We start from the raw sequence: 60,875 nt of genomic DNA on the forward strand, positions 1-60,875 counted from the left end.
AAATTTCGATTCATAAATGCTTTGTCTTACATATTGGTAAACGTAATCAGAATGTCAAGTATAAGCTAGGTGGCATTGATCTAGCAGATGATCTTCACCTTATTAAGGACCTAGGTGTACTTATCTCTGATGATTTATGCTCCAAAGCTCACTGTAACAGCATTGCTAAAAAATTTCTCTAATAGACTTGTCAAAATCTGGAATGCTCTACCTGATCCAGTTGTCTCAGCTACAAATTATCACAGTTTCAGTCAGAAATTGTGGGTCTTACTTCATATTTAAATGGTCAGTAGAGGAAGCATGTGTAAGTACACTAATGTGCCTATCGTCCAGGGGGAATTCAGCAGGTTTTGACAGGTTCTGGAGAACTGGTAGTGGAAATTCTGAGTAGTTTGGAAAACTGGCAATTACCACCTCTGGCTGGCCCCAAAGTTGAGTGGGAATGGGCATTTTGCAGTATCCTTCCCCTTGAGTGGGGTGGGAATGGAGATTTTGCAGCATCATTCCTCTGCCACACCCATCAGCCAATGCCCACCAAGCAACGCCCACAGACTGATAGTAAAAAAAATTGAATTTTGCCACTGCTATCATCCCTGTCATTGTATTTTTATTCTCTTATTCTTGTTCTCATTTTTCTATAACAAATTCCAATAAAGAAATAAATAAATCTTCAGTTTGGATTTTCATGAAAGCATATCATATTTAGCTTTATATCTATATAGTGCAATGCCAAAAAGATAATCAACTTCTCATTATTCCTATCAAGGTTCCGACGGATGCCCTAATTAAATCATGAGCCTTGAGCCAAGCTTCAAAAGAAATCCAGTTATTTATTAGGAGCTTCATGTTGGCATGTTCCCAAGTGAAGCCAAATTGGAACCCACATAATTTATTCCCCAATTATGACCCTGTTTCCTCCCTCCCCACAGGGTGTGTCATCAATCACATTCGCCAACGGAGCCACATTCGCAGGTTGTAGAGATCACTCCTCTCCGGCTGCTGTGATAATTCTGGGATACAACCAAGAGAGAGATAAATCTGGAATGTGCATCTGTCTTTGGCTGTCATGCTGTTTTGTCAGTTTCCCATCCCCCTTGCCTATGGCAACTCGAGAGCAGGCCAGGGATGCTTTGCGAGTTGACATTTCAGTTCAATTATTCAGTTTATTTGAATTTGTTATGTCAAGATCAAAGGAATCCTATCAAAATCCCCAGAAGTGATTGTGCCTATCATTTTGTCCACATTATGACTTGGGAGGAAAAAATGAGGAAAATTATAGATCTGATAGATAGAGTGCCTGATGAACTACAGACGGAGGTTCGCAACATTGCACAAGGGGTAGCAACTAAAACAGTCCCAAACCAAAAAGTAATTCAAGAAAGCAAAATGGCTGTCAGAGGAAGCTTTGCAAATATCTGAGGAAAGAACGGAAGCGAAAGGCAAGGGAGAAAGAGAAAGATACACCAAACTAAATGCAGAATTCCAGAGAATAGCTAGAAGAGATAAGAATACCTTCTTAAATGAACAGTGCAAAGAAATAGAAGAAAAGACCAGAGATCTTTTCAAGAATATTGGAGATATGAAGGAAACGTTTCATGCAAAGATGGGCATGATAAAGGAGCAAAATGGCAGGGACCTAACAGGCAGAAGAGATTAATAAGAGGTGGTAAAATTACACAGAAGAACTATACAAGATCCGTATCTTCCCAGTCCTCAAGAATGCTAAATGCTAAAACTCAGGTTTTACAACATCATCAGGTTCCCCAGGAGCCTTTCCTCTAAAGCAATTGGGATGAACAATAATGACTTGCCTTTCTCAAGGTGAGGAATAGGGGAAAGGAAATCATTCCTAGAAAAGACATTGGAGGTATGTGGTTGGAGAAGATGACGCAGCAACATATCAATTTAAAACCTAGACTATTCCTGTTGGGGATTCTACCAGAAGCTTATAGTAAAGAAAATGGTATGAATATGGAAGAAAGGAAATTAATTTCAATAAATATAAATGGACTTAATTCAGCCAATAAAAGAAGAACAGTTTTTCACAAATTAGAAAAACTAAAATTTGATATAATTTGCTTAAAGGAAGTACATATTAAAAAACAATATGAACAATTACTGATTGCCAACCAAAACTTGGCAAAGCTTTTTTATCATTGGCGCAAAGTAAAAAAAGAGGAGTTGATCTGTATATCAGAAATACATTAACGGCTGAGCAGAAGTATGCTGACACAGAAGGCAGAATTTTGATGGTGGAATTAATTGATAACAATACAAAATTGCTCTTAGTAGCAATATACGGCCCCAACAATAATCAGAGAGATTTTTACACAAAATTACATAATAAGATAATTGAAATGGAGTATGAAAATGTTTGCATGATAGGGGATTTTAATGGAATTGTAGATGAAAAACTGGATTATAAAACAAGTAGAACAACAAGACATAGTAGAAAGATATTGCTGAGGACTTTCTTCAAAATGATAGAGGAAATAAACCTGAAAGACATTTGGAGGGAGAGAAATGGGAAAAATAGACAATATACTTTCTACTCTGATAGACATTTATCTTGGTCCAGATTGGATGTGATATGGACAACAATGGAATTGACTTTAAATATTGAACAAGTGAATATAGATACTAACACATGGGCGGATCATAACCCAGTGATTGTTATTTGGAAAGGGCGAAAAGGCAGATCTAGATGGACATTGAACAATACAATATTAAAAGAGAAAGACTTTGCACAGAAAATGAATTGAGAATTGGACTTTTTTTTCAAGGAGAATAAGAAAGAAACACCAATACCAAACCGTTGGGATACAATGAAAGCCTTTGCCAGAGGATTAATTATTGATTATACGCGGAAAAGAAATGGGAAGAAAAGACAAACCCTTAAAGTATTGAGAGATGATCATAAAAGACTTGAAAAAGAACTCCAGAAAGATCCATATAAGAAAGATGTAAAAATTAAAATGGATACTATAAAGTATAAAATGGATCTACTGGAGAAGGAAGAATTAGCACAAAAAATAAGAACTGCTAAACAGAACTATTTTGAAAATGCAAATAAACCTGGCAGATGGTTAGCATATAAATTGAAAAAAGAAAGAGAATCAAGGAAAATAACACAATTAATTGGTCATCAAGGACAAAATAGATTTGGAAATAAAGAGATGGGGAAAATCATACAGGAATATTATACACAATTGTATAAGAAAGATGTGATAGAAGAAGATAAAGTGGCAAGGTATCTACAAAAAGCTAAACTACCACAAATCCCCAAAGAGGTTGAGGAGTTATTGGATGGAAATATAACAATGATGGAACTAACTGAGGCAATTAAGAAACAGAAGAATGGAAAGGCACCAGGTCCAGATGGACTGCCAGCCGAATATTATAGGACTTTACAAGAATCACTATCGATTCCAATGCTGGAGATTATGAATGAAGTAATGATAAAAAAATAAATACCCAAAACATGGACTGAGGCATATATTACTTTGATTCATAAAGAAGAGACAGACCCACAACAAATCAAAAACTATAGGCCTATATCCCTGCTAAACGCAGATTATAAAATCTTTGCTATGATATTGGCAGAAGGACTTAAGAGATATTTGAATAATTTTATACACTCCGACCAAAATGGATTCTTACCCAAAAGACAAATTTGAGACAATATAAGAATAATCTTGGACACTTTAGAATATTATGAAGCGCATCCTGAAAAGGAGATTGCTTTGATATTTTTAGATGCACAAAAAGCCTTTGACAATGTTAATTGGCGATTTATGATGTTACAAATGGAAGAGATGGGTTTTGGAAACAAATTTCTTCAGGAAATTGAAGCTATATACTCAAAACAAAAGGCCAAGGTAATGATAAATGGAGAATTGTCTGAATATATTGAAATAGAAAAAGGCACTAGATAAGGATGTCCATTGTCCCCATTGTTGTTTATATTGACATTGGAAGTTTTAAACAGAAATATCAGAGAAGAAAAGGAGATAAAAGGTATGAAAATTTGGAAAGAAGAATATAAGTTGCAAGCCTTTGCAGATGACCTGGTTTTTTATTATAGAAGAACCATTAACATCAATAAATAAATTGTTAGAAAACATTGGAGAATTCGGAGAAGTGGTTGGTCTAAAAATCAATAAAGAAAAGACAAAGATAATGACTAAAAATATGTTGAAAAAGCAAAAAGAAAAATTGATGGAGATTTCAAATATGCAGATTACGAATAAGGTAAAATATTTGGGAATACAATTGACAGCAAGATGTAGTTCTCTCAAGGAAAATATTACAATAAAGTTAAGCGACAGATAGGACAAGATTTGGAAAAATGGGGAAATTTGCAACTATCTTTAATTGGGAGAATTGCAACTATTAAGATGAATATTTTGCCTAGAATTTTATATTTATTCCAAACGTTTCTGATAAAGTTGGATAAGGAATTTTTTATAGATTTGAATAAAATGATATTGAAATATATTTGGCAGGGGGAAAAGGCAAGAATAAAAATGAAGTTGTTACAAGATGCTAAAATGAGTGGTGGTTTTGGTTTACCTAACTTTGAACTTTATTATCAAGCAGCTAGTTTAATGTTGATTAAAGAATGGATATCATTAAGAAATACCAGATTGTTAAATTTGGAGGGACATGATTTGTTGTTGGGATGGCATGATTTTTTGTGGTATAAAGGAACTAAAATACAGGGGTATTTTAGAAGACATAAAATATGTGAAGCTTTATGGTTGAATTGGGAGAAGACAAAAAAAAAAAAGATCACTATTTGAAGATACCAGTCTGGGTATCCACAATTGAAGCATTTTTGTATCCAGTGACGTTTAAAGGGAAACAAATTATAAGATATAAGGAATTATTGGATGAAAAGGGTGAACTTAAATTAAAGCAAGATATAGAAGATCAGGGGTATAAGATGGATTGGTTTTCATATATGCAAATACTCTCTAGATATTGAGAAGATTTTAAACAAGAAGGTTTCTATAATGTATTGACTAATTTAGATAAGATTTTGATGGGTTCTAATGATCATGTAATTAAAAAGCTATATGGTTATTTGCTAGAGGTTAAACTGGAAGAAGAACAAGTTAAAGAATCAATGATAGCATGGGGGAAGAATTTTGGTTATGGTATTGATTTAGAGAAATGGCAAAAATTGTGGTCACATAATTATAAAATGACAATGTCTACAGCATATAAGGAGAATTTGTATAAGATGTTTTACAGGTGGCATCTATCCCTGTCGAGAATAGCCAGAATGTTCCAGAATAAATCGGAGAAATGTTGGAAATGTCATCAGACCCCAGGATGCTATTACCACATGTGGTGGACATGCGTAGAAGCAAGGAGATATTAGACTAAGATACACACGTGGTTGGAAAAAATGATAAAGAGACATATTGACTTTAAACCAGAAATATTTTTATTAGGGATTATACCGGAGACGTATAATAAAGAACTGCAATTCTTAATTGTGAATCTTTTGACAGCAGCCAGAATTGTATTTGCTAAAAATTGGAAAGGAGAAAAGTTACCTAATGATGAAGAAATTATTAAGAAAATGATGGAATGTGCTGAGATGAGTAAATTGATATTTGAAATAAGAGAGCAGGAAGATAGACAATATTATCTGATATGGGATTTATTTTACCAACAGATAGAGTTTAAGAATTGGAAATAATTATGATATAAATGGATGTTGAAATCTTTGGAAATAAACTAGCATGTTTAGTGATAAATTGAAGAGAGGAGGAGCACAAAAATGCCACCGACTGAAACACTGTCTTTGATTGTATGGAATGATAATGTTTTTTTATGTTCTGTTTTGTTTTTGAAAAATATTTTTTTTTATAAAAAAAAGAAAATGGATACTTGATTATTCATGTAATAACTGCAGCTAGAATTGTATTTGCACAAAATTGGAAAAGTAAATAGATCCCTACGGATGAAAGTATGATTAAGAAAATATTAGAATGAGCAGAATTGAATAGATTAAAAATTGCAATCAAAGGAAAGGAAGAATCTGATTATTATAATATATGGGAGTTATTCTATCAAAGGTTGGAGAATAAATATGAAAGCAATGTATTATAAAGGCAAATAAAGTAAGAAGAGAAATGTTATAATAGTAGTTATGTTAAATATTAGTAGTAATATAAGAATAGATCCAAATAATGAATATGGTGGTAAATTTTAATTGTCATGACACAAAAATATGTACTCAGATGACACACTGTTTACTGAAAGAGGGAATGTTTGTATTAAAAGAAAATTTAAAAAAATTATATATATGAGTGTGTGTGTATATAGAAATACACTAATATATATATATTACCTACGTAAACTATAATGTTATGCAGCCCTGGTTCTGTGAAATCTCATTCACAAGTTTCTGGGCTTTTTGTTTCTTTCTGACAGACAGCAAACTCTGTGCTGCTTTTTGGGATAGATCTAAGATAGATCTATTTCAGACTTATCTTAGTCTCCTCAGTCTCCCAATGGGCAGCAGGGTGCTTGCTGGCTGTCTGAAAAAAGCCTAGAAACTAGTGGATTGTGATTTCACTGAACTAGGGCTGCATAAAAATCTTGGTTTATGTAGGAAGAACCTGGCTAAAGAGAAATACACACACACACACACACACACACACACACACACACAAAAGGCATTGGAGCAAGTAATAAAATCAATCATCAGAATCCTTGGATGCGCTGCCAATTACCTTTTCAGTTGGTGGGTTGGAGGCTCGGAGAATGAAAGTGGGTGTAATCGAGCTAAAATTCCAGACATTATTCCCGTAATCCAGTAGTCTCCAGGCTTGTAGTAATGGAACCACTCCTTTTCTTCTATGATCACCTTAAATGGACATTTCATCAGTGTACTGGCACAGGGAATTTGAGACAGAAACTGAAGCAGAAAAAGCTGTATATGCAGCAGCAGCAACATTTGACATACAGTATACTGCAGGAGATCCTTCCTAGAGTTCTTTCTTTGGAACAGAGCTAAATCTCAGAGATCACAAAAAGACCACAACTACAGTGAAGAAGGTCCAGTTTGCCCCCAGATTTGGAAGAGTTATCTGCAATTTCAGACTGCTAGAGTATTTGCCCAGCTTTACCCCAAACTCTGATCTCATCACAGGAGGCTGTTACAAATCAGATTATCACATGCTGTCTATCTCATTTGTTGTCACATAGATTGGCCACTAATTGTGGTGGTGGAAATCCCATAAACCTTGTTCAAAGGAGATTAAATAATCATGATTTTGATAATTAGAAGGGGAATTGGGAACGAGGCTTGGCCATAAAATTGTGTCGTTGGAGAAAAGAGTTTTGTTTGACTCAGGAGAATAATCCTAATTTGAGAGTCAAGAAAGGAACAGTTTAGGGAAGTTTGATTGTTTTTTAGTCTCCAAACTTATTCTTGAGATTGTAAAGATTAAAATGTGGAAAAACAGTTCAACACTCTTGAACTAGGCAGTGGGCCATTATAATTCCTTCTTATTTTGTCTGGTGTGGATGAGGCCATCTTCTTCAGTGAAGGTTTGATACTCCAGAATGAGTTAACTCCAGATCATGACATATTGAACCACCTATTATTATTGTTGATGATGAGCCACGGTGATGCAGTGGTTAAGTGCAGGACTGCAAGCTACTTCTGCTGATCACTGGCTGCCAGCAATTTGGCAGATCGAATCTCACCAGTCTAAAGGTTGACTCAGCCTTCCATCCCTCCGAGGTCAGTAAAATGTGGACCCAGATTGTTGGGGGCAATGTAAACTCTCAAATGAAGAGCCTTTATTTGAAGATGCTTCCATGGTCATGTGGCTGGCAAGACTATGCACTGAAGATGCATGGAACATTGTTACTTTCCCACTGAAGTGGTACCTATTTATCTACTTGCATTTATATGCTTTTGAATTGCTAGGTTGGCAGGACACACAGAGAGACAAATGGACACTGTATATACAGTATATGGAAATGGAAATGGATATTGATATTGATATTGATATTGATATTGATATTGATATTGATATTGATATTGATATTGATATTTATTTATTTATTTATTTATTTATTTATTTATTCATTTATTTATTTATTTATTCATTTATTTATTATTCAAACTTCTATATCGCCCTTCTCCTTTCGGACTCAGGGCGGTGAACAGCCAAAATAAAAACATTTATACATAAAGTTACAGTTAAAAATAGATTTAAAATAATTAAATAAATTTGGCCCGTAATTTAAAACTTGTCAATTTAAATTCCGTATCAAATTTTAAAACCAACCATAAAATCAAGACAGACCGGCTAACTGAAAAAAATAAGTTTTTAGGGCCCGACGAAAAGTCCGGAGGTCGGAGATGACTCATATCTCTGGGGGTAGATTGTTCCAAAGGTAGGTGTCATCACAGAGAAGGCTCTCCTCCTGGGGGTCGCCAGCCAGCATTGTCTGGCCGACGGCACCCTGAGGAGGCCCTCTCTGTGGTAGCGAACTGGCCGGTGGGAGGCTATTGATGGCAGAAGGCGGTCCCGTAAGTACCCCGGCCCTAAGCCATGGAGTGCTTTAAAGGTGATCACCAACACCTTGAAGCGCACCCGGAAGTCCACCGGAAGCCAATGCAGCTCGCGCAGGAGAGGAGTCACATGGGAGCGCCCTGTTGCTCCCATAATCCCCCGCACGGCCGCATTCTGCACCAGTTGGAGCCTCTGGGTGTACCCCAAGGGGAGCCCCATGTAGAGAGCGTTACAATAGTCCAGACGAGAGGTGATGAGTGCTTGAGTGACCATGCGTAGGGAGTCCCGGTCCAGAAAGGGGTACAACTGGCGTATTAGGCAAACCTGATAAAAAGCCCCCCTGGCCACTTTATGGACATGGATAAAAAACAGGAATCAATTTTAATACTCATAAGCACATCTTCCTTGTCACATCATGTCTACATGATTCCCACCCCCAAATCATTCAGAGTTGTACATATTTTTCTCTTGATTGAAGGCTGTCAAAAATAATAATTTGTCTCATTAATTTATTCAAAGGGACAGAGAAAAAAAGTAAAGTTGCTCCAATGTTCATGTTGATATTTTATCTATTCTTAATATACAGAATGTTATCTATCTCTCTGTTTTTCTCTTTCTTGATCTCCCCCATACATCTCTCTCTCCCTCTCTCTCTCTCTCTCTCTCTCTCTCTCTCTCTCTCTCTCTCTCTCTCTCTCTCTCTCCCCCTCCCTATCTATCTAGCCAGAAGAGATCAATCAAATATATACAGGAGAGGCACCTCAGAAGACCAAGAAGAACAGGCAAGTTACTCGAAGGTCAGAGGAAACTCTCTCTGACTTGGCAGCGGGGGTGGCGGCCATTGTGGCTGCCAAGAATCTGGGGCAACCAGGCCAAGTATTGAGTAGGAGCAGTGACTGGAACAGAGTTTAGAAGCTGGGTGAGTGACAGTCAACTCATAGGCGAAATAACAAAAAAAGATTTTTAAATTTGAAAGACCCCCAGCATGATAATAGCGGCTAATGGGCATGGGGGGGTGGAATAAAAGAGGATGTTTGAAGTAGAATTTAAATGGACAAAAACCTGAAGAGAAAATTGACTTTTGAATAAAATTATTTGGAGAACTTTAAAAATTAGAAGAAATAACCCCAAAATTGGCTAAAGGATTGGAAAGAAAATAAGTAGATCCTTTTTTTTAACATTAAGAAAAACAAAAGAGAAATAGGAAAATAAGCCCTGCAACAGAAGTACTATACTAAAAAAAAAAAAAGGGGGGGGGGGAGAAAGTATTGTTTAATTTGGACTGGACTCTAAAACTGATTTGGCATCTTCAAAGTTAAAAAGAAGAAAGAGAAACTAGTAAAGACTTATTGAAACAAAATGGATACTTTGTCAGACTGCTGATTGGAATTGTGGATTGTAGAGAGACATCTTCAGGAGAAATAAGAACATTGCAATTTGGAACTTTTGTTTTGGAAAACTCTGAACTTTATTAGTAATAACAGCCGTGAGAACTTTTGGGGAGGATTTCTTTGTCTGCAAGCAGCTTGACTTTGAACAAAAAAAAAAAAAAAAGAGGAATACAACAAAACTTTTAAATTGGAACAATACCAACCTGGAAAGAATAAAATAGCTCAGGAAATTAGAGAAATAATAAAAATGAAGTACTCATCATAGAAAACGGAAATAAGGGAAATAATTATAATATTACATGGAGAATCGAAACCTGAGGATCCAAAAATTGTGACAGAACAAACTCAAGCTGACAAGGAAATAACGACGGAGAAGCAAGACACAGAGACTGAAAATAAAGAAGAAGATAAAGACAAGAAGATTGACTATGGAAAATTAAATGATTACGTGGATAGTAACAATAAAAAGGAGGCTTTTAGAGATTACATTGGGATTAACAATGGAAAAAACAGAGAGGGTAGACAGAGACAAAGAAGGAAAGAAGGGTGGAATAGAAAGAATATAAAAAATTTAAATGATTACACTGGGATTAACAGTGGAAAGACAAAAAAGAGAGAAAAAGGGTGGAAAACAGCAGGAAATACAGGGCAAAATAGAAGAGTCCAGGAATTTGAAATACAGAATGATTACACTGGGATTAAGAGTGGGAAAATAAGAAAAAGAGAAAAGAGATGGGAAATAATGCGAAATATAGGGCAAAACAGGAGAGTTCAAGATTTTAAAGCACAAAAGAAAAAAAAGGGGAAAGAAAAAGGCAAAAATAAAAATAGAAAGGGAAAAAAGGAGAAAGAAATGAAAGAGGAATATGCTATATATATTTAGAATTGAAATATGAATTGAAGTAAGAAATAATGGAAAATCATATGAATGTATAAATGAATTGAATAACAATTGGAACATTTTTATCTGCATTTCTGGAATTTAGATAATGATAGGTTTTTAGAAATATGAATAACTTTAATAAATTAGAGGATAACTGCTAGATTATTTTCAAATCCAGTTAGGGAAATTGTAATAATTGAAATACTTTTAATGGTATATTGTGGTGAAAGCAGAAATGATTAAGTTGTGGTTTTGAGGAATATATGGCAAAAGCTGTTTGGTTTATTATCATCATGTAAAAAGAAAAGATGGCTACATAATTAACTGACTTTTTAAGAAGCTGGATTGTATGGAAATTGTAATAATTGGGATATTCATGTCTATATTTCTAGAATTTATACAAAGAAGTATATGGGGAAAGTTATTGTGTTTATGATTACCATATAAAGAGAAAAGTTAATTAGTTATATAACTAAGTGACTTTTATTAAGATTTTGGATTGTATTATTTAAGAAAATGTATGCTACAAAACAATTGGGTTTATTATTCTTATAAGAAATGAATGATTGTAACACCACATAATTAATTAATTTGTAGTAAGGTGATGGATATTGAAATAGATGACAATGGAAAACCTCAGTAATTATAATAAAGGAATATAAGGAAATACTAGGAATCATATTAGGTGAGATCTTAAATTTGAGGAGTACAATATAGAATGGAAGGGAAAAATTGAAACTTGGTTAAGATTAGAGGTTAGGATGAAGGGTAATATTTTTTTTAAAAAAATAGAGAGAATAAATATTATGGCAAAAAGGAAGTATAGAAATTGTAATTTAGTTGAAATGACTAAAAATTGTTTAAATTTGTCAACTGGCCAAATACTCTGTTCAGAAAAAATACATTGTATGTTTGTATGTGTGTTTGTGTAAAAAATAAAAAAAAAACTTTTTTAAAAAATAGCTATAGTCTTTAATTTAATCTAAAACCATATCAGAACATCTCTGGTCACAGTTTAACTGGCTTGATTTCAGAAATTTTATTAATGTCATAATATGAACTCAGATTAAAGGATACGATTATTTCAAATAGTTTGAGTTGTTTTAGCAACTTTACTACTCAATTATTATAATAAAAATTTCGCATGGAATGAACAAAGATAAGCAACAACACATGAAACATTACTTCAAAGAATGTGATTTCATGCTGCATGTAAATGTACAAAAATAAAACCCAACACAAAAAACCTTAATGATTTTTTATCATCAGATGTTCTTTGGTGTTCATGGCAGGTCTCAGGATAATAATGTAGCATTTGGGGATAAAGATGCAGCCCAGTAAACCCAGGCCAGAGGCCAGGATGGAGAAGATCTGCACGGCTACCATGTATTTCCCCTTGGTGCTCAGATATGTGGGAACAAAGGAGATCCAAACGCTACAAAAAACCAACATGCTGAAGGTGATCAGTTTGGCTTCATTAAAAGCCCCTGGCAGATTTCGAGCCAGAAAGGCCACCAAGAAACAGATGGCAGCCAAAAAACCCATGTAGCCAAGAGCAGAGTAGAACATGGTGACAGAGCCTTCATTGCACTGCAGCAGGATGTGTTCTGGTTGGGAATGAAAGTCAGAATCTGGGAATGGGGGAAAGACTCCCAGCCACATCATACAGAGGCCTACTTGAATACCAGAGCAGGATAAAACAATAGAGTTGGCCAGACTCTTCCCCAGCCATTTCCTCATGCTGCTGCCTGGCTTGGTGGCCAGAAAGGCCACCACCACCATGACAGTCTTGGCCAGCAAGGAAGACACAGCAACTGAGAAAACAATACTGAAAATGGTTTGTCGAAGGAGACAGGTCATTTTCACGGGGCGACCGATGAATAGAAGGCAAGTCAAGAAAGAAAGCAGGAGTGAAACCAGGAGGATGTAGGTGAGTTCACAGTTGTTGGCTTTGACTATGGGAGTGTCTCGGTATTTCATGAAGATTCCCAGAATAAAGGCGGTGGTTAGGGACAAAGCGATGGCAAAGAAAGCCAGGATGAGTCCCAACAATTCTTGATAGGATAAGAAGCTTATATTTTTGGGGACACACTGATCTCGCTTCTTATTGGAATACTGGTCAACTGGACACTTTTCACAATGGGCTGCATCTGAGAAAAAAAATGGTTAGCATGAATCTGTTTCTGCAGCTGTAGGAGCATAAAAACTGCATCAGAAATCAATTACTCCATTTTCAAGGAATAATATAATATTTCTCCCATGGATATCTATATGACACAACATTAGTTAGCACTCTTTTTAAAGGCTGAAGATGAATGTGATGATTAGTTCTCAAAACTTCTTTCCTAAAACAAAGCAAGAAAGTAACAACTCAATAGAAATCAGCAACCTTTCATTATTTATTTTAATGCTCACATCACCATCCAAATTTGGCGATAGTGCCCAATCTTTGAAGTTTGTGGATGCCTTCAAGAAATTTAATGTTTTTCTTGCTTCTTGATCAAATACCCCCCCCCCCCCAACAAGATAGAATATTGATTGTATCTTGAATTTTTTGGGGTTATTTTTGGAGCCACCTACTGTACCTTCTTGCCCAGAGAATGTTCCTTCCATACACAGAGAACAATCATAGCAGCAAACTGGGGCTCCCTCTCTCTCAAGCTTGGCATAACCTGGGGAGCAACTTTCTGTACATCTTGAATAAGGCACCATCTAAACATAAACAGAAAGGTTACTCAGGGTGATATATGAATTACAAGGATTTACTGAAATCAAGTGGCTTCCAGAAGCTCAGGAGCACATTGAGCAAAATCAGTCAAGAAGTAGTGGCATGAACTTTAATTACTCTACTTGCAAGGGGCAAATGAAAGGTCATTCTCTTTCTCTATCAGTCTACATTGTATATCCCAAAACAGACTCATTGCCTCATTCTTTTTTCCAAAGGAAAGTAGTTCCATTGCAAAAGGTGTTTCTCCTTAGGGCATGTATAAGAATGCTATAACTTACCATATTTTTCGGAGTATAAGACGCACTCTCCCCCCACCCAAAAGAGGGTGAAAATTTGAATGTGTCTTATAACTGAATGTAGCCAGAAACGTGAGGCACAGAACAGCAAGGAAAAAACAAGCAGAGGAGAGGAGTTTTAGTTTCAGTTTTAGTTTCAGAGATTAGCACAGCATGCAGCTTTACAACAATTGACTTAAACTACGCCCAGGCTCCTTGCTATCTCCTTCCTTGTTGCTCACACAGCAAATACTGTTTCAGTTTCCAAAAAGCCCTCAACTCTCTCACACACTGACAGGACGCTAGCCAGATGAATACTGATGGATGCTGGTAGGCAGAGGCAGATTTTTTTTTCTTATTTTCCTCCCCCAAAACTAAGGTGTGTCTTATACTCAGGAGCGTTTTATACTCTGGAAAATACGGTATATATTTTTTCTCCATCTTTACTTTCTCAGGAAACCTCCAACATCTAGATTTCTCTAGAGTCCCTATCTTTCTCTCCTACAACTGATCATTGTATCATCATATGTAAATGACTTTTTTAGCTGCCCACATTTCCTTCACCACATTCTTCGTGATATCTTTCTCTTATGCAATTCAGTGGACTAAACCCTTCATTTTCTAGATTTTCTCCCAAAGGTGCTTTTTCAAAAGACAACACCTCTTTGTTTTCCCTTAAAGACATTCCACTTCTCATTCTAGAAGCTTCTTCAGTTCTGACTGAATGGTGAAGTATGGAAGGATTTATATTTCTTACAGTCATCTGGTCGTTAGCAGTCTTTCTGAAAGTTGTTGAGGCCACTTAGAATTTATCTGTGCCCTCAGGGTCACGTGAATAGTGCAAATGGGTGTGGAATCTTCCTGCAATTGCTGAATCTATATCCTGTTTACAACACAGTCTTTTCAGCAGTTCCAAATCTTTCCATCCTCCAACATTCAGTCAGAACTGAAGAAGCTTCTTGGATGAGAAGTGAGACATCTTCAAGGGAAAACGAAGTCCAGGTGCCTTTTGAAAAAGCACCTTTGGCACAACCATGACCTGGATGACTGAGAATCTCCATAGACATTCTGGATTTTCTCTTACTGAAAACAAGATAATATGATGTACTATAAATTATGGCAACATATCCAAATTTAATAATGTAGATTGCAAATCCCTCAATACAATGCAGCAGGTTCCAGTGTGTGGTAGATTATTGTAAAACCTCTAAAGTAAAATGATATCTAATAAATTAATGAGGCTTTAAGTTCTCTTATTTGGAAGTTTTCTCAACTGGCCTCAATAAGAATTATTTCTGAGCAGAAAAATTTCCACATATGGTGATAAAAAGATGAACAAAATCCAAGCAGCCTCAACTACTTTGTTAAATAAAGTTGGCCATTGGACGGCACTTTGATTGACAGAAATCTTGACTTCCGAGGAGGCTTGTCTTTCTACAGTCCCAATTTTCACCCCCACATGTGATTTGTTCAAAACTGATGTCCACTGCATGATATCAAAGTCACCAACAGGAACTCCATTTTCATCAAAAGAAGTCCCATCTCTGGAAATATTGTGATGTTGGAAGTTTCTCAGGAACCTATGAAGCTGCAGAATCATAGAAAAAAAGACATTCCAATTTGAGCCTTTATTCAATGTTTTTTTTTCTTTCTATTATTCTGGATTGGAGGTTCTCTGAATAATTCAACCTCTTCAAATCACCTCTGCAGTCTGAAGCAGATTGAGTCAGCATTTCATGGGAAGCTTCTTTCAGTCATTCTCCAGGAATTTACAGCTCTTTTTCAAATATTGAATTTTTCGGATTATAAGACGCACTTTTTTGTCTCCCAAAAGGGGGTGAAATGTCTCTGCGTCTTATAGACCGAATATTGTTGAAGCCTCGTCCATACACCGGCGGTTTTTTGGTCTCTGGACACCCCATTTTCAGGCCTTTTTTGGCCTTTTTCAGGCCTTTTTTGGCCCATTTTTGGAGCTTTTTTCAACCTGTTTTTCAGGCTTTTCTTGTCGTGTTTTCAAGGATTTTTTTGGGCTGAAAAGGCCTAAAAATGGGCCAAGAAAAGCCTCAAAACCGAGCCAAAAAGAAGCCTCAAAAATGGGCCCAAAAAGGGCTAGAAAAGGGCCAAAAATGGAGTGCACAGAGGCCAACAACTTTTTTTTTCATTGTTTTCCCCTTCTAAATTTAGTTGTGTCTTATAGTCAGGTGTATCTTATAGTCGGAAAAATATGATATTTATCTCACATTCTTGGAAACATGTTATAGATAACACCACCATCAGGTGGCTTTGTAACTGGCTGACAAATTATATTCAACGTGTAATCCTCTGGGGAACCTCATCCACATGGAGGGAAGGAAGCAATGGAGTACCCCAACCTTCCATTTTAGGCCCAGCACTCTTCAATATGTTCAAAAAAGATCTAGGCAAGGGAATCGAAGGGGAACTCATCAAATTTGCAGATGACACTAGGCTGGCAGGAATAGCCAACACCCCAGAAGAGAAGCTCAAGATCCAAAAAGATCTTGACAAATTGAACATGGGCCCCTACCTAACAAAATGATATGAAATATATTGAAACTTTGGAAAGACTGTAGAGATGAGCAAAAATTGTTTAGGGGGTTGGTGGCTAAAACATACCAAGAACAGTTACAGGAATTTGGTATGTCTGGTCTAAGTAAAAGAAAGACTGGGGAAAAATGATATCACTTTTATAATATTTGACAGGCTCCTAAAAAGATGAGAGGGTCAAAACATTTCTCAAAGCACCGATAGGCAAGACAAGAAATAATGGTTGGGAATTAATGAAGGAGAGAAGCAACTTAAAACTAAGGAGATATTTCCTAATGGTGAAAGAAATCAACCAATGGAATAGCTTGCCTTCAAAAGTTGTGAGTGCTCCATCACTGGAGGCTTTCAAAAAGAGACCTGGGCAATCATTTGTCTGAAATGGTATAGGGCCGTAATGGCAAACCTTTGGCACATGTGCCCCAGGTGGCATGCAGAGTCCTCTCTGCGGACAGGCCAGCTGTCGTCCCAGCCCAGCTCCACTGTGCATACACGTGCACCTCCCGCTTGGGTCTTTGGGTGTCTGCCGTGCATGTGCAGGGTGGGTGGGGTCCATGCATGAAGGGGTGCAGGTTGGTGCAGGAGGCTTTCTATGCCCAAAATAGGATGCGGGGGTGCCTCGAACGGTGCCCCCATGCCCTGATTTGGCTTCCAGATTGGTGCAGGAGGCTTTCCAAGCCCAAAATGGGTTGCATGCGTGGGGGGCACTCGCATTGCATTTTGGGGGTTCTGGCACATGCATGTGCATTCGTGCACACACATGCACGCTTTGGGCACTTGGCAACAAAAAGGTTAACCATCTCTGGTATAGGGTCTCCTGCTCAAGTAGTGGGTTGGACTAGAAAACCTCTGAGATCCCTTCAAACTCTTATTTTTAGTTTTAGTTTACTCTTAGTTTTATGTTTTGCTGCTTCACAGCCCCATCTGAGGCAAGACCATTTGCAGATATGGGAAAACTTGTAATGGTAGAAGATGGAGAATACAATTTTGCCATCAATCCTGATCAAGATGCATATCCATTAGTTCAGGAGATGTGTGGATGAACCTTTTGTTGCCCCCAGAAGATGCTTTGATTAATATCTTGTTGCTATGTTAGAAACTTTTAGCCAGCAAAGTTCAATCTTAATGCAGAACAAACAATCCATCTGAGCTTGGAGATCACTCTGTGATCCCAATAAAAGGTTGAGGATTGAGGGAATATTCTGATGCTTGTTTAGTTTTGAAAATTACGTTGTCGCCATAGAGCTATTTCTATCACAAAAGCATCCCAAACTAGCACAGATTGTTTAACTTTGGAAGATTTTTCTCTATCGTCTCTCTCTAACTCACCATCAGGGTTCCAAGTAATACGCCCATAGCAAACAGGACTCTGAGGCAAGCAGGTTCCTCAAATATCAGTTTTATTGGACATATCTATTAGGCATAGGCTGCTGAAAACTGACTCTAAATCTTCATTAAAATGTGGATAGAAAGGGAATATTTTTCAATATAATAGTGGCAAAATTAGGCCAAGTAATAATAAGAGGGGAAATCAGAATGTGAACGATGGTAGTATTAAGAATGTTTGAATAATATGGTGAGTGGCATAAAAATAACATATTGAAATATTGAATAACAAATAATGTAAGATTATAATTCAACAAAATATGTGTACTATTACAAGAACTATATAAACTTGTCAACTATAGTAAATATGATGAATATTATTTTATTTCTACCAAAATGTAAGTCACTCAGGTGCCACACTGTTCACACATTGATATATTTGTAAAAAATTAAATAAAAAATAAAAAACTTGGAAAAAAAAACCAATTAGAGTCGGTTTAATGTCAGGGTTCCAATTAATACACCCATAGCAAACAAGACTCTGAGGCAAGCAGGTTCCTCAAATATCAGTTTTATTGGACATGTCATATAGGCATAGGCTGGTGAAAACTGACTCTAAATGTTCCCACAGTTTTCACCTAATTAAAAGTAAAAGTTTTCCTCCTCTTTCCAAACAATCAGTCACATGGTCCAATCATTCGGTTGCCTGGTGACTTCACTCATCCTCCCTCCGGCCATCAGTGGGAATGTCCTTGGTTCCCAGGAGAAAATATGTTGTCTTGTCTATAAAACCCCAGCTATCTCTATTTTCCCCATCCATATCCCTCAGCTCCAGTGTGGCAACACTGAAGCATTAAAATGGCCTCGGTCAAGTCAATTTCAGGGTTGACACTCACTCTCAAATACCACAAACTGGGCAACTGCTCTTTGGAATATCTCACCCCTTTCTACATTTAATTTAATATTGAGGAATTGGAAGGGGAGAATCAGTGGTGGGATCCTGCCAGTTTAACGACCAATTCTGTGATTGCGTGCTTCATGTACGCACATGCTCATCCTGAGCGGGTAGAGGTTTAGAAATACTAACCTTTTGTGTTACCACTAGGGAGTAATGCAGCTGAGGTGTGGCAATCCACTCTTCTGCGCCAATCAGCTGAGAAGATAAAGGTAAGTAAAGCACAGGGACGGGTGGATGGGCTGACCTGCTCATTGGAGTGAACCGGTTTGCTCCCAGCTGATTGTCGGAGACACCGGTTTGCCAGAACCAATCACAGCAGTAGAAGCTCATCTCTTGGGAGAATCAATGGAACCTCAAAGGAGAAGACTTACCTGCCATGGCTGTACAATCTGGGGTGGTTGATTGTCTCCAACTTGCATTCTCCTCTTACTCCGTTGGGAGGAGGTGGCAGCACTGAGGACCCAGGCCACAATTTGAATTATTTGGGAAATACTAGAGGAGTCCTGAGACAGGATTCTTGCAATCACATCATGGGGTGGGAATTCCCAATTTTCTTTTTCTCTGCATTTTTTCCAAACTTTCTTAGATAACACAGGACTTGAATAAGAACATTGGAATGCTTCCTTTCCATACAATATGACCATGGATGCATAAGAATTAAAGTCATAATACTGAGTCCTTCTCTTTGTTTGGATGAGGAAGGAAAACAAAGCATATTTATTTTGGAGATCAACCCAGAGGTCAAAAATACCTACACTTAAAGCTGTCAAAGTTGTTGCAATCCACACTTTTCCCACAATGGATGTATCAATCGTTTGTATTATTGCTGCTAATATTACTGAGGCCTGAAAATCCAGTTGGCATACTATAATTTTTATTTGACTCTTGATAAGAGAAAGGAACATTTTCCTTTTTTCTTGCATGAGAGTTTCTCCAGCACTTGTCTGCATATTTGCTTCTGGGACGGTTCCTGAGAGGACAATGCAAATCCCATTTTTTAGAGCAAGAACTTCCAAGCATCTTTTGAATTTTTCTCCTTTTTCATTGTCCTGAGAAAGGAGGCTGATCCACGTCCATTGGAACTGCAGGAGCAGCTGGACAATAGCTGAGTAAGGAGGTTCTTTATTTGGGGTCATCCGATATGAAGAAGGAAAATGATGATTTTGCTCAGCCGTCTGGTTGATGACATTATAGTTGATCTAAAATAAAAGAGAAGGTATTGGTAATATAGGAAGTTAGCATCCACCCCATCCTAGGAAAATGAGATATTTTAGGATATATTAAAAGGGAAGAATATTTCCCATAAAAGGGAGGCAGAAACTCAGTCCCCCCCCACCTTTGTCAATGGGCCATGAAGGCCTGAGCCAGTCTATTCTACATAACAAAGCTCTACCTGCTTCAGGCAGAACCATAATAGCAATCCCTAAGCCCTTTCATTACATCACCATCCAGCAAGGCTCAACCAAACTTGGACTCAAAACACAACCTACAGAGTTGCCCTTTTTAAACTGACAAAGATATTAATTTCTCATAGATTATTACTGCTTATTTGATTGTTTTATATGTTGGGCTTGAAATATTGTTTGTTATACCCCCCCACCGAGCAATTATTTAACATTGGTATATTATTTCATAGTCTTCATTCATATAGTTGATTTCAAATATTTCTATATAAACTCTTTAATTGGCTGAATTTCTTTCATGAATACATTTGAAATGCAGAAGTCAGTTTAATAACCTCCCTTTAAAAAAAAAAAAAACCAAGACAACTTGCCAGTTGCAAGCTCTAGTTCAAAATAGGAAAGGATATTATAACATACTTTCTTCTGTCTTGTACACTAGAGAAAGCATGTAAAAGCTGCTTTCTGAGGTGACCTCAGAATCTTGACCTATTCTGTGAAGGCTCTCACGAAGAACGATGGTTCATTGAGGGTGCTTCCAAGAAAAGGTCAGCACGCAAGGATGCAATCAAATTAAGTCTTTATTTAGAAGTAAAAGTGGAGTAAAATAAGTTCCCAGGCATGGAGGCATCCATGCCTGGATTGAGCCCATGGGTCAGTCCCATAGGAGACTAGAACAAGAGCAGGGAAAAAGGGGAAAGCAAAAAGGGGTAAAAGCAAAAGGAGGAAGAGAGCAGCCCCTGTGCAGGGGTTGTTTTGTTTCTGTTGTTTTGTTTCTTTAGCTCAGTCACCAAAAAACCAAAATCCTTTCTATCTTTTAACATCTTGGGCGGCAGCTCTTTAAATATCCAAATCTTCCTTCCATACATTTCAAGAGTGGAGTTAAAAGACTTTTGCACAATATCATTTCTTATTCCTTTATCGGTAAAATAAATCACCACATCTCTAGGCAACTGCCTTTGCTTTGCCACCCAAGAATTTACTCTGTAGGCCTTATCAATCTTACAGGATACCTCTTCAGGACTAACCTTTAAAATCCCAGCCAGAACTTCAGTAGACATCTTTCTCAAATCTTCTCTTTTATCTTCCTGTATTCCCCTAATTCTGACCGCAAATTCCATAAATCTGAATTGCATCATTATGACTTCATTTTCAATCCTTTGTTTTATATTATCTGCATTGTAAGTCTTGTAGTCAACTTCCTTTATTTTTGACTCTACTTCTGAGCTATTTTCTTGAATCATTGTTAAATCATTTTCAATTCTTTGTATTTTATTATCCAAATTATGAATCTTATAATCAACTTCCTTCATATTAGACTCTATTTCTGAATTAAACTTTTCATCCATCTTTATCATTGCGTCTAAGAAACTTATCATATGTTGCTTGAATTTATCATACTTTTGTTGAGCCAACTCTTTAATTTCCTGTCTAAATTTTTCAAGGTTCTGGTTCACAATCTCATCATGTCTTGCCATCTCCTCCAATACAAATTGCGTTAGATCTTTAAAGCCATTCCTCTGCATCTGCAAACTCAAAACTTGTTCATGTGGTTTATAAATGGGGGAGCCCCCCCCCCCACAGCTTGGTTGTCTGGCTTTGTGAGTTTTAACGCCATCCTGCCACACAAGCAGATTTTTTTTTCTTTTTTCCCCTTTAAAGAAGAAAACTTCTCTCCAAACAATATCAATATCAAGTCTCAAAGAAGGAAGAAGCATGAAATAAGAATTTTTCTCTTCACTTCTAGCCAGCGCTGTTATCTCAGTTACTTTGTAACTTATTAAACTAGTCAAACGGAAGGACTTTCGCTTTCAGCTCTTCTCAAGCCTCAGCCAGTCGCCATTTTAAACTTTCTTTTTCCCCCCTTCCACTCTTCTTTACTTTTAAAGTCAGTCTTAGGGTTGTTAGAGGTACTTGCAATTTAGGGTCCCAGGTCCGGATTTCATCCTACTTATTCAGAGAGTCTGTTAGTTTTCGTTAGTTGGTCTGGTCCCATCGCCTGGCTCTGCACAGTGCAGAGTTCTCCCGAAGCCTGGAGCAGCGGCGAGGAAAATAGGGAGCCTCATCCTGCTTCCTCCCCAGAGGTAAAAAAGAACTCTGGGGACTTCGCAGAGGGCTCTACCTGCCCTTGCCGGCTCTGTCTCACATTTCCTTATGGAAACGGAGTTTTTCGAGCCGCCTTTCAGCTGTAAAGGCGGCTCTTTATGGGCGATGGGGCTGGCGGTCTCAAAGGACCATCTGGCGGCGACGGAAGCCAAACCGGAAGCCCCAGTTCCTCCATTCTTAAAGCAACGGCGGTTGGAACAACAATGGCGGTGGGCAGCAGCGACGAATGGCACCATGGCAGTCTCTGTCGAGCCCTAGACACCCTGGGGGCTCTGAATTGGTTTGGGCACTTGCCGGGAAACCTGAAGCTGCCCTCACCGACGATAGCTGCTGGGGCAGTAATGACTACCTCTTCGAGAGGCCTTAGCTAAGACCAGTGACAGCTTGCAACGTCATCAGAGGGAATCTAAAAACTATTAACCCCTGGAGTGCCTTGAGTGCCCTGAATCACGCAAGGTGTTTAGACCCTTGCTGGAATTGGGAGACATCATTATAATCTAAAGTCTGGAGCCTGGCAATATATGCAGAGGATTATTCAATATGCCAAGAGTAGGAGAGGCCAGAGGTTGACAAAAGACTATCTACCTGGTCACCTTGGAGGCCTCCCCCAGCTTTCTCAATTCTCTGCCTCGGCCAGTCCCTAACCCAGCCGCCTCCAGCTTATAAATTACCACCTTGATTTGACACTGACCTAGCTGCCTCCAGACTATACTTTCACCACCTAGACTACCTTCCCTCTTTATATACATCTCCCCCCCATGGAGCTATTATCATTCTACCTTCACTGTTTGGCTTTATTTCCAACTGAGCCACCCTCTTGTCATACGTTGTCTGGGCAGCTACTAATGTGGATGCTGAGGGAGTTGCGAATTACTGACATCATTTGAGCAGACAGAACAACAAATTTATTATGACCATCTCATTCAGAATGAGCCGCTGTGAGAGGATGACTAGATTTTTATCCTCTGTCCATTCTGAGATAGCACTAAACTCCTTCCCCCTGCCATGAGAGGGCAAGGGAGACCAGTTTCTTACCCACACTGAATTTATTACTCGTCTGCCTCAAGACTCTTACATCAGACTGTTGGACCAGACCCAAATGCTATACCCATCTGACTTACTAGATGTATTTGGCGACCGAACTCTTGGCATTGTGAGATTCCCCCCTCTCACAAATTTGGCCCTCCACATTATCGAGGGCCTACCTTGATGACGGATTTTGGAATCCCGAGAGGTGGCATGGTGCTAAGAGGGGATTAAGGGCTTTCTTATCTAATTTTCTAACCAAAATTTTAATGGCTTCTGAAAGGGGGGTGGGTATAAACAGGGTTGATCATGTGGATTTGGGGGGCAATCCACAGAGGGAGGGATTAGCAAATAATTTTCCAAAAGTGAAGCCAAAGTCAACACAAATTACATCATAGGAAACTTGGAACTGGGAATAGGCAGACTTAATACTGGATGGAAATGGGCTGTTCCATCAAGGTTATGGTTGGGAGGGGCAGATATGGTGGGAGCAGGAGGCCACATCATGTCAGGGGGGTACGCACCCACTATCTTCCAGCGGTGGCGTGCTCCGACCTCCAAAGCTCTTCTCGTTCCTTGGGTTGCTCAAGGTCTCAGAGCCCGAGTCTTAGGCTGATGTTATGCAACGCCAGGTCTGCAGCTAACAAAGCCCCCCTCATTTGTGACCTAATTCAGGAGGGGAAAGCACACCTGGCAGGTATTACAGAGACCTGGTTGGGCAATAAAGTAGAAATGTGCCCACCAGGTTTCTGCGCATTCCATCAGCCAAGGAGCTGGGGCAGGGGTGGAGGTGTGGTGGTCATTATAAAGGAAGGTCTTGACCCTAGGGAAGTCACTGTGGGACTTCACTGAAGTTGTCTGTGGGAAGTCACTGTCCCACAGACAACCGGATGTGAGACCCTCTCTTTGTGAAGTGGGGTTATGGGTTACAGATGGGCCTGTTGATTGCGTACCTGGCTCCCTGCCACGTATCAGCAGCCCTGCCTGAGCTCCTCAACGTAATAGCCGAGGTGGCAGTTGAAACTCCTAAGCTACTGGTTATGGGAGATTTCAACCTGCCATCCATTGGTGAAACATCTGAAGGGGCTCGGGAGTTTATGGCTTCCATGACGGCCATGGACCTGACCCAATTAGTTCATGGTCCTACTCACACAGGGGGACACACTCTGGATTTGATCTTTATCTCTGACCAGTGGCTGAATGGTCTAGATATAGGGGATATAGTCATCGAACGCTTGTCATGGTCAGACCATTCTCTCCTTAAGCTTGACCTTCTGACCACTACAACCCACCGCAGGGAGGCGGAATCAATTAAATGGTTCCACCCCAGGCGCCTGATGGATCCTGATAGGTTCCGGATGGAGCTTGGGCCATTTCCTGAGACCTTGGCTCATGACTCGGCTGAAGACCTAGTGGCGTCCTGGGATAGGATGGCCGCTGGTGCTTTAGACCAGGTCGTGCCTTTGCAGCCTCTGACCTGGCGTCGAACCTACCCAGCTCCTTGATTCTCTGATGAGCTGAGGGGGATGAAACGTCAGAAAAGATGCCTAGAGAGCAGTTGGAGGACCAGCCATTCCGAATCCGACCGGACACTAGTGAGATCTTATATTAAGATCTACTTAGTGGCGATAAAAGCGGCAAAATGTAACTATTTTTCCACTCTTATTGCATCGGCAGATAATCGCCCAGCCGCCTTGTTTAGGGTTACCCGCTCTCTACTCCAGCTGAGAGTCCGGGAAGACCCTCTGCAAGGACGAGCTGAGAATTTTGCACAATATCTGCACGATAAAATCGCTCAGATTCGGGAAGGCTTGGACTCTAACTGGGTTAATTCGGATGAAATGATGAGGGCAGATCTTGAGGATTATCTGGGATGAGTTTGATACTGTGACTTCTGAGGACGTGGACAGGTTACTGGGGAAGCTAAATGCGACCACATGTTTATTGGACCCGTGCCCTTCCTGGCTAGTGCTGGCTTACCGGGAGGTTACACGTAGCTGGCTCCAGAGAATTATTAATGCTTCTCTGAGTGAGGGATTCTTACCTCCTGCCTTGAAAGAGGAGGTAGTGAGACCCCTCCTTAAGAAGCCCTCTCTGGATCCGGCTATTTTAGCAAACTACTGTCCAGTCTCCAACCTTCGCTTTTTAGCGAAGGTTGTCGAAAGTGTGGTGGCACGACAGCTCCCACAGTACCTGGATGAAGCTGTCTATCTAGACTCCTTCCAGTCCAGCTTCAGGACTGGATACAGCACAGAAACAGCATTGGTTGCGTTGGTTGATGATCTCCGGAGGGCTCGGGATAAGGGGTGTTCCTCTATCCCGGTCCTATTAGATCTCTCAGCGGCTTTTGATACCATTGATCATGGTATCATGCTGCACCAGTTGGAGGGGCTGGGAGTGGGAGGCACCGTATTACAGTGGTTCTCGTCCTACCTCTCAGACAGGTCACAGTCGGTGTAGACAGGTGGACAGAGATTGACCTCGAGGCCCCTTACTTGCGGGGTGCCACAGGGGTCAGTCCTCTCACGTCTCCTGTTCAACATTTATGTGAAGCTATTGGGGGAGATCATCCGTGGTTTTGGGGTGCGATGTCATCTGTACACTGATGACACTCAGCTGTACATCTCCACCACAAACCACCCCAATGATGCCCTTGAAGTGATGTCCTGGTGCCTTGAGGCCGTGCGGGTCTGGATGGGGAGAAACAGGCTTTGACTCAACCCTTCTAAGACTGAGTGGCTGTGGCTGCCAGCATCCCGGTACAGCCAGTTAGTCCCATCACTAACTATTGGGGATGAGTCATTGATCCCCGCAGAGAAAGCTCGAAATTTAGGCATCCTCCTGGATGCACGACTGTCTTTAGAAGATCATATAAGAGCCATGGCCAGAGGAGCTTTCTATCAGGTTCACCTGACTCACCAATTGCGTCCCTTTCTAAACCAGGACTCATTACGCACAGTCACTCAAGCCCTCATCATTTCCCGACTTGACTACTGCAATGCTCTCTACATGGGGCTCCCCTTGAAGTACACCCAGAAACTCCAACTGGTCCAGAATGCGGCTGCACAAGTAATTATGGGAGCAACATGGCGCTCACGTGTAACACCTCTTCTACGCGAGCTGCACTGGCTTCTGGTGGCCTTCTGAGTGCGCTTCAAGGTGTTGGTTCTTACCTTTAAAGTGCGCCATGGCTTAGGACCTGAGTACTTACGAGACCACCTGCTGGAACCAATAACCTCCCACCAACCAATACACTCTCACAGAGTAGGCCTACTCATAGTACCATCATTAAAACAATGTTGTATAGTAGTTCCAAGGGAGAGAGCCTTCTCTGTGGGGGCACCTACTCTTTGGAACAAAATACCCCCTGCAATATGAATAATCCCAGATCTTTGCACTTTCTGACATGCCCTGAAGACCTTTCTGTTTCAACAAGCAGGGCTAGCATAAACATCTAAATTCTATGCCAAGGTCTTAGCAGATACACTAAGTTGACTCAATTTATTATTTACTGTTTATAAAAAAAATAAATAAATTATTATATGTATATGAAATCTTATTCTGTTCACCGCCCTGAGTCCTTCGGGAGAAGGGCGGTATAGAAATTCAATTAATAATAACAATAATAATAGTAATAGTAATAGTAATAGTAATAATAATAATAATAATAATAATAATAATAATAATAAAGCCCAGACCGCTCCTGAGTGAAGGATTGGAACGTTTGCCAGTTTGAACTGAGGTAACGGAATGTGAGGCAAGTGGCAGTTGGAGCTTTTCAGGTGGGAAGGGGGAGTAGAACATCTAACTCCTTAGAATCAGAGAGTGTTAATATACTATATATGAATATACTGTATATAAAATACTAATGATCTGATGGTCATTTTGAAAAATCCTTTCTTAGTGAGCACTTAGAAGCCAAGAGGAACATATGTGCCAAATTTCAAGTTTGTAGGCTTTACGGCGTGATCGCAGTGTGAGTGGTTTTCACTTATATATATGTGTGTGTGTGTGTGTGTGTGTAGCATATACATACATGTGTATGTGTATATATATATATGTATGTATATGTATATGTGTATGTATATGTGTATATATTTATATCTATCAATCTACACATATGTATGTATACACACACACACACACACACACACACACACACACATACTTTGTGAATTAAAAATTCTTTCAGCTCTTCTTATATTTACTCTCTGACTTTGAATTTGTTTGGAGAAATATATACAAGTGCTGCCTTCTAGGCAAATTTGAACAATTTACTACACAGAATTAATTTCATTTGGCTTTATACCTGTGGAAATTTGTAGATGCTCAGGACATTGGAAATATGATCAAAGAGTTCAGAATCCATCTCTTCAAGAATCGCCAGCAGGTTCTTTTCTTTTCCACATCTGTAGTTTGGGATGTTCTCCTGTCCTGTAGACAGTACATCCAGCATGGCTTCATATGTCATTCTTGCACTGAAAAAGTTCTGATAGATGTTGTAGCCCAGGGTGATGTTGGGTAAGAGCCTTGAATTCTGGTTGACTTCATGAACAGCCAACAAGTAGGGCAGAAGGTGAGAGGTGGTGTTCTCACTGCAAAATAAGAAATTTCATTATCTTCAGTTTGGATTTTCATGAAAGCATGTCATATTTACTGTAGCTTTATATCTATATACTGCAATGCCAAAAAGATAATGAGCTACTATACTTTGAACTATGGTGCTGGAGAAGATTCCTGCAAGTCCCTTGGACTGCAAGGTGATCAAACCGTTCAGTCCTAGAGGAGATCAACCCTGACTGCTCTTTAAAAGACCAGATCCTGAAGATGAAACTCAAATACTTTGGCCACCTAATGAGAAGGAAGAACTCACTGGAGAAGAGCCTAATTCTGGGAACGATTGAGAGCAAAAGAAGGGGATGACAGAGAATGAGGTGGCTGGATGGAATCACTGAAGCAGTAGGCATGAGCTTAAATGGACTCTGGGGGATGGTAGAGGACAGGAAGGTCTGGAGGAACATTGTCCATGGGGTTGCAATAGGCTGGACATGACTTCATAACTAACAACAACAACATTCACGGCTTTAGAGTTATTGTCCTATATTCTACAGTTAACTACAGTTAATGTGATTCCTCTGCAACTAAACATTAACGTATCACATAAAGTCTCTCCCCTCCTTGAATTTGGTTTTTAAAAAGTATCCCTTTTATTTAAACCAAAAGGAACAGGGAAGCCACTAAAGTGGCAAAAGTGTTAAAGGGTGGAAAGAAAGAGCGGAAAGGGTGGTAGGAATTATAGAGTAAATGTAAGGAAGGGGAAGAAACATTGGGGAGAAAATTCAAGAGATCTCACTCTGTTCTAAGGTATCATTCAATCACTTAATTGGGAGTTTCTGTTTAACTATTCTTAATAAATAAATGAAATAGATATGAATAAATAAGTTGCTGACTCTCCACAGTCCCAAGGTAGTCATTTTGAAAGGAGGCAGAACCCCATCCAGGCAAGATTCATTCAACTTAAAAAGAAACTTTGCAAACTCAGGTTTTACAAAATCATCAGGTTCCCAGGAGCCTTTCCTCTAAAGCAAATTGGGATGAGCAATAATGACTTGCCTTTCTCAAGGTGAGGAATAGGGGAAAGGAAATCATTCCTAAAAAGACATTGGAGGTATGTGGTTGGAGAAGATGACACAGCAACATATCAATTTAAAACCTGAACTATTCCTGTTGGGGATTCTACCAGAAGCTTATAGTAAAGAAAATGTATACTTGATCATTCATTTAATAACTGCAGCTAGATTTGTACCGTGTTTTCCCCAAAATAAGACCCTGTCTTATATTTTTTTAATCCTGAAATAAGTGCTTGGCCTTATTGCCATGAGCTCAAAAGCCCGATTGGGCTTATTATCAGGGAATGTCTTATTTTGTGGGAAACAGGGTATTTGCACAAAATTAGAAAAGTGAAAAGATCCTCACAGATGAAAATATGATTAAGAAAATATTACAATGTACAGAAATGAATAGATTAACACTTGCAATCAAAGGAAAGGAATAATCTCATTATTACAATATATGGGTTATTCTATCAATGATTAGAGAATAAATATGAAATTATGAAAGAGAAATGTTATAATAATAGGTATGTTAAATATTACTAGTAATATAAGAATAGATACAAATAATGAATATGGTGGTAAATATTAATTGTCATGACACAAAAATACGTACTCTGATGACACACTGTTTACTGAAAGAGGGAATTTTTGTATTAAAAGAAAAATTTAAAAATTATATGTGTGTGTGTGTGTGTGTGTGTGTGTGTGTGTATAGAAAAGACATTGGGGTAGGTAAAATCAATCACCAGAATCCTTGGACAAGCTGACAATTACCTTTTCAGTTGGTGGGTTGGAGGCTTGGAAAACGAAAATTGATACAGTCGAGCTACGACTCCAGACATTATTCCAGTAATCCAGTAGTCTCCTGGCTTGTAGTAATGGAACCACTCCTTTTCTTCTATGATCACCTTAAATGGACATTTCATCAGTGTACCGGCACAGGGAATTTGAGACAGAAACTGAAACAGAAAAAGTTGTATATGCAGCAGCAGCAACATTTGACATACAGTATATTGCAGGAGATCCTTCTTGGAGTTCTTTTTTCAGCACAGAGCTAAATCTCAGAGATCACAAAAGACCACAACTACAGTGAAGAAGGTCCAGTTTGCCTCCAGATTTGGAAGAGCTGCCTCCAGATTTGGAAGAGCTATCTGCAATTTCAGACTGCTACAGTATTTGCCCAGCTATACCCCAAACTCTGATTTCATTGCAGGAGGCTGTTACAAATCAGATTATTACATGCTATCTATCCCATTTGTTGTCACATTGATTGGCAACTAATTGTAGTGGTGGAAATCCCATGAACCTTGTTCAAAGGAGAATAAATAATCATGATTTTAATCATTAGAAGGGGAATTGGGAATGAGCCTTCGCCATAAAAGTGTGCCGTTGGAGAAAAGTGTTTTGTTTGACTCAGGAGAATAATCCTAATTTGAGAGTCGAGAAAGGAACAATTCAGGGAAGTTTGATTGTTTTTAGTCTCCAAACTTATTCTTGAGATTGTAAAGATTAAAATGTGGAAAAACAGTTCAACACTCTTGAAGTAGGCAGTGGGCCATTATAATTCCTTCTTATTTTGTCTGATGTGGATGAGGCCATCTTCTTCAATGAAGGTTAGGTCAGAGATGGTATTCAGCAGGTTCTGACCAGTTCTGGAGAACCAGTAGCAGAAATTTTTAGTAGTTCGGAGAACTGATAAATACCATGTCTCACGGGCCCAGCCCCCATCTATTCTCTGCCTCCTGAATCCCAGCTGATCGGGAGGAAATGGGGATTCTGCAGTAACCTTTTCCTGGAGTGGGGAGGGAATGGAGATTTTACAGTATCCTTCTCCTGCCATGCTCACCAAGCCACACCCACCAAGCCATGCCATGCCCACTAAGCTACACCCACAGAACTGATAGTAAAATAATTTGAATCCCACTGCTGGGTTAGATAATCCAGAATGGCTAATTCCAGAACATAACATATTGAACAACCTATTGGAGCCCCCTGTTAAATGTCTTGTATCTTTCAAAATGTAGAAGAGACTATCAGGGCCAAATTGTATATATTTGTTTTAATTGGTTTTAAATTTTATAAATTCATGTGTTTTAATGTGGCTGTACACCACCCTGAGTCCTCTGGGAGAAGGGTGGTATAGAAATCCAATAAACTCTAAACTCTAAACACTCAGTCTTCATGGTTATAAAGCAATGGTGGGTTGCTCCCGGTTTGCACCATTTCACAAGAACCGGTAGTAAAAAAATTTAGTAGTTCAGAGAACCAGTAATAACATTGGCTGGCCACGCCCCTGAACTGGTCCCCAGCCCGGTCGCCGCTTGCTTACTCCTCATCAGAGGCTTTTTTTTTTAACTTTTAAAAACATTTTTTCTGTAACCTCTTCAGCCAAAGAGGTTGTAGGAAAAAAATCCTTTTAAAAGACTCTGGCGATCCCAGCAGATTTGCCTGATTGTCAGAAGCTTCTAAAAGTATGTTTTCCTGCAACCTCTTCAGCCGAGGAGGTTGTAGGGAAAAAAATCCCTTTAAAAGCGTCTGGCGATCCCAGCAGATTTGCCTGATCCTCAGAAGCTTCTAAAAGCATTTTTTTCTGCAACCTCTTAAGGTTGTAGAAATAATGCTTTTAAAAGTAAAAAAAAAAAAAAAGTTGGCCATGCCCAATCACATTACCCCCCCAAGCCACGCCCATAAAATAAGCCATACCTACAGAACCGGTAGTAAAAAAAATTTAGAACCCACCCATGTTATAAAGATCTTGTCAAATTTCCCTGGGGCATTAATCTGAAACAATGGCACGTTACTGACTTCTTCACGATAGCAATAGCAATAGCAGACTTATATACCACTTCACAGTGCTTTTACAGCCCTGTCTAAGTGGTTGACAGAGTCAGCCTATTGCCCCAAACAATCTGGGTCCTCATTTTACTGACCTTGGAAGGACAGAAGGCTGAGTCAACCTTGAGCCGGTGAGAATTGAACTTCCAAATTGCAGGCAGCCAGCAGGCAGCAGAAATAGCCCACAATACTGCATTCTAACCACTGTGCCTCCTCCTCCTCCTCCTGATATGATGACATTTGCTGTCTCTTAGACAAGGTATTTAGTAGGGAACCAAGAGATGATGCTATATGAGTACAATACCACAATGGTGGAAGGTGAAGGGCTAAACAAAATTTGAGGACCTGAGCCCAGGGCCACTGCTATATGATGTACAGGTATGAGTTCTTCTGCTAAGTGTGCACCTGAGACCTCTCTCCATTGAATCCTCCGAAACCATTTGATGGAGTGTAAATTAATAAATAAATTAGTCATATATATATTGCCTGGACAATCAGTTGCTTCAAGGATGAAGCTCTGATTCCAAAGGTCTAGTCTCCAAAGTATGGACTCCAAAGATATGGGCCAGCTGTGCAGTGGTGGGATTCAAAAAAAATTCACTACTGGTTCTGTGGGCATGGCTTGGTGGGCATTGCAGGGGAAAGATACTGCAAAATCCCCATTCACACCCCACTCCAGGGGAAGGATACTGCAGAATCCCCATTTCCTCCTGATCAGCTGGGACTTGGGAGGCAGATAATAAATGGGACGGGGCCAGTCAGAGGCGGTATTTATTGATTCTCTGAATTACTCAAAATTTCTGCTACCGGTTCTCCAGAACTGGTCAGAACCTGCTGAAACCCACCTCTGCAGCTGTGGTTCCTGACAGAATCCACCTGTGAGCTCTGTGCTATGAGGCTCCCACCAGGTTTGAAGACAGGTGTCCCCAAAAACTGATAGAAAACCATGTGTGGCATGGCAGAAATCATGTACACAGTTATTACTACAATGGACTTTCAGTCTCATATTGTGTTACACTCTGCACTTTGGAAGACTACCACCAAAATTACAGTCTTGGCCAGCAAGGAAGACACAGCAACTGGAAAAAACAACACTGAAAATGGTTTGTCGAAGGAATAAGGTCATTTTCATGGGGCAACCAATGAATAGAATGGAGGTCAAGAAAGAAATCAGGAGTGAAACCAGGAGGATGTAGTTGAATACATGATTGTTGACTTTATTTATGGGAGTTTCTTAGTATTTAATGACGATTCCCAGGATAAAGGCAGTAGTTATGGATAAAGCAATGACAAAGAGAGTCAGGATGATACCCAGTATTTCTTTATAAGATAGGAAAATGATAACTTTAGGGAAACATTTATTTTGATTCAAAGTGGGAATACAGAACATCTGGGCATTTTTCACAATGGGCTGCATCTGAAATAGCAACATCAGTAGCACTTAGACTTATATACCACTTCAAGGTGCTTTTACAGCCCTCGCTAAGTGGTTACAGAGTCAACATATTGCCACCCCCCCCCAACAATCTAGGTCCTCATTTTACCCACCTTGGAAGGATGGAAGGCTGAGTCAACCTTGAGCCAGTGAGATTCAAACTGCTGTTGTGCAGCTAGCAGTCAGCTGAAGTAACCTGCAGTACTGCACTCTAACCACTGCACCATCACACAAGCAACCCACAAATCCCACAATTTTGTAGCCTGCATAAAGAAAGCATTAAAGATTTATTTTAGGTTGGTCTCATTGTCACACTACCTGGTCTTTTCTTAAAGGATTAGTTGAATTTTCTGCTGTACTAATTTCTGCAAAGATCTGATTCCCGCACACAGGAATGCCTATATACATTTCCAAAACAAATGTCTGGGCTTCTAGGGCACTTTGTGGGAGAAAAAAACTGGCAAATTAATAGCAACATAGGTCCCCCAGGACATGGAAGTCTATGACAGCCTTGGAGGTTAAACAGGATCGGACCTGATACAGATTTGAGTAATATCCTTTCATTGCTTCATTTCATTGCTGAAATGTAATGACATTAGGCCAGACCTGGTCATTTTAGGGCCTACGGGTGGTCCCAGTCTGGCCTGCAATGTCTGAGCATCAGTTTTGGGAGGCAGGGCATTGGTAGCATTGGGGGCAGGATGTTGATGGGCCCAGAGTGTCAATGTGGTGTTGGCGCAGAGGGCAGGATAGGCAGAGTGGCACCAAGGGCAGGGTGGCAGCAGCATCAGGGATGGAGGTGGTGGTAGTGTTGGAAGCAGGGGGCAGCATTGAGGGTAGGGGACAGAGCAATGGCAGCATTGCGGGGTTTGACAGCAGCAGTCTTCTTCAACAGTATCAGTTTCTCATGTATGGCTTTAAAGGTCAAAACCAACACTTTGAACTGCATTTAGAAGCTAATAAGGACCAAAGGAAGTCAGCGCAGAATCCCTTTGACCTACCAAAAACTGAGTAATTGCATTCTAGTCCAATTGAAACTGCTGAATGATCTTTGAAGAAACACCCATGTACAGTACTTTGGAGTAGTCCAGAAAAGAGGGGAAAGGGCTTGAGTTACTTGGAAAGTTCCTCTTACTCCAGATTGTGTTGTAAAAGATGTACTAGACAGATCTGGGAAAAGGTAGAAGAAAAGAAGAAAAACATGACCAGCATCAAGGTGGATAGACTCAACTAGTGTCAAAGTGTGTGTCACTGAGATATATGAAGGCCTAAGTTATGGACAGATCATCCTGAAGATGGTCCAGCTATGATGTTAGTAGATGTTGATGCCCACACGAGAGTCGATAATCAATCCATATCCATTTATTTTCTTTATAGGCCTAAAGAATGCAACATTCAAAACAATACTTTTTTTCTTTTTGCAATTTTTTTTTTAAAAACACACAGACAAACATACAATATATCTTTTCGAAATAGAGCATTGATCTGGTCATGAATTTGTTCAACTTTTTGTTCCATCTTTGACACAATTTTATTGTTATTGCCATAAAATTTATTTCTTAATCTTGGCTCACATATCTCAACTATTACTATCTTATAGTAAGCTTACTCATGTTGACTTAATCCACTTTAAATCTTAATTCAAATAATACCCCATAATACATTTCATAATTCTTATCCTAAATTCTCACTGTTAACAATACAGTTCAAACATGTTTATATTTCTGAATCTTATTTCAATTTCTAAAACTTCCCTACATTTTGTTATTACTTCATATAATATTCATTAAATCTTTTTTTAATTATTACTTCATCAAATTTAAATCTTATCTCTAATCTTAAAAATATACCAATTTAACAGTTAAACAGAGTTCTTAATTCAAATAATGCAACATAATACAATTCTCAATTATTTCCCTAAACTCTGTCTATTTAACAATACCATTTATATAAAAGCCAATTAAATCACTTCGATTTTCTTTTCTTTTTTGCTTAGATAAATATATTGTTGAAAATATTCAAATTATTTCAATTATTATAGGTATTTAAATGGTATCCCTATTATTATACCCATCAATTTTCTCAAATAATACTATCCAACATCTTAATAAAAATTAATTCATTATGTCCATTAATATTCAAAACAATACTGATGTCACCTGGAAGTAATCATTCTGGAATATCTGACCACCTTCATTGAAGAAGATGGTCCCATCCACACAGGACAGAATAAGAAGAAATTAAAATGTCTCCCCTGGGTAGTGAAAAAGTATTCAATTTGCCACATGACAATCTTAGGAGTCTAACCAGGCTCAAGGTTGACTCAGCCTTCCATTCTTCCCATTTCAGTAAAATGAAGACCCAGATTGTTGGGGGCAATAGGCTGACTATCTAAACTGCTTGGAGAGGGTAGACTAGACTAGACTAGACTAGACTAGACTAGACTAGACTAGACTAGACTAGACTAGACTAGACTAGAATAGAATAGAATAACAGAGCTGGAAGGGACCTTGGAGTTCTGTATACCATTTTATTCTTGTTGAGTTCATTCTTGTTGAGTGCTGGGTTCTGGACACTTTGATATGTTAAACAATTGGAGGGAGGAAATGTTTCTCATCTTTGCAGATAACCTAGAAGAGGCTAGAATAGATTCAATGACAATGACAGAAATCAAAATTAGGACAATCTAGAATCCTGATTTAGCATAAATCAGGATTCTAGTGAGTGAAACTGATCAGTATGTGAATAAAAATACATTGCAATTGCTTTCCTTTTCCAATGCTTTCTCAATATCTAAAGAGAGATAGTGTAGAAGGCAGAGGAAATGGCATTGAGAGACCATTATCAAGACAAGGTCCGGTTTGACTTCCGTCGCCGTCAGACGATCTTTCGAGACCGCCAGCCCCGTCGCCCGTAAAGAGCCGCCTTTACAGCTGAAAGGCGACTCGAAAAACTCCATTTCCTTAAGGAAATGTGAGATAGAGCCGGCGAGGGCAGGTAGAGCCCTCTGCGAAGTCCCCAGAGTTTTTGTTTTATTCTTGGGGACGAAGCAGGATGAGGCTCCCTATTCCGCTTGCCGCTGCTCCGGGCTTTGGGAGAATTCTGCTTTTTGCAGAGCCAGGCAACGGGACCAAGCCATTCAATGAAAATTAACAGATTGTTTAAACAAATAGGATGAGATCTGGACTTTGGACCCTAAATTGCAAGTATTTTTAACAATTTTATAAGCGATCTTAAAAGCGAAGGAAAAAAAAGTTTAAAATGGCAACTGGTTGAGGCTTTAGAAGAAGAAAGTTGAAAGCAAAAGTCCTTCCTGAATAGTTTAACAAGCTACAAAGTAGCAGAAATAATAGCGCTGGCTAGAATTGCAAAGAAAAATTTCTACTTTATGTTTCTTTCTTCTTGGAGATTTGATATTGATATTGTTTGGAGAGAAGTTTTTTTCTATAAAAAGAGTCTGTCTGTGTGGCAGGATGGCGTTAAAACTGACAAAGCCAGACAAACAAGCAGCGGGGGGGGGGGGGGGTCCCCCATTTACAAACCACATGAACAAGTTTTGAATTTGCAGACTCAGAAGAATGGTTTTAACCTAAAAGAATTTGTCTTGGAGGAGATGGCAAGACATGATGAGATTGTGAACCAGAATCTTGAAAAATTCAGGCAGGAAATTAACGAGTTGGTACAACAAAAATATGCCAATTTGAAACAACAGTTTGTAACAGCTTTGAAAACTTTTTCAGAAATAGTTATAAAGATGGATAAAGATACTAACTTAGAACTAGACTCTAAAATGGAGGAAGTTGATCATAAGATTTATAATTTGGACAATAAAATACAAAGAATTGAAAATGATTTGATAAATATTCAAGACAATAGCTCAGAAGTAAAGTCGAAAAAGGAAGCTGATCACGTGACTTACAATGCAGATAATATAAAACAAAGGATTGAAAAAGAAGTTACAATGATGCAATACAGGTCCATGGAATTTGCGGTCAGAATGAGGGGATTACAGGAAAATAATAGAGATGATTTGAGAAAGATGTCTGCTGAAGTTCTGGCTGTAATTTTAAAGGTTAGTCCTGAAGAGGTATCCTGTAAGATTGATAAGGCCTACAGAGTAAATTCTTGGATTGCAAAGCAAAGGCAGTTGCCTAGAGATGTGGTGATTTACTTTACAGATAAAGGAACAAGAAATGATATTGTGCAAAAATCTTTTAACTCTACTTTAGAACTGAATGGAAGAAAGATTTGGATATATAAAGAGCTGCCGTCCAAGATGTTAAAAGATAGAAAGCAATTTGGATTTTTGGTGACTGAGCTAAAGGAACAAAACATCCCATTTAGGTGGGATGCTCCAGTTGGTATAATATTGAGATACCAAGGAGAAAGATATCAATTAAATACTGTTGAAAAAGCGGAAGAATTTTACTACAAGGTTCTTAAAATGGATTTAACATCTCCATGTATACCATCAGTGTTAGGAACACAGGAGGGGAATAAAGAAATGCAAAATGAACAAGAGACTGAAACCCAGGCTAAGCAGATGGAGATGGAGATAATGGAAAAACAATAAGTCACAGAGGCTCCTTTAGACGAGCCGCTTTTGGATTCTCCTTTAAAGGTTATAGCTGGATTACTTACAAATACAAGAGAGGCGGCTTTGGATCTTAATGCGATGTTTCATCAAGTTACAGACCAGCATGGAAATCAATCAGCTGATATACAAGTTCTAGAAAGGCATCCAGGATGGAGATCTAAACCACAAAAAGTTAAGAAAAGAAGAAGCAGGTCCTACAAAACTAAAAAATCTTAGACTAAACAACAGTCTAATGCCAGTTACTTAAGAGACGATTAAAATGAAAATATAGCTGAGGTAAATTATTGACTTGTACTATTTTGAGAAGAATGACAGATCTCTGCAGTGCTGTGCCTTAGGGATGTGGAAGAAGGCCTCTAACTGAGTAGATTGGAACTTTCTATTTTGTACTCTTTGTAAAACGGATTACGTATATGTTGAGCTATAAGGCACGAGAATTATGGTGGGGCATGCAAAAGATCTGGTTGTTACCCTAACACGGTGGTTGGAATTAATAATCTAGATGAAAGACATTACAGAAGATATTATATGGAATATAAATATAAAGTCACTCGGGTGGTTTTTTATATACGATAACATTTATTACTGATGGGGGCAGATGGTAATTGAAGATACTGAATATACTGTTGGAAACAGAACTTGATGTTACCCTAATATGGGCAATGGAATTTACAATCTAGCTGAAAGACATTACAGAAGATATTATATGGATTACAAACTTAAAGTCATTTGAGGATTCTGTTTATATAGGGAAATATTTTTTAGTGGTGTGGTATGGGCAGAAGAATGAAGATATTAAAATATCATGTATGGTAGACCTGTAGCAAATTGGGTGGAGATAGGTTAGGTTACTGATTGTTTAGCTTAGTAAAAGGGATGTTATGTTTAGATATAAATATATGCAAAAGATTTGAATTAAGAGATATATGTATGGGGGTGGAGGAAATGGGTAGATTATGAGTTGAATAAATGCCAAATTAGGAATTATTATAAAATTTTATAGCTGAAGATTGCTTTGAAATGTATAGTATAAGAGGGATATAATAACAATGTTAGAAAGAAATAGTCAGCATGTGGGGGTGGTGCAAAAGGATGGTAAAGTATTATTTAACTTGATATTAATGATTTTGTTTTGAAGAAGCCATGGGGGGAGGGGAGGGGGAGGGGGGTTAGGGAGGAGTGGGGGGAGGGGGGAAAGGGGGGGAAAATTTGTATTTGAAAACCTTTTTCAATAAAAAAAAAAGACAAGGTCAGATAAAAGTAGTACTGATTTATATGATATAGCTTTCCTAATCTGTAATACACTGAAGGGCTGACTGACAAAAAGACAAAGACAAAGAAAGGACACATGCACAAAAACAAATTTATATATTTATAGGTAAAGGTATTGGTGGGTATAGGTAAAGATTTCCCCTGTCAGTCATGACCAACCCAAGGGGCGGTGCTCATCTTTGATTCACAAATAAAGAGCCTTTATCTAAAGATGCTTCCATGGTCATGTGGCTGGCATGACTATGCACTGAAAATGCATGGAACATTGATACTTTCCCACTGAAGTGGTATCTATTTATCTACTTGCATTTACATGCTTTTGAATTGCTAAGTTGGCAGGACACACACAGAGAGACAAACAGACACTGTATGTACAGTATATGGAAATGGAAATGGATATTGAAATGGATATGAACATGGATAAAAAACAGGAACCAATTTTAGTACTCATAAGCACATCTTCATTGTCACATTAGGTGTCTACATTATTTTTCCCCCAAATCATTGAAGACTGTAAAAAATAATAATTTCTCTCATTAATTTATTCAAAGGGACAGAGAAATAAATTAAAGTTGCTCCAATGTTCATGTTGATATTTTATCTATTCTTAATATACTGTATGGAATGTTACCTGTCTCTCTGTTTTTCTCTTTCTTGATATCTCCCACCCATGTATCTCATTTATCTATCTATCTATCTATCTATCTATCTATCTATCTATCTATCTATCTATCTCATTTGTCTATCTCATTTATCTACCTATGAATGATCTTACATTATCGAGCCAGAAGAGATCAATCAAATATATATAATATTTGAAATTATCTATTTTTTAAAAACAAAGTCAGAACATCACCCCAGAAAGTAACATATAACACCAGCACATCAACCTATATAGTAACAAAAACACACATCATCATTAGCCATAGTTTTCAATTTAATCTAAAACCATATCAGAACATCTCTGGTCACAGTTTATCTGTCCTGGTTCCAGAACTTTTATTAATGACATAATATGAATTCAGATTAGGACAATTGAAGGATATGATTATTTCAGATAGTTTGAGTTCTTTTAGAAACTTTAATACTCAATTATAATAATTTTTATAATTCAAAATTCTCATGGAATGAAGAAAGGTAAGTGACAATACATAAAACATTACTTCAAAGTATGTGATTTTATGCTGCATGTAAACTGTAGAAAAATAAACACCAACACAAAGAAACTTAATGATTTTTTATCATCAGATGTTCTTTGGTGTTCATGTCAGGTCTCAGGATAATAATGTAGCATTTGGGGATAAAGATGCAGCCCAGTAAACCCAGGCCAGAGGCCAGGATGGAGAAGATCTGCACGGCTACCATGTATTTCCCCTTGGTGCTCAGATAAGTGGGAACAAAGGAGATCCAAACGCTACAAAAAACCAACATGCTGAAGGTGATCAGTTTGGCTTCATTAAAAGCCCCTGGCAGATTTCGAGCCAGAAATGCCACCAAGAAACAGATGGCAGCCAAAAAACCCATGTAGCCAAGAGCAGAGTAGAACATGGTGACAGAGCCTTCATTGCACTGCAGCAGGATGTGTTCTGGTTGGGAATGAAAGTCAGAATCTGGGAATGGGGGAAAGATTCCCAGCCACATCATACAGAGGCCTACTTGAATACCAGAGCAGGATAAAACAATAGAGTTGGCCAGACTCTTCCCCAGCCATTTCCTCATGCTGCTGCCTGGCTTTGTGGCCAGAAAGGCCACCACCACCATGACAGTCTTGGCCAGCAAGGAAGACACAGCAACTGAGAAAACAACACTGAAAATGGTTTGTCGAAGGAGACAGGTCATTTTTACGGGGCGACCGATGAATAGAAGGGAAGTCAAGAAAGAAAGCAGGAGCGAAACCAGGAGGATGTAGGTGAGTTCACAGTTGTTGGCTTTGACTATGGGAGTGTCTTGGTATTTCATGAAGATTCCCAGAATAAAGGCGGTGGTTAGGGACAAAGCGATGGCAAAGAATGCCAGGATGAGTCCCAACAATTCTTGATAGGATAAGAAGCTTATATTTTTGGGGACACACTGATCTCGCTTCTGATTGGAATACTGGTCATCTGGACACTTTTCACAATGGGCTGCATCTGAGAAAAAAAATGCTTAGCATGAATCTGTTTCTGCAGCTGTAGGAGCATGAAAACTGCACCAGAAATCAGTTACTTCATATTCAAAGAATATTTCTGCCCAGTGATATTATACAACATTAGTTAAAATAATCAAACAGTTTTTTTTAAAAGATGAAGATGAATGGGATTATCAGCTCTCAAAACTTGTCCTCTTTTCCAAAACCAAGAAAAAAGTAACAACTCAATAGAAATCAGCAACCTTTCATTATATATTTTAATGCCCACAACATCATCCAAATTTGGTGATAGTGCCCAATCTTGTAAGTTTGTGGATGCCTTCAAGAAATTTAATGTTTTTCTTGCTTCTTTATCAAATATCCCCTTTATCGAATATTGATTGTATCTTGATTTTTTTGGAGCCACCTATTGTACCTTCTTGCCCAGAGAATGTTCCTTCCATACACAGAGAACAGTCATAGCAGCAAACTGGGGCTCCCTCTCTCACAAGCTTGGCATAACCCGGGCGGCAACTTTCTGTACATCTTGAATAAGGCACCATCTAAACATAAACAGAAAGATTAGTCAGGGTGATATATGAATTAGTAGGATTTACTGAAATCAAGTGGCTTCCAAAAGCTCAGGAGCACATTGAGCGAAATCAGTCAAGAAGTAGTGGCATGAACTTTAATTACTCTACTTGCAAGGCGCAAATGAAAGATCATTCTCTTTCTCTATCAATCTCCATTGTAGATCTCAAAACAGTCTCATTGCCTTAATTTTCCCCCCAAAGGAAAGTAGTTCCATTAAAAAAGGTGTTACTCCTGAGGGCATGTTGAAGAATGCTATAACTTACCATATTTTTTGGAATATAAAACGCACTCTCCCCCTCCAAAAGAGGGTGAAAATTTCGGTGCATTTTATACACCGAACGTAGCCAAAAATGCAAGGCACAGAGGAAGCAGTGGTCTTTGGCAATCCCTGCAGTCTGGAACAGCTGATTAGGGGTATTCTGGGAGACCAATCTACCCACCAATCAGCTGCTCATACTGAATCAGACTGCAATAATGTGCTGAAGCTGACCTGGCTGTTTGTGCAAGGACTGTCAGAGTTTGTAGCAGCAAGGAAAACACAAGCAGAGGAGAGGAGTTTCAGTTTCAGAGATCAGCACAGCATGCAACTTTAGAACAATTGACCTAAACCCCATCCAGACTCCTTCCTTATTGCTCCCACAGCAAATACTGTTTCAGTTTCCAAACAGCTCTCAACTCTCTCACAGACTGACAGGATGCTAGCCAGCTGAATACTGATGGATGCTGGTAGGCAGATTTTTTCCCCTATTTTCCTCCCCCAAAACTCCAGGTACTCTGGAGTGTCTTATACTCTGAAAAATACAATATATATATTTTTTCTCCATCTTTGCTTCTCAGGAAACTTCCAACATCCAGCTTTTTCTAGGGTCCCTATCTTTCTCTCCTACAACTGATCATTGTATCATCATATGTAAATGACTTTTTTAGCCTCTAATGCAATTCAGTGGGCTAAACCTTCATATTCTGGATTTTTCTTCCAAAGGTGCTTTTTCAAAAGACAACTGATCTTTCTTTTCCCTTGAAGATGTTTCGCTTCTCATTCCAGGACCTTCTTCAGTTCTGACTGAATGGTGGAGTATGGAAAGATTTATATTCCTTGCAATCATTTGGTCATTAGCAGTCTTTCTGAAAATTGTTGAGGCCACTTGGAATTTAACTGTTTAGTTTAGTTTAGTTTAGTTTAGTTTAGTTTAGTTTAGTTTAGTTTAGTTTAGTTTAGTTTAGTTTAGTTTAGTTTAGTTTAGTTTAGTTTAGTTTAGTTTAGTTTAGTTTTATTATATTTGTATACCGCCCTTCTCCCGGTACTCAGGGCGGTGAACAGCCATGATAAAACAACATACAAGACAAAATTTAAAAAACATATTAAAACAATTCAATCTTTGGCCAAAATTGAAACTCCCAATTAAAACCATTTTAAACCACTTTTAAAACCCAATTTAAAATCATTTATCCCGTCAGACCGGCTTGCTGAAATAATAGGGTTTTCAGAGCACGATGGAAGGCGCAGAGGTCAGGGATCCTTCGTATGTCCGGGGGCAATTCATTCCATAGGGCATGAGCCCCCACAGAGAAGGCTCTCCCCCTGGAGATCCCCAGTGACATTGTTTGGCCGACGTCACCCTGAGGAGGCCCTCTCTGTGGGAGCGTGTCGGTCGGTGGGAGGAACACGGTGGCAGAATGCGGTCCTGTAAGTAACCAGGTCCCAAGCCATGGAGCACTTTAAAGGTGGTAACCAATACCTTGAAGCGCACCTGGAAGACCACCGGGAGCCAGTGCAGCTCGCGCAAGAGGGGTGTTACATGGGAGCGATGAGTCACCCCCATTATCATCACGCGGCCGCATTCTGGAGCAGTTGGAGCCTCCGGGTGCTCCTCAAGGGGAGCCCCATGTAGAGAGCATTACAATAGTCCAGACGGGAAATGACGAGGGCATGAGTGACTGTAGGCAAGGCGTCCCGATCCAGAAAGCGACGCAACTGGGAAATCAGGCAAACCTGATAAAAATCCCCCCTGGCCATGGCCCCCTGGCCACAGCCGGGGGCCGTAGAATTTATCTGTACCCTCAGGGTCACGTGAATAGTGCAAATGGGTGTGGAACCTTCCTGCAATTGCTGAATCTATATCGTGTTTACAACACAGTCTTTTCATTGGTTCCAAATCTTTCCATTCTCCACCATTCAGTCAGAACTGAAGAAGTTTCTTGGATGAGAAGTGAAACATCTTCAAGGGAAAACAAAGTCCAGGTGCCTTTTGAAAAAGCACCTTTGGCACAACTGTGACCTGGATGACTGAGAATCTCCATAAACATTCTGGATTATCTCTTTCTGAAAACAAGATAATTTGATGTACTATAAATTATGGCAACATATTCCAGTTTAATAATATAGATTGCAAATCCCGCAATACAATGCAGCAGGTTTCAGTGTTTGATAGATTATTGTAAAACCTCTAAAGTAAAATAATATTTAATGAATTAATGAGGCTTTAAGGTCTCTTATTTGGAAGTTATCCCAATTGGCCTCCATAAGAATTACTTCTGAGCAAATGGAGATAAATAGAACGAGCAAAATCCAAGCAGCCTCAACTACTTTGTTAAATAAAGTTGGCCATTGGACAGCACTTTGATTGACAGAAATCTTGACTTCCGAGGAAGCTTGTCTTTCTACATTCCCAATTTTCACCCCTGTGTCTGATTTGTTCAAAGATGATGTCCACTGCATGATATCAAAGTCACCAACAGGAACTCCATTTTCATCAAAAGAAATCCCATCTCTGGAAATATTGTGATGTTGGAAGTTTCTCAGGAACTTATGAAGCTGCAGAAAAAAAAAACATTTCAATTTGAGCCTTTATTCAATATTTTTCTTGCTATTATTCCAGATTAGAGGTACTCTGAATAATTCAACCTCTTCAAATCACCACTACAGTCTGAAACAGATTGATTCATCATTTCATGGGAAGGTTCTTCCAGTCATTCTTCAGTATTTTACAGCTGTTTTTCAAATATTTATAGAATAGAATAGAATAGAATAGAATAGAATAGAATAGAATAGAATAGAATAGAATAGAATAGAATAGAGAAGAGAAGAGAAGAGAAGAGAAGTGAAGAGAAGAGAAGAGAAGAGAAGAGAAGAGAAGAGAAGAGAAGAGAAGAGAAGAGAAGAGTTGAAAGTAATCTTGGAGGTCTTCTTGTCCATCCCCTGCTTAGGCAGAAAACCCTACACCACTTCAGACAAATGGCTATCCAACATCTTCTTAAAAACTTCCACTGTGGGAGCATTCACAGCTTCTGGAGGCAAGTTGTTCCACTGATTAATTGTTCTAACTGTCAGGAAATTTCTCCTTAGTTCTAAGTTGCATCACTCCTTGATTAGTTTCTACCCATTGCTTCTTGTCCTACCCTCAGGTTCTTTGGATAATAGCTTGACTCCCTCTTCTCTTTGGTAGCCCCTGAGATATTGGAACACTGCTATCATGTCTCTCCTAGTCCTTCTTTTCATTAAACTAGACATACCCAGTTCCTGCAACCGTTCTTCATATGTTTTAGCCTCCAGTCCTCTAATCATCTTTGTTGCTCTTCTCTGCCCTATTTCTAGAGTCTCAATGTCTTTTTTACATTGTGGCAACCAAAATTGGATCCAGTAATCCAGGAATGGCCTTACCAAGGAATTATAAAGTGTTATTAACACTTCCCGTGATCTTGATCCTATCCCTCTGTTTATGCAGCCCACAACTTTGTTGGCTTTTTTGGCAGCTGCTGCATACTTCTGGCTCATATTTAAATGGTTGTCCATTAGGAGTAGAAGATCCTTTCAATATCTTCAAAAAAGATCTAGGTGAGGGAATTGAAGGGTAACTGATCAAATTTGCAGATGACACTAAACTGGCAGGAATAGCTAACACTCCAGAAGACAAGCTCACAATCCAAAAAGATCTTGACAAATTGAACATGGTCCCCTACCTAACAACATGAAATTCAACATAGATAAAAGTAAGGTTTTACACTTATTCAAGAAAAACCAACTGTATAGGTACAGACTACGTGAAATTTGGCTTAATGCCAGTAACTTTGAGAAGGATCTTGGAGTCTTAGTGAACAATCACTTAAATATGAGCCAACAATGTGTGGCAGCAGACAAAAATGCAAATGCACTCCTAGGTTGCGTTAATAAAGGGATAGAATCAAGATCACATGAAGTTCTAATATTGCTTTACAAAGCCTTAGTAAGACCACATTTAGAATACTGCATCCAGTTCTGGTCAACACAATATAAAAAAGATATTGAAATACTGGAAAGACTGTAGAGATGAGGAACAAAAATGATTAGGGGGCTGGAGGCTAAAACATACCAAGAACAGTTACAGCAGGGGTAAAATCCTACTGGTTCGGTCTGGTTTGGGAGAACCGGTAGGGATGATTGGCGTCAGTTCGCTGAACCATAGCAATCATCCCTGGTTGCCTGCTTGCCTCTTCTGTCTCACTTGCTACTTCTAGCTGCTGGGCCCACCCACCCTCCCACTCCCACCCTCCCACTCCCACCCTATATAAATTCCCTTTGCCATGTGGCCCAGCAGCTTGCCTCACCAGTCGCCTCACCTGCTCAGCTCACCAAAGGTAAGCAATGCATGCCGCCTGCCTGCCCTTCGAATTGGGTTGGGTGCCGTGGCCTGGGCCCGGGCCCAGGGACATGCGATTCACTGAGTCCTTGCACTGCCACCCACTCACTGCCCACCTCGACCAGGTCAGGGAATTCACCATTCCCTGTCTCCGGCCTTGCCATAGAGCCACCTCCCGCTTGGCACCCGCCTCGCCCTGGTCAGGGAATGCATCATTTCCTGGCTCCAGCCTTGTCCCGGAGCCGTCGCCTATTTGCCGCCCACTGCCCGCTCTCCCTTTGCCATATTATGTGTCCTTAACTTCCTCTCACGGCTGGCTGCCAGGGAAAGCAAGCCAGGGCTGAGACGTCGCCACTGGTCTGAATGCCAGCTCGCATCTTGCCTCCCCCCCCTTGTTGCGAGATGCCTGCAGCCGCTGCCTCTTTTTTTTTGGTGCACCTGGAGATGCTTCTTGTGCTGAAAGATGCAGTAACTGCAGGCTTCTTGTAGTTAAAGTTAACAGAGCCGCTCTCCTTCTTAAACATGTCGCTGCCATCACCACTCTGTTCCATGTGCTGCGTGTAGATGCACACACCATTTACTTATTCATTCATCATTGATCAGTGGCAGCAGGGAATGGTGTGCGCATGTGCATGGAACAGGGTGGCAATGGCAGCAGCACTTTTAAGAAGGGGAGCAGCTTCCTGTAACTTTTCCTACAACAAGCCTGCAGCTGCTGCATCTTTGTCTGAAATGGTGCAGGGTCTCCTGCTCGATTTGTGGGTTGGACTAGAAAAACCTCTGAGGTCATTTCAAAATCTTATTCTATGTTTTATGTTCTATGTTTTGCTGCTTCACTATCACAGCCCATCAGAGGCAAGACCATTTGCAGATATGGGAAAACATGTAATGAGAGAAGATGGAGAATACAATTTTGCCCTCAGACCTGATCAAGATGAAGTTAGCAGATTTAGGTAGCAAAATTCAATCTTAATCCAGAACAAACAATCCAGCTGAACTCCTTAGCTTGGAGATCACTTTGTGATCACAATAAAGGGTTGAGGGTTGTTGGAATATTCTGATGCTTCTTTAGTTTTGAAAATTACGTTGTCACCATAGAGCTATTTCTGTCACAAAAGCATCCCAAACTAGCACAGGTTGTTTACCTTTGGAAGATTTTTCTCTATCATCTCTCTCTAACTCACCTTCAGGTTTCCAAGTAATACACCCATAGCAAACAGGACTCAGAGGCAAACAGGTTCCTCAAATATCATAGGACATATCATAGAGGCTCAGGCTGGTGAAACCTGACTCTAAATGTTTCCACAGTTTTCACCAAATTAAAAGTAAAAGTTTTCCTCCCCTTTCCAAACAATCAGTCACATGGTCCAATCAAGGTGTCATCCGGTTGCCTGGTGACTTCACTCATCCTCCCTCTGGCCATCGGTGGGAATGTCCTTGGTTCCCAGGAGAAAATATTTTGTTTTGGCTACAAAACTGCAGCTATGACTATTCCCCACTCCCTCTCTATTCCTCAGCTCCAATGTGGCAACACTGAAGCATCAAAATGGCCTCGGTCAGGTCAGTTTCAGGGTTAACACTCACTCTCAAATACCAGAAACTGGGCAACTGGTCTTTGGAATATCTCACCTCTTTCTACATCTAATTTAATATTGAGGAATTGGAAGGGGAGAATCAATGGAACCTCAAAGGAGAAGACTTACCTGCCATGGCTGTACAATCTGGGGTGGTTGATGGTCTCCAACTTGCATTCTCCTCTTACTCTGTTGGGAGGAAGTGGCAGCACTGAGGACCCAGGCCACAATTTGTATTATTTGGGAAATACTGGAGGAATCCTGAGACAGGATTCTTACAATCACATCATGGGGTGGAAATTCCCAATTCTCTTTTTCTCTGCATTTTTTCCAAACTTTCTTAGATAACACAGGACTTGAATAAGAACATTGGAAAGCTTCCTTTCCATACGATGAGAACATAGATTCATAAGATTTAATGTCATCATACTGAGTCCTTCTCTTTGTCTGGATGAGGAAGGAAAACAAAGCATATTTATTTTGGAGATCAACCAAGTGGTCAAAAATACTTACACTTAAAGCTGTCAAAGTTGTTGCAATCCACACCCTTCCCACAATGGATGTATTAATCATATCAATCGTTTTTATTATTGTTGCTAACATTCCTGAGGCCTGAAAATCCAGTTGGAATACTATAATTTTTATTTGACTCTTGATAAGAGAAAGGAAATTTTTCCTTTTTTCTTGCGTGATAATTTTTCCAGCACTTGTCGGCACATTTGCTTCTGGGACAAATCCTGAGAGGACAATGCAAACCCCATTTTTTAGAGCGAGAACTTCCAAGTGTTTTTTGAATTTTTCTCCTTTTTCATTGTCCTGAGAAAGGAGGCCGATCCACGTCCATTGGAAGTGCAGGAGCAGCTTGATGATTGCTGAGTAAGGAGGTTCTTGGTTTGGAGTCATCCGATATGAAAAAGGGAAATGATGATTTTGCTCAGCCATCTGGTTGATGACATTATAGTTAATCTAAGATAAAAGAGAAGGTATTGGTAGTGTAGGAAGTTAGCACCCACCCCCTCCTAGGAAAATGAGATATTTTAGGAAATATTAAAAGGGAAGAATATTTCCCCTAAAAGGGAGGCAGAAATTCAGCCCCCCCACACCTTTGTTAATGATCCATTAAGCCCTGAGCCAATCTATTCTACACTCTGACTTATGACTGTCTGACTGTAAGTTTGTTGCTGGTATCCTTAAGATTTATATTGACAGTTTCCCTATGACTATCATTAAGTGTTGTACCTTATGATTCTTGAGGAATGTATCTTTTCTTTTATGTAGTCAGAGAGCATATGCACCAAGACAAATTTCTTGTGTGCCCTATCACATTTGGCCAATAAAGAATTCTATTTTATTCTATTCTATTCTATTCTATTCTATTCTATTCTATTCTATTCTATTCTATTCTATTCTATTCTATTCTATTCTATTCTATTCTAGCACCATCCAGCAAGGCTCAACCAAACTTGGACTCAAAACACAGCCTACAGCCTCTGCATGGCCCCATGGGAGTCTGACAACCAATCAGAATACAAGCTCAAATTCAAAAGCCCAGAGAGGGCATAAAACTCAGGCACTCTCAGCATCTCTTCCCTTTTTTTCTTCACCCAACATCATCAAGGCATGTGATCCTGTTCACCATTAAAGCCATCTCTCCAAGCAACTTCCATGAATCCAGTGTCTTTCCCCCAACTTGGAACTGAAGAAGGAAGAAGTTGTAAAAAAAAGTGCTTTTAAAAGGAAAAAAAAAAAGCCTCTGATGATCGTGCGGCTCAGCTGGGCATGGTGGTGGTGGTGGGGTGTTAAGGATATTGTTGTTGTGTTACCAACCAGCAGAGTGTAGAGCACAGAGAAACGTTGCTGAGAGCAATGAATAAGAGATGTGCAAACTGGTTTATCAAAAGCTTAGTTTATAGTGAAAAAACAATCTCATAGTCTTTAAATCAATCCAAGTCTTTGCCAGTTAAATCAGTCCAGTGATACAGAAATCTTCTTACCACACAAACAGTAGTTGGTTAGAATAACAAACTCACTCTGGTTCACAAACCACGATGGTAACAGATCCATCCAACGATGATAGCACAATGGATAGCACTCCTCACACAATGGTAGCTTATCATCAACTGAATATTTTACAGTACCTTCCTTAAATACGTTCACAATTAATTACAGCATGACTCAGCATTATAATGAATTAGCAGGAAAACTTTAAAGTCACACAATACATATTCATATTAAAGTCACAGAACACATATATTGCCTGGACAACTTGTTACGCTCAAACCATATCCTAACGGGGAGCAGGGATTTTTGGGCGATCCAGTCTGAACTGGGAGCATCTCACCCCTGTGTCTGACCTATCATGACCCCATGGACAATGTTTCTCCAGACCTTCCTGTCTTCTACCATCCTCTGGAGTCCATTTAAGCTCACACCTACTGCTTCAGTGATTCGATCCAACCACCTCGTTCTCTGTCGTCTCCTTCTTCTTCCTTACCCAGCATTAGGCTCTCCTCCAGTGAGTCCTTCTTTCTCATTAGGTGGCCAAAGTATTTGAGTTTCATCTTCAGGATCTGGCCTTTTAAAGAGCAGTCAGGGTTTATCTCCTCTAGGAAAGTAGTCACCAACTGATGGTACATGGAGAAAATTTAGGTAGTCCTCAGAAAAATTATTTGCATTTTTTATATTGCACTAAATCAGGGGTCCTCAAACTACGGCCCCAGGGTCGGATACATGGAATGAAAGTTTATGTTGCTGCAGAGAATCTCACCCTTTGGGGTCTTCTTGTGTGGGTCAGAGGGGGGAAGAAATTCTGACTTGGGGTCTGTTTCAGCCACCTGGTGCAGGGCTTTGGGTGAAGGCTGGAAGGAAGTGCCACTGGTGGCGAAGAGCCAGAGGGCCTTGTTCCAGTGAGACTGCATCATGGCCTGGAATTGGCTGACCATCTCAGCCTGCTGAGCCTCCAGGCACCGGTAACTGGCCTTGTACTCCCGCAGGTCTTCCCTCTGCTTGGAAAGCCTATGCTCGTAGTCCTCAGTGAGGTGCTTCTACTGAGCCACCTTCTCGGTCAGATTGAATTTGAATTGAGCCAGATGTTTTGCCAACTCTTTCTCATGGTGGCTGCTTAGATCCAACAACTGCTTCCTGTTGGGGCCCTAAGGAGCCAAGGTGGGTAGGCTAGGAGTAGCAAGTAGAGGCTGGCAAGGCGCCCCTCGATGTGAGTGACATTAAGTTGGCCACACCCACCCAGCCGGTCATTAGGCAGATCATATTAGTGGTCCGCGGGATTTAAAATTATGAATTTAGTGGTCCCTGAGGTCCAAAAGGTTGGGGACCCCTGCTCTAGGACTAACCGGATGATCACCTTGCAGTCCAAGGGACTCGCAGGAGTCTTCTCCCACACCATAGTTCAAAGGCCTCAGTTCTTTTGCGCTCAGCCTTTTTTATGTACACTATTTTTTTTATGTACACTAGAGAAAGTATGTAAAAGCTGCTTTCTGGAGGTGTCTTCTACTTATCTTGACCTATTCATTGTTTTTTTCATATCTTTCTTTTGAATTTTTTACTTCAGTCTCAACATTATAAATATGAGGAATTCCTCACTGTGAGAGTTATTAAGAGTTGGAACAGCCTGCCTCCTGAAGCTCCACTGCTGGTTATTTCCAAGGAAAACTTGGACAGCAATTTGTCTGTAGTGGTGTGACCATCCTCCTCTGTGTAAGGAGTTGGACTTTTTATTCTATGATTCTATGGGAAAAAAAACTCTTTTGTATTGGTCACTAAATTTTCAAAATGTTTAAAAGTCACTGATTCAACTCTCATACGTTCTATGACAAATCTTACTTTTCGAAAGTAATAATTTTCAAAATTCCCAATGGTCACACCCAGACTTTTTCTACTACCAGAGGCCTGCTGGCCACATGGCCCAAAGCCAAAGTATGTATATACATACAGTGGTGGACTGCAACTGGTTTAAAAACTGGTTCTGTGAGCTCACACTTTGCATTTATGTACAGCGCTCAAAATACACCAATATAGCTTACCTCTATAGCTACACCTCTATAGCAACACTCTATAGCTTACCCTCTAGTACTGTCTTCTAGGCAAATCTGAACATTTTACAACCCAGAATTAATTTCATTTGGCTTTATACCTGTGGAATTTTATAGATGCTCAAGACTTTGGAAATATGATCAAAGAGTTCAGAATCCATCTCTTCAAGAATCGCCAGCAGGTTCTTTTGTCTTCCACATCTGTAGTTTGGGATGTTCTCCTGTCCTGTAGACAGCACATCCAGCATGGCCTCATATGTCATTCTTGCATTGAAAAAGTTCTCATAGATGTTGTAGCCCAGGGTGATGTTGGGTAAGAGCCTTGAATTCTGGTTGACTTCATGAACAGCCAACAAGAAGGGCAGATTGTGGTAGAAGGTGTTCTCACTGCAATGTAAAAAATTTCATCATCTTTTTTTGCTCTATATCAATGATTTTTGTGATCAACTTAAAAGCAATTGTGTTCTTTTTGCCGATGACGTAAAATTATTCAATTCTACAGATAATTCTGTTGTTTTGCAAAGTGATCTTAATTATGTTTCTGAATGGTGTCTCAATGGTCATCTATTTGGCAACTTCAAATTTCGATTCATAAATGCTCTGTCTTATGTATTAGTAAACATAATCAGAATGTCAAGTATAAGAAAAGTGGCATTGATCTAGCACAGTGGTCACCAACTGGTGGTGGCTGGTTAGCTCCAACAACTTGGGCCCTAAGGAGCCCAGGCGGGTAGGCAAGGAGTGGCAAGTAGAGGCTGGCAAGGCGCCCTTTGATGTGAGTGACATCAAGCTGGCCACACCCACCCAGCCAGTCATTAGGCAGATCATATTAGCGGTCCGTGGGATTTAAAATTATGAATTCAGTTGTCCCTGAGGTCCAAAAGGTTGGGGATCTCTGATCTAGCAGATGACCCTCACCTTGTTAACGACCTAGGTGTACTTACTGTATCTCTGACAATTTATGCTCCAATGCTCACTGTAACAACATTGCTAAAAAAGCATTAAGAGTTGTAAGGCTAATTTGATGAAGCTTTTTTTTCTGGAAAAAAATACGACTTTGTCGTATTGCTCATTAGAGCTTATAAAACTTATGCTAGACCAATCTTAGAGTATTGTTCAACTGTTTGGAATCCCCACATCAGTACAATTGAGTGGGTTCAGAAGAACTTCACGAGAAAAGTCTTGCACAATTCTTTACATAATAGAATTCCCTATGCTACTAGGCTCATTCTCGGTTTGGATAATTTAGAACTTCGTCCCTTGTTGCCAGGCCCAGGTATTGCATCCAAAATTAAACATACCGTATTTTCTGGCATAAAAGATGACTTTTTAACACATGAAAATCTTCTCAAAAGTCAGGGGTCATCTTATACGCCGGGTGTCGTTCTCCTGTAACCAGGCAGACCAGCCCGAAAGACTCTGACCTGTCTTAAATGGCTCTGGTGATCCAAGCTCTGACGATCCCAGCTTTGCCTGCTAATCAGGCAACTCAGCTGGGATGCCAGAGCCATGTAAAAGGAAAAAAACGATCCCAGCTGCCAGAAAAAAAGGGGGGGGGATGTATTTTCCAAAGCACTAGAAGGCAAAATAAGAAGTAATGGATGGAAACTGAACAAAGAGAGAAGTAACCTAAAACTAAGAAGAAACTTCCTGACAGTATGAACCAATATAGGTGAAGAAATATTTCAGTCATAATTTCATATATAAAATAGCCATTCATGTAATACAACCTGCATATTGTTCAAAACAGTCATTAGGATTATGGCTGATGTTTGACAGAAAGCCTAAAAGTCAAAGATTACAAGAGTGCTTCTTTCTCTGTATGTATATAAAACACCACATACCAGGAATAGCATATTAAGGTAGACTTATGCAGTGGTGGGTTTCAAAATTTTTTACTACTGGTTCTGTGGGTGTGGCGTGGTGGGTGTGGCATGGCAGCCATGACAGGGGAAGGATACTACAAAATCCCCATTCCCTCCCCACCCCACTAACCTGCTCTGAGAAAGAATCAAACTCCCCCCTTTTCATTTCCCCAAATAAAATATTACTCATAAGAAAAGCAAGGAAAAATCAATCTGCTAACAAGGAACCTGCCTGATACTCATTCCACATTCCTGCCAGCTACATAAAGGAAACTTGGAAAGAAGAAAACAGCAATCGGTGCTTAGAGATAATAGAAAGTGGAAGCCAGAAGTTCAGCTCCATTTACAAGCAGACAGAAAACTCATTCAAAACAGGATATTTCACAATGGAATTCACCCAAACGTTTTTAAAAACACGAAGTCCATGTTGCACAAACCCCAAAACTTCAAAAACATAGAACCATATAAGAATTCCTCCTTTTATCCAGTTTGTTGTTCAGCTGACCCAGAAACAAACTGCTGAATGTCACTTCGCTTCTGAAAGCAAATACCTCCCTCCAGCAGCTGCTTCTTGGCTTGTCAATTTAAAGTGATGGCATCTTATTTTTCCCCTTCTTCTTTGCCAAGTGATCCCCTGGCTGAGAAATGAGTCCTGATTTTTCCTTCTAGCATATCAGTTGGGAGGCCTCTTGGCTTCTCAATGTAAAGAGACAGTGTCTTATTTTTTTTTCCTCTTCTTTGTCACATGAGCCCTGATTTTTTCCTTCTAGCTCATCAGCTGGGAGTCGGGAAGCAGCGAATAGATTGGTGGCAGGTCTAGGAAGAGGTAGTATTTACCGGTTATCTGAACTACACAAAATTTCCACTACTGGTTCACAAGAACTGGGGAGAACTGATAGCAACCCACCACTGTGACAAATAGATTTAAGGAATTAGATCTGATAGACAGAGTGCCTGAAGAACTATGGACGGAGTATCGCAACATTGTACAAGAGGTAGCAACTAAAACCATCCCAAAGAAAAAGTAATGCAAGAAAGCAAAATGGCTGTCTGAGGAAGCTTTGTAAATAGCTGAGGAAAGAAGGGAAGCGAAAGGCAAGGGAGAAAGAGAAAGATACACCAAATTGAATGCTGAATTCCAGAGAATAGCTAGAAGAGATAAGAATACCTTCTTAAATGAACAGTGCAAAGAAATAGAAGAAAACAATAGAATAAGGAGGACTATAGATCTCTTCAAGAAAATTGGAGATATGAAGGGAACATTTCATGCAAAGATGGGCATGATAAAGGACCAAAATGTCAGGGACTTAACAGAGGCAGAAGAGATTAAGAAGAGGTGGCAAAATTACACAGAAGAACTATACAAGATCCTTTTCTTCCCAGTCCTCAAGAATGCTAATAAGGGATGCTACCAAATGTACATGTATAGGTTGTAATCATATGATATGATTTCTTCCTGTTATATCACCCTGAAGAGGACTAAGAGTTGGATTCAAGTGCTCAAGCGGTATTACCTATCTGAAGATGGATATCTCTTTAGCAAGTCTTCTTTAGACCTAGAGATTTGCTGCAAAGTACTCATGGCTTCCATAAGAAAGACTGAGCACAAAAGAATCGAGGCCTTTGAACTATGGTGCTGAAGAAGACTCCTGTGAGTCTCTTGGACTGCAAGGTGATCAAACCGGTCAGTCCTAGAGGAGATCAACCCTCATTGCTCTTTAAAAGGCCAGATCCTGAAGATGAAACCGAAATACTCTGGCCACCTAATGAGAAGGAAGGACTCATTGGAGAAGAGCCTAATGCTGGGAAGGATTGAGGACAAAAGAAGAAGGGGACAGCAGAGAATGAGGTGGCTAGATGGAGTCACTGGCACAGTAGGTGTGAGTTTAAATGGACTCCAGAGGATGGTAGAGGACAGGAAGGCATGGAGGAACCTTGTCCATGAGGTCGCAATAGGCTGGACACCACTTTGCAACTAAAAACAACAACATTCATGGCTTTAGAGTTATTGTCCTATATTCTACAGTTAACAACAGTTAATAGGATTCCTCTGCTGCTAAACATTATCTTATCACATAAAGTCTGTCCCCTCCTTGAATTTGGTTTTGAAGAAGTATCACTTTTATTTAAACCAAAAGGAACAGAGAAGCCACAAAAGAGGCAAAAGTGGCTGTCTGAGGAAGCTTTGTAAATAGCTGAGGAAAGAAGGGAAAGAAGGGTGGAAAGAAAGAGCAGAGAGGGTGGTAGGAATTATATAGAGTAAATGTAAGGAAGGGGAAGAAACAGTGAGGAGGAAATTCAAGAGATCTCACTCTGTTCTAAGGTATCATTCAATCCCTTTATTGAGAGTTACTGTTTAACTATTGTTAATAAATAAATAAAATAAATATGAATAAATAATTTGCTGACTCCGCAGTACCAAGGTAATCATTTTGAAAGCAGGCAGAACCCCATCCAGGGAAAATTCATTGAACTTAAAAAGAAACTTTGCCAATTCAGGTTTTACAAAATCATCAGGTTCCCCAGGAGCCTTTCCTCTAAAGCAAATTGGGATGAGCATTAATGACTTGCCTTTCTCAAGGTGAGGAATAGGGGAAAGGAAATCATTCCTAGAAAAGACATTGGAGGTATGTGGTTGGAGAGGATGACGCAGCAACATATCAATTTAAAACCTGAACTATTCCTGTTGGGGATTCTACCAGAAGCTTATAGTAAAGAAAATGTATACTAGATTATTCATGTAATAACTGCAGCTAGAATTGTATTTGCACAAAATTGTAAAAGTGAAGAGAACCCTATGGATGAAAATATGATTAAGAAAATATTAGAATGTGCAGATATGAGTAGAATAGAATAGAATAGAATAGAATAGAATAGAATAGAATAGAATAGAATAGAATAGAATAGAATAGAATTCTTTATTGACCAAGTGTGATTTGACACACAAGGAATTTGTCTTGGTGCATACGCTCTCAATGTACATAAAAGAAAAGATACATAGATAGATAGATTAACATTTGCAATCAAAGGAAAGGAAGAATCTAATTATTATAATATATGGGAGTTATTATGTCAATGGTTGGAGAATAAATATGAAATAAATGAATTATAAAGGCAAATAAGTTAAAAAGATAAATCTTATAATAGTAGGTATGATAAATATTAGTAGTAATATAAGAATAGATACAAATAATGAATATGGTGGTAAATTTTAATTGTTATGAAACAAAAATATGTATTCACTGTTTACTGAAAGAGAAAATGTTTGTATTAAAAGAAAATTAATATATATATATGACATTGGAGCACTATTACGTTTTCAGTTGGTGGGTTGGAGGCTCGGAGAATGAAAATGGGTACAATCGAGCTATGATTTCAGACATTATTCCAGTAATCCAGTAGTCTCCTGGCTTGTAGTAATGAAACCACTCGTTTTCTTCTATTATCACCTTAAATGGACATTTCATCAGTGTACCTGCATAGGGAACTTGAGACAGAAACTGAAGCAGAAAAAGCTGGATATGCAGCAGCAGCAACATTTGACATACAGTATACTGCAGGAGATCCTTCCTAGAGTTCTTTCTTCAGCACAGAGCTAAATCTCAGAGATCACAAAAAGACCACAACTACAGTGAAGAAGGACCAGTTTGACCCCAGATTTGGAAGAACTATCTGCAATTTCAGACTGCTAGAGCATTTGCCCAGCTTTACCCCAAACTCTGATCTCATCACAGAAGGCTGTTACAAATCAGATTATCACATGCTGTTTATTCCATTTGTTGTCACATTGATTGGGCACTAATTGTGGTGGTAGAAATCCCATAAACCTTGTTCAAAGGAGAATAAATAATCATGATTTTGATAATTAGAAGGGGAATTGGGAATGAACCTTGGCCATAAAAGTATGCCGTTGGAGAAAAGAGTTTTCTTTGACTCAGGAGAATAATCCTAATTTGAGAGTCGAGAAAGGAACAATTCAGGGAGGTTTGATTGTTTTTTAGTCTCCAAACTTATTCTTGAGATTGTAAATATAAAAATGTGGAAAAACAGTTCAACACTCTTGAAGTAGGCAGTGGGCCATTATAATTCCTTCTTATTTTGTCTGGGGTGGATGAGGCCGTCAACTTCAGTGAAGGTTTGATACTCCAGAATGGTTAACTCTAGATCATGACATATTGAACAACCTATTGTTGTTGATGATGAGCCGTGGTGACACAGTGGTTAAGTGCAGTACTGCAGGCTACTTCTGCTGATCACTGGCTACCAGCAGTTTGGCAGATCGAATCTCACCAGGCTCAAGGTTGACTCAGCCTTCCATCCTTCCCATTTCGGTAAAATGAGGACCCAGATTGTTGGGGGCAATAGGCTGGCTATGTAAACTGCTTCGAGAGGGTAGACTAGACTAGAGTAGACTAGAGTAGACTAGAATAGACTAGAATAGAATAGAATAGAATAGAATAGAATAGAATAGAATAGAATAGAATAGAATAGAATAGAATAGAATAGAATAGAATAGAATAACAGAGCTGGATAGGACCTTGGAGTTCTGTATACCATTTTATTCTTGTTGAGTTCATTCTTGTTGAGTGCTGGGTTCTGGACACTTTGATTGGGTAAACAATTGGAGGGAGGAAATGTTTCTCATCTTTTCAGATAACCTAGAAGTGGCTAGGATAGATTCAATACTACAATGACAGAAATCAAAATTAGGACAATCTAGAATCCTGATTTAGCATAAATCAGGATTCTAGTGAGTGAAACTGATCAGTATGTGAATAAAAATACATTGCAATTGCTTTCCTTTTCCAATGCTTTCTCAATATCCAAAGAGAGATAGTGTAGAAGGCAGAGGAAATGGCATTGAGAGACCATTATCAAGACAAGGTCAGATAAAAGTAGTACTGATTTATATGATATAGTTTTCCTAATCTGTAATATACCGAAGGGCTGATTGACAAAAAGACAAAGACAAAGAAAGGACACATGCACAAAAACAAATTTATGTATTTATAGGTAAAGGTTTTAGTGGGTATAGGTAAAGATTTTGTCAGGTTTCGGTTCTGTCTTAAATAAGTTCCATTATCAAGCGCAGAGTCTAATAAATCACTTTTTATTAAGAACAGAAATAGCCGACATTCCTGATTCTAATTGCAGCCCAACTGGCCCCTCCTTCCAACCCCCTCCTCTTCCGCTCTCCAACCCCAATGTCCCATTGGCCATCATGCAGATCCATCTCTACCTCCCGGCACGTTCTTTTCACAGGAATGTAGCCCCCACCCTCGTCTCCCAGGAAACACTATCTGTGCATACAAAACTAGGTAAAAGTTCATCTTGTTATGTCAGCACTGGAAGAGAGCCTAATTTGGAACGCTGACATCCGGCCCCTCTCCCTTCACTTCTGCGACATCACCTATCCCATAGGAAAAACACAACAAGATTAGTCTCATCAGCCCCTCCCCGGCTGTGCACCCCCCCCTCCCGGCTTTCCCGGGTGGTCTGCATGGAATTTGGCTATAAGGCGATCAGCTTGGATGTTTGCGCTCTTCACCCAGGAAGCCTCTGACAATGGGTAACCCTTCCATTTAATTAAGTACTGGAGGCACCCCCTGTGCCATCTTGAATCAAGAATCCGCTGCACCTTGTAGTGCGTTTGGCCCCCAACAACCAGGGGCCCAGGGGGTTCACGTGGAGTTGGCCTTAAAGTAGACCCCACTACAGGTTTTAGAAGGCTACTGTGAAAAACGGGGTGAATTTTCCCCAAAAGCCGTGGCAACTGCAATTGCACTGTAACGGGCCGATGTCAGCGTTCCAAATTAGGCTCTCTTCCAGTTCTGACATAACAAGATGAACTTTTACCTAGTTTTGTATGCACAGATAGTGTTTCCTGGGAGACAAGGGTGGGGGCTACATTCCTGTGAAAAGAACGTGCCGGGAGGTAGAGATGGATCTGCATGATGGCCAATGGGACATTGGGGTTGGAGAGCGGAAGAGGAGGGGGTTGGAAGGAGGGGCCAGTTGGGCTGTCTGTCAGGTTTCGGTTCTGTCTTAAATAAGTTACATTATCAAGCGCAGAGTCTAATAAATCACTTTTTATTAAGAACAGAAATAGCCGACATTCCTGATTCTAATTGCAGCCCAACTGGCCCCTCCTTCCAACCCCCTCCTCTTCCGCTCTCCAACCCCAATGTCCCATTGGCCATCATGCAGATCCATCTCTACCTCCCGGCACGTTCTTTTCACAGGAATGTAGCCCCCACCCTCGTCTCCCAGGAAACACTATCTGTGCATACAAAACTAGGTAAAAGTTCATCTTGTTATGTCAGCACTGGAAGAGAGCCTAATTTGGAACGCTGACAGATTTCCCCTGTCAGTCATGACCAACCCAAGGGGTGGTGCTCATCTTTGATTCACAAATAAAGAGCCTTTATCTGAAGATGCTTCCATGGTCATGTAGCTGGCATGACTATGCACTGAAGATGCATGGAACATTGATACTTTCCCACTGAAGTGGTACCTATTTATCTACTTGCATTTACATGCTTTTGAATTGCTAGGTTGGCAGGAAACACACAGAGAGACAAACAGACACTGTATGTACAGTATATGGAAATGGAAATGGATATTGAAATGGATATGGACATGGATAAAAAACAGGAACCAATTTTAGTACTCATAAGCACATCTTCATTGTCACATTAGGTGTCTACATTATTTTTCCCCCAAATCATTGAAGACTGTAAAAAATAATAATTTGTCTCATTAATTTATTCAAAGGGACAGAGAAATAAATTAAAGTTGTTCTAATGTTCATGTTGATATTTTATCTATTCTTAATATACTGTATAGAATGTTATCTGTCTCTCTGTTTTTCTCTTTCTTGATATCTCCCATCCATGTATCTCATTTATCTATCATCTATCTATCTATCTATCTATCTATCTATCTATCTATCTATCTCATTTGTCTATCTCATTTATCTACCTATGAATGATCTTACATTATCGAGCCAGAAGAGATCAATCAAATATATCCAGTATTTGAAATTATCTATTTTTTAAAAACAAAGTCAGAACATCACCCCAGAAAGTAACATATAACACCAGCACCTCAACCTA

The 60,875-nt window shown here is 39.5% G+C and overlaps 2 protein-coding genes across 2 annotated transcripts; both read right to left on the minus strand.

The window, feature by feature from the left end:
* Positions 1-12,068: 12,068 nt before the first annotated feature.
* LOC139310125 (vomeronasal type-2 receptor 26-like) lies at positions 12,069-34,604 on the minus strand. Its single transcript, XM_070934282.1, has 8 exons — positions 34,543-34,604; positions 33,405-33,525; positions 29,591-29,775; positions 27,511-27,796; positions 19,041-19,868; positions 15,184-15,411; positions 13,406-13,532; positions 12,069-12,970 (listed from the first exon to the last, which is right to left on the minus strand). Exons 1-8 carry the CDS (start codon positions 34,602-34,604, stop codon positions 12,069-12,071), a joined length of 2,739 nt encoding a protein of 912 aa, XP_070790383.1.
* A 5,578-nt stretch (positions 34,605-40,182) lies between these two features.
* On the minus strand, positions 40,183-55,342 carry LOC139310127 (vomeronasal type-2 receptor 26-like). The gene is made up of 6 exons (XM_070934283.1): positions 55,275-55,342; positions 51,997-52,282; positions 47,976-48,812; positions 44,244-44,471; positions 41,499-41,625; positions 40,183-41,084 (listed from the first exon to the last, which is right to left on the minus strand). Exons 1-6 carry the CDS (start codon positions 55,340-55,342, stop codon positions 40,183-40,185), a joined length of 2,448 nt encoding a protein of 815 aa, XP_070790384.1.
* Positions 55,343-60,875: the final 5,533 nt, after the last annotated feature.

Source organism: Pituophis catenifer, unplaced genomic scaffold, assembly GCF_029215685.1.
Source record: "Pituophis catenifer annectens isolate HBS135680 unplaced genomic scaffold, rPitCat1.0.hap2 SCAF_2, whole genome shotgun sequence".
Taxonomy (NCBI): Eukaryota; Metazoa; Chordata; class Lepidosauria; order Squamata; family Colubridae; genus Pituophis; species Pituophis catenifer.

Excerpts from the sequence above, each read along its gene's own strand:
- LOC139310125 (XM_070934282.1), bottom strand. The coding sequence starts at position 34,604 with ATGGAACAAAAAGTTGAACAAATTCATGACCAGATCAATGCTCTATTT. Across the intron at positions 29,776-33,404 it reads ATCCTTTAAGAAAAGACCAG|TTTCTGTCTCAAATTCCCTG; the intron begins GTAGTGTGACAA and ends TTTCTGTTTCAG. Across the intron at positions 13,533-15,183 it reads GGCCAACTTTATTTAACAAA|ATGGTGCCTTATTCAAGATG; the intron begins GTAGTTGAGGCT and ends GTTTATGTTTAG.
- LOC139310127 (XM_070934283.1), bottom strand. The coding sequence starts at position 55,342 with ATGAGTACTTTGCAGCAAATCTCTAGGTCTAAAGAAGACTTGCTAAAG. Across the intron at positions 52,283-55,274 it reads AGATATCCATCTTCAGATAG|TGAGAACACCTTCTACCACA; the intron begins GTAATACCGCTT and ends TTTACATTGCAG. Across the intron at positions 44,472-47,975 it reads AGATTGTACAGCCATGGCAG|CTTCATAAGTTCCTGAGAAA; the intron begins GTAAGTCTTCTC and ends TTTTTTCTGCAG.